The 72,089-nt window shown below is 48.3% G+C and overlaps 1 long non-coding RNA gene across 1 annotated transcript; it reads right to left on the reverse strand.

The window, feature by feature from the left end:
• Positions 1-4,666: 4,666 nt before the first annotated feature.
• On the reverse strand, positions 4,667-43,545 carry LOC147125193 (uncharacterized). Its single transcript, XR_015081459.1, has 3 exons — positions 43,214-43,545; positions 6,786-6,951; positions 4,667-5,238 (listed from the first exon to the last, which is right to left on the reverse strand). It is a non-coding gene; the product is annotated as an uncharacterized LOC147125193 (long non-coding RNA).
• Between the last annotated feature and the right edge of the window lie 28,544 nt (positions 43,546-72,089).

Genomic DNA, 72,089 nt, shown 5'->3' on the forward strand with positions numbered 1-72,089 from the left:
CTCTCGAGATGACAAGACCCTGATCAAGCCTTGTAGAGCTTAAATCAGAACTCCCTCAATATACCATTGAGGTCTAGAAATTTCTTATAAAGTTCATATTAAATCCTAACCGAGGTTAGGTTCTGACGCAATTAAAAATCCTAACTGAGGTTAGGTCCTGAAGAAATGGCAAACCCTGTCGGAATTGGCCAAGTCTTTTTATTAGAAAATACAAACGATTGCTTTATTAGGGGAAATAATCCTATCCTTGTACCTCCACAAAACCAAGAGATAACTTTTGAAATAGAAGGCTTTGAAGCCGAAGGAGCTGTTAGAACTTATGGCACGATTAATGTTGATCCCCAGAACCAGGGGATCCAGAATATCCTGTGGGATAATCAAACAAATACTCCAAATCCACTAAATTCCTTAATGATAAGGTGCAGGCCTGCACAATTGGGAGGCCTAATGAAAAGTACCCAATAGCAGGACCCGGAGCAGTCTATGCTCATGGGGGCCATGGATTCCAGTTAAGGTGGCAAACTCATGATGAAATAAATGGCAAAAATTTTCGAGATTCCTATTCTTTTTATCCAGAAGAATTACTGTCTATACCCCTTGGCCATAAGACAGCGCAATATGCTGAAACTGCAGCATTGCGGTATGCTTTAGAGAAAGCAGATCCTATTAAACCCACACTAATCTGTACAGATAGCGACTACTGTAAAAGAGGATATAACCAAGATCTAGTTTTCTGGGAACAAATAAATTTTACCAATCATAAGGGTAAACCCATAAAACATAAGTCATTGTGGGAAGACATTCTCCATTCGAGAATGGAGAAAAAGAATTGTCAGGTGATACATGTAAATGGGCATACCACTGGGACAGTACACTCAAAATGAAACAGCCTTGCAGACGAACAAGCGAAATGTTTGGTCTGCATGACACCCCCCCGAGAGGGGTCTGCCAATGTTAGTGTAATCACTAGGGCGGAACGGGCAGCTAATCAAGATGAGGAACTGATTCAGCTATTAGACCCGACAGAAGAGAATCCACCAGGATATCCACCAAAGTACTTTTACTCGGAACCCCCTACGGGTATTGTACTTGTTAAGTTGCCCAAAGGAAACCGAGAAGTACCCCCGAGCCACAAACGAGAACAGCTAGTAAAAGAAGCTCACGAGGGCATGAGTCAAGCACATTTTGGTGCCAGAACAACATTCTGCAAATTGACCCCCTTATATTGGTGGTCAGGCATGCTTAAAGCCTGTAAAACATAGGTGGCAAATTGTGAGCCAAGCTATTCGACTAATAAGTCATCACTAATTAAGCCACCACCATTGGCTCCTGTGAAAGCTGATGAGCAAATGGGAAAATTCTTTATTGACTTTATTTGATCACTTCCCCCGTCTTTGGGATATAGACATGTTCTCATTTGTGTGGATGGATGCACTTCCTTTTGCTGGTTGGTCCCCACAAAAACTGTTTCGGAAAGCACACTTGCCAGGGCTATTTCTGATATAATTAATGTAGCTGGTGCACCCAAAATCTTACACTCCGATCAAGGTGGAGCCTTTGTTTCTAAGGTCTTCAAAGACTACTGCGAACAAAGGGGGATTGGCTTAGAGCACAGCACGCCACGTCATCCGCAATCAGCGGGGCTGGTGGAACGTAAAAACCAGGAAGTAAAAAAGCTATTGGTCAAACTGTTGAGAATCATGGGGAATAAGTGGACCGCCATCATTCCGGAAGTGCAGCTATCACTCAATAATGTGCCCACATCTGCATCAGGGACAGTGTCCCCTAAAACTCCATATTATCTGATGTATGGGGTTGAGATGCATACACCGCTTACCCACAGTTCTTTTATTGCCTCTACACACCGAGTCCTTGACCCGACAGCAACAGTTAGATTTAAAAGAAGAAATAATAGAGGAGATTCATCGAATTGATCAGAGGATAAGGGAAGCAAATAGGCAGAAAAAATTGACAAATAAAGTACAGGAAAAGAAGTTTGAGCAAAAACCTGGTTTAAGACCAAAGTGGAAAATCCTGTTCAAATACAGTCTGTTATTAACGAAAGAACGGTTCAAATACATAATAACCAGCTGAATGGCAAGTATATTTTTAAAACTGTCTCCATAGACAATATCAAAAGATGTCCTGCGGGATACCGAAAAGGAGGAACAATACAAGGTGCAGTCGTACACTGTCTTTCAAGACCCAGCTTGGGGCACGACACAGGAAATGGATGCGATCGAATTACTGACGACGGTCAGTCAGAAGGTGTCACCGACACTTCCGCACTTAGCTTGGCAACGCATCAGGAATTGGATTTGCGAAAAGCAACAACCGAAACAAGGAAAGATCAACGAGTTACTTCAGTGAAGGAGGAAGACACCGCGGATAACGAAGGAATCAACTAAGTGCCTGGTGAGGCCTTTACCACAACACGCATCAGTACACATGCCAGATCGAAGGAACAGCGTGTCAAGCTTCAACTAGTTTCAACTTATGTCTCCTTGACTCGTATGAATAACTCATCTCTACGGAACGTACATCTGCCGATTGGACTTTCTCAGGACATTGTTATTTCCTCATTGCATGACTATGTACTTATTGTTTTAAATCTCATCATTGTAAAGAATCTACTCATGAAATAATGCTGAACGGCCAGCTGGTGGCGCCGTCCAAGAAGTATAAATACTCGGGCGTGGACCCAGCTTGCCAGGGATAAGTTGATTAAAGCCTTGCTTTATACTCAAACCAAGTGCGTAGTGAGTTTTATTACATCAATTTAATCAACTTGTTTCAGAACATGGAGGTCTAGTTGTACTTCACTAGTTCCTGTCTTACCGTGTCTGGGAAGACGTGCCTTCTAGCCATAAACAAAGATCTAAAAGACTGCGGCTATTCGTGGTCCACCTAATCCGTTAAGAGGAAAGTCGTCGGACTTCCAAATCTTTTAGGTAGGAAGAATGTTATAAATCTCATCATCGTAAAGAATCTACTCATGAAATAACACTGGACGGCCAGCTGGTGGCACCGTCCAAGGAGTATAAATACTTGGGCGTGGGCCCAGCTTGCCAGGGACATTTTGTAAGACAGGAACTAGTGAAGTACAACTGGACCTCCATGTTCTGAAACAAGTTGATTAAAGCCTTGCTTTATGCTCAAACCAAGTGCGTAGTGAGTTATATTACATCACTTATCATCCTTTTAAATTGTGTATAATTTAAAATAAGACAAAACATTATCCTAGGATGACTTAAAAGGAATTTTCATGTAGCACATGATCGTGCATCTTGTAAAATTAATATACTATCGTAACCTCATGAGCAATATTGATCAAACTCTGCCCTGAAGTTTTAAGCTCATCTTTTGGTCAAGGCGGGGGTGTGAAGGAATAACCATGATTCAGAGAAATACACGATACCATGAACAAATTTCTAATATTATTAATACATGATGTACTGGGTTTAAAAATCTAAAGCCTCAGAGACACAAGCTGTAAAACCTCAGAGACATAGGGGTCGATTTTCATTGACCCGTGGAGTCGGGATTGGAGGCATGTGGGGGGGGTTAAAGTCCTGAATTCGGGGGTCCCGACACCATCCTGCCCCCAACCCGCCTCCATGTCAGTTTCAAAGGAGGCGGGTACCCGCCCGGCACTGACTCCCGCCAACCCGAGGCGGGAAGGGATTATTACCAATTAACCGCCTGTTAACAGGTAGTTAACAGGCGATTTTTAGCCTAATCCCTATTTTAAAGCTTGAAGTGTGGGATTCCCGACGGCTCCAAACCACGCCAAGTTAGATGAGTCGGGCCGTCGGGTTGAAGGACTTGGAGGGGTCGAGATGTCAGTGTTCAGGTGAGTGATGGGTGCATGAGTGCAAAGGTAAGTGTGTTTGGTGTGTCTAAAGTGATTAAATAAGTTTAAATTACCTGTACTTACCTTTTCAGCCTTCCTTCCTCTAGGTTTCTGGAGTCCATCATCTAACCGGCACAGAAAGCAGAATGGCTGCGAACTGTCAAAAGTGACAGCTTGCAGCTTTCTGTGCAGGAGAGATTTCTAACTGAGTCTGTGGAGTAGAACTCAGGTTAGAAGTAAGACTGTCAGTGTTTGACAGCTTCAAACAGCTGTGAAACACTGATATTTCATCTGTTAAAACGTCTTGACAGATGAAATTTCAGTCTGTGACATCACCTGTTGCCAGGTGGCCCTTAATTGGCCTGCTGAGCCCGCTCAACAAGGTCAATCAAGTGAAAATCGCGTGGATTGGCTGCATCTCGATGGAGGCGGGAATACAACCCCGAAAGTTGTAGTCCTGCCTCTTTCCCGACTTCTGAATGAAAATCACCCCCATAGGCTGTAAACAGAGAATAGGCTTCTGAGATAAAGATCAGTTGATAACAAAGTTGTAAACAAGCTTTGAAATGGGAATTAGTTAAATATACTAAAACAATGAAAGATTGAAGCAAACCATTGGTGCTTCCGAAAGGTCTAGAGTTTGGAGGTAACACAATGAGAAGACCCAGTTTAAAGTGTTAAGAAATAACACGTTGAACAGAACCACAAACTTTAAAAGAACCATGTGCCTTTGAAACACGACATCAACTAAAAGAAACACCTGTTGGTCAAATAGTTTTTATGTTAAACTTGGATGACAGGAAACACGATTAAATATGCAACCAATTGAGATAGCTAGAAATGCATGAAACATTCAGTTGAAGTATCTTTAATTTATATACATAGTAAATATGATACCAACAAGGGCACTTTGAAGATATAACTTCAATAGAGACACCAAGCAATTACATTGTGTTTGTATTAAACTTGGAGCAGCACGGAGTCACAAAAGTCTGCTAAAAACCAGTAAAGCCAATATTAAGAATTAAATGAAGAATCTTCGATAAAAATGGCATCAAACAGAAACCATTGCTGTCATTGTTTTTATGATGGTTTTTGGAACACCTAAAGGTAGAGAAATAATTATGCATGCAATAGTTGAATTGATAGTAAGATAGAAAGCATTCAAACAGAGGTCTCAATAAAGACAATTAGCTAACATCAGCAGAGAACTTCAAAGAAGAAACCACTGCCAAAAGAGTATAAAAATAGACCTTTTCAACAGAAAGGCAGAACTCGCTGAACGGGCAAAGCATTTCTCAACTCTTCAAAGGCATCTCTGTAAGTCTTTAACTTTGAGTTTCGGGTGATCAAAAAGGTACTATCATTTGATTTTGGTGGATGTTCTGGATTTAGAAATAAGTAAGAAAAGTAGAAATGTAACAAAGTTAAGATTTGAGAATAAGGATCTCTGAGAATAAGAAACGAGAGCTAATTACTTTGAACTGCAATGTTGTGATGGATACACCAGCTGTTAACTACATGTCGGTTCTTTAATAAATTTATATACTTTTAGAATTGTCTCACAGAGTAATTTCTGTATCAACCTCGCAAACTCAAATCTCTGTATATTCTCTGGTGAAGAGTTGCAGAGTTCTAGGGGGTATTCCGGACCTTCTTAATATCCGGAAGGTTACAATCTAGTTAAACTTATTAAAAATGCTATCCGGAGGACGGTAATATATTCAGGTCGTTCCTTTCCTTTAGGGAGAGATAGCCTGAACCTTTAGACCCATTTAAGTATCTTGTGGAGTTCGGCTGTCTCTAACTTTGGTTGAGGGTGAACATCTGGGGAGTACGCCTGATTTGGGGTAGTCTGAAAGGGCTAGGACTTGTAATTATCCCTTCAATGTTAGCTTTTGTTACAAAGGGATTAGAGTATAAGAGTAAAGAAGTCTTAGTACAATTATACAGGGCATTGGTGAGGCCACATCTGGAGTACTGTGTACAGTTCTGGTCTCCTTACCTAAGGAAAGACATACTTTCCTTAGAGGGAGTGCAACAAAGGTTCACTAGGCTGGTTCCTGGGATGAGGGGATTGCCCTATGAGGAGAGATTGAGTAGACTAGGCATATATTCCCTAGAGTTTAGAAGAATGAGAAGTGATCTCATTGAAACATATAAAATTCTTAGGGGACTTGACAGGGTTAATGCTGAGAAAATGTTTCCCCTGGCTGGGGAATCTAGAACCCCAAGGCCACAGTCGCAGAATAAGCAGTCGGCCAATTAGGACTGAGATGAGGAGAAATCTCTTCACTCAAAGGGTTGTGAATCTTTGGAATTCTCTACCCCAGAGGGCTGTGGATGCTCAGTCGTTGAGTATTTTCAAGGGAGATGGTCGATACATTTTTGGGAATTAAGGGAAATGGGGATTGTGCGGGAAGGTGGAGTTGAGGCAGAAGATCAGCCATGATCTTGTTGCATGACGGAGCAGGTTCGGAGGGCCAATTGGCCTACTTCTGCTCCTATTTCTCATGTTCTTATAAGGTGTGGGACTGTTGGTGAATGAAAAATTGGGGTTGTGGTTACTGGCATCTCACTCAAATTAGTTCTTCACGTACAGCCTGGGCAGAAAGGAGCTATCTAGGTTTCCGCCTTCCTTCCTCTTCCTGCTCTTCCTCCTCCTGTTCTTCCCCCAACTTCTAGCAGCTTGTCCTGCTCTGCGTGGTGTCTGTTCATTCCCCCAGTCATGCTCTATTCCAAGGGGAAGGCTTACTAGCGCACCCATGTCTGGCAGCACCTAGTTTGTGCAGAAGCCTTGAAGTCAGGAAAAAGTCCTTCAGAATCTGCCACACCACTCCCTGTAGACTTTTGCAACTTGAAAGAACTATGGAAATCAGCAAATACTTGTCGAATAGTAGCAACAGCCAGAAGAAATCAAACAGCAACTAACCTGTAAATAGATTCCTTTAAATAGCACTGGTAGGGGTTCGTTCATGCTGCTTAACGTAGGTTCAGCCATGCGAGGTTAAGAGATGGTGTCGGCTGGAGCATTGAGCTGGCGTCAAATCATGATCCTCTTGCTCTTCATAGTTCTGGCGGCTGGTCAACATTCCTCCCTAAAAAAATACAACCAAAGAGAGACCAACTGGTCATTCGTCTCGTTACTGTTTGTGGGATCTTGCTGTTTACCAATTGGCTGCCATGTAAGCTTGCATAACAAGTGTCACTGCATTGTATGTGAAGCACTTTGAGACATTTCAGCTCTCTGCGAAACCCACTCTCTGCATAATATAATGTGCTGCATAAATACAAATATTTCTTTTGAAAATGCAATTAAAAATTACATAGCCCATTGATTGTTATTAATCAACATTTAGTTGCTCATTGGCATTAATATAAAAATTTCCCAGATGAGAATTATATGATCATATACCGTCATATCAAGTTACAGATTGGATGCTGAACTCTTAAATATATATTATGCATACAGCTTGCTCCAAGGTAAGCAATAAAAATTCTGTCTTGTGCACTTGTTAGGGTATATATTTAATGTGTGTTGATTACTGAAAATAATAGCGGTAATTCTGCACTAATGCATTTCACCAACTTATAAAAGAAAATAGTTTGTAAATTCCAGTGAGTAATGTTATTGTACGAACACCTAATGCACTGCTATCAAATTCTTCTCCCTGCTATTTTAATAGAGGCATTACCCCAAATAAAACAAACAGGCTGACAGTTCTGTCAAAATAGTGGAGTTCCAGTCCTTACAGGACCTCCGGCAAAATATCATCAGTGGTATGTCTGGTCAGAGTAGATGTACCAGCCAGCCAAAGGGTGGTAGTGGGTCTGTCTAGCTGTACAGGATGGAATAATGGCCTAGACCACAGAGATAAAATAGCATTCAAAAAAAATTACAATGGGCCCGCTAAGGGCACTTTTAACTTCTTTCCAGGATGGGAGAGGGGGAATCCGGGTGCATACCAAAACTAGCAAGCTGTGCTGGACTTTTCAGCCTCTCTTCCAAGGTGGGCTCCCTAAATGCAGCCCTAATGGTGTGGAAATGCCATTGGCATTGGTGTATTTGTCATTCACACCAGGATGCAGTCACTCCATGGACTTGTGGCCCCAATATACTGGCCATATTATATAGGACATATAAATTGGCCAGAAAAAGCAGTAAACCTGAGGATTGGGAGCAGTTTAGGATTCAACAAAGGAGGACAAAGGGATTAATTAAGAAAGGGAAAATAGAATATGAGAGTAAGCTTTCAGGGAACATAAAAAATGACTGTAAAAGCTTTTATAGATATGTGAAGAGAAAAAGATTGGTGAAGTCAAGCATAGGTCCCTTGCAGTCAGAATCAGGGGAATTTATAATGGGGAACAAAGAAATGGCTGACCAATTAAATACATATTTTGGTTCTGTCTTCACAAAGGAGGACACAAATAACCTCCCAGAGATGTCGGGGAACATAGGGTCTGATGAAAGGGAGGAACTGAAAGAAATCAGTATTTGTAGGGAAATGGTGTTAGGGAAATTGATGGGATTGAAGGCCGATAAATCCCCAGGGCCTGATAATCTACATCCTAGGGTACTTAAGGAAGTGGCCCTAGAAATAGTTGATGCTTTGCTGATCATCTTCCAGCATTCGATGGAATCTGGAACAGTACCCATGGATTGGAGGGTAGTTAATGTTACCCCACTATTCAAAAAAGGTGGTAGAGAGAAAACGGGGAATTACAGACCGGTAAGCCTGATATCGGTAGTGGGGAAAATGCTAGAGTCCATTATAAAAGATGTAATAGCAGAGCACTTGGAAAACAGCGACAGGATCGGACAAAGTCAACATGGATTTACAAAAGGTAAATCGTGCTTGACTAATCTACTGGAATTTTTTGAGGATGTAACTGGTAAAATAGATAAGGGAGAACCAGTGGATGTGGTGTATTTGGACTTTCAGAAGGCTTTCGATAAGGTCCCGCATAAGAGATTAGCGTGTAAAGTTAAGGCACATGGGATTGGGGGCAAGGTATTGACTTGGATAGAGAACTGGTTGGCAGACAGAAAGCAAAGAGTTGGAATAAACGGGTCTTTTTCCGAGTGGCAAGCAGTGACTAGTGGGGTACCGCAGGGATTGGTCCTTGGGCCCCAGCTATTCACAATATATATTAATGACCTAGACAAGGGAACTAGATGTAATATCTCCAAATTTGCAGACGACACAAAGCTGTGTGGGCGTGTGTGCTGTGAGGAGGATGCCGAGAAACTCTAGGATGATTTGGACAGGTTGGGTGATTGGGCAAAAGCATGGCAGATGCAATATAATGTGGATAAATGCGAGGTTATCCACTTTGGTGGCAAAAACAGGAAGGCAGATTATTACCTGAATGGCAATAGATTGGGAGAAGGGGAAGTGCAACGAGACCTGGGCATCCTTATGCACCAGTCGCTGAAGGTAAGCATGCAGGTGCAGCAGGCGGTTAAGAAGGCAAATGGTATGTTGGCCTTCGTAGCGAGAGGGTTTGAGTACAGGAACAAGGATGTCTTGCTGCAGTTGTACAGGGCCTTGGTGAGACCACATCTTGAGTATTGTATGCAGTTTTGGTCGCCTTATCTGAGGAAGGATGTTCTTGCCATGGAAGGAGTTCAGCGAAGATTTACCAGGCTGATACCTGGGATGGCAGGAATGACGTATGAGGAGAGATTGGGTCGATTGGGCTTATATTCGCTGGAGTTTAGTAGAATGAGAGGGGATCTCATTGAAACTTATAAAATTCTGACAGGACTGGACAGACTAGATGCAGGAAGGATGTTCCTGATGGTCGGGGTCACAGTCTAAGGATAAGGGGTAAGCCATTTAGGACAGAAATGAGGAGGAATTTCTTCAACCAGAGAGTGGTGAACCTGTGGAATTCTCTACCACAGAAGGCAGTAGAGGCCAATACATTAAATATATTCAAGAAGGAGTTGGATATATTTCTTAAGGCTAAAGGGATCAAGGGGTATGGGGAGAAAGCAGGGACTGGGTACTGAATTTGGATGATCAGCCATGATTGCATTGAATGGCGGAGCAGGCTCAAAGGGCCGAATGGCCTACTCCTGCTCCTATCTTCTATGTTTCTATGTTTCTATTTATGTAAGAAGTGATAAAGGGCTGTCTGCTATCTAAGTAGTTAAAGGTACTCACTAATGTAATACTAGGCCATGCGGATTGGAAGCTACCAGGTTGGATTTCTGATCTCAGACAGAGCAGCAGTTGTGCATCACAATTCGTATCTCTGGGCTGAAGGGAACATAAGAACGTAAGAATTAACAGCAGCAGTAGGCCATACGGCCCCTCGAGGCTGCTCTGCCATTCAATAAGATCATGGTTCTACTTCAACTCCACTTTCCTTCCCAATTCCCATATCCCTTGATTCCCTTCGAGTCCAAAAATCTATCTATCTCAGCCTTGAATATACTCAACGACTCAGCATCCACAACCCTTTGGGGTAGATAATTCCAAAGATTCACAACCCTCTGAGTGAAGAAATCCCTCCTCATCTCAGTCTTACATTGCCAACCCCTTATCCTGAGACTATTCTAGTTCTAGACTCTCCAGCCGGGGGAAACAACCTCCCAGCATCTACCCTGTCTAATCCCCTCAGAATCTTATATGTTTCAATGAGATCACCTCTCATTCTTCTAAACACCAGAGACTATAGGCCCAATCTACTCAATCTCTCCTCATAGGACAACCCTCTCATCCCAGGAATCAATCTAGTGAACCTTTGTTGCACCACCTTTAAGGCAAGTATATCCTTCCTCAGATAAGGAGACCAAAACTGTGCACAGTACTCCAGGTGTGGTCTCACCAAAGTCCTGTACAATTGTAGCAAGACTTCCTCACTCTTGTACTCCAACCCCCTTGTAATGAAAGCCAACATGCCATTTGCCTTCCTAATTGCTTGCTGTACCTGCATGCTAACTCTGTGTTTCCTGTACGAGGACACCTAAATCTCTCTGAACACTAACATCTAATAGTTTCTCACCATTTAAAAAATATTCTGGACTGGATTTTGCAGGGGGGGTCAGCAGGCACGATCGGTGGTGGGTTGGGTGGGAAAGTGTTTTTCTCCCCCCAGCGGGTCGGGACCCTGCTGTGAACCCGCCGTGACACCGTTTCCCCGATGCCGGATCTGTCAGCGCTGAGCAGACCCGACACGCAGCAGCAGGTTCACAGCGGGGGAACCAATTCAGGTAATTAGTGGCTTGTTTCGAGCCACTTAAGAATGAATTTCAGCTCACCTTCTGCATTTAACAGCTCGCCCACCGGGTCCACGCTGGTCGTGGACCACATCTGTCTAGTTGAGGTGGGAGTTCAGTGGCCATTGAATCAGCTGTTGAGTTGACAGCTTCAAATGTACAGTAAAAGCTCCCACCTTACAGAGATATCTTCCCTCAGCCACAAGCTCTTCCTCACTGCATTTCCACAACAGATTCACCATGCTGCAAGTCTTTACACAAGTCTCCATCCAGTCTGACCTCATTACATCTCTCACCGTTGACAGATCGCTTCTGTCATCTCTATTTCACCTACCATCTATTCCATCAGCATGGGTGCCCTTTATACTCTCTCTCCTTGGTCCTCAGAATCCCACCACGATCAGCCCCAACACCAACCTTCTCCGTAATCACCTGTTGCTGCACAGGACACAGGGCATCAGCACCCGACCACAGTGCTGCCCGGAGGCCAGGGATGGCTTCACCATGGCCAGATTTATTTCACTTGATGTTGTACACCCTGGCTGCCACATGATGCGCCAGGTTGGCACCACCCCACACCAACACCATAAAGCATCCCTACAATGCCCAAGCCATTCCTTTCACACTCATCACCGTTGCGGGGGGTACCGTTATGTCTCACCATTCACTGCAACCCACTAAGCCACTTCCAAAGGTGCACACAAATCTGTACAAGAAGACAAAGTGTTGAAAATAAATGTTTCAATGTTTGACACCACATTAACAGGAACTTTACATGAACATTACATAAAACACCCAAGTGCCTACCCTTGTGTGTTGTTAGTTGGTATGATTGCTCTAGGATAAGGGTGAGTGTGAGGGGTGGCTAGTGAGATGGGGATGTGATAATATAGATAGAGAGGGATGGGTGGAGGTCCAAGATAAGTTGGTGTGAGAAGTATGTGCAGGAGTAGGGGGTAGGGAAGGCAGAGTGATGGGGATGTAATGAGAGGCACAGCAGGTTGAAGTTGAGTGTTGCTTTGTACTAACGTTTTGTGATCTACTGAGATCATTGAAATGTTTGCGACACTGCACCCAGGTTCTCCTGACCACATCCCTGCTTGTGCCTTCCTCTACAATGTGCAACCAGGCTGTGTTGATCTCCTGGGGAGGTCTCTTCCACCCATGGGAAGGGAAGAGGACCTCCCTATATGCTGTGACTCACTCCATAAGTATATGGAGGAAGTCATGGGAGAACCTGGGTGCAGCCGTGCACTTCTGTGCAGTGATTGTCAGTGTTTGCAGCACCTCAATGCTGTAGAATACTGACAGCACAAATGTCAAATTAAAGTTGGACATGGTCCCTTTAAGGAAACCGACTGATGAGACGTCATCAAATGATGTAATTAGACCTGCTTTTTCTAATTGGCCGGGAAATGCGCTGGGCAGGCTTAACAAGCCTAATCAAGGGACATTTATTTCAGAGGCTGGGATGGAGAAAGCAGTGGGGTCGGGAGCCGAAACCGATGTCGCCCGCCATGGACCTGCCGAAGTCAGCAAAATCGCAGCCTCTGTTTTTCTATTTTTCCTACCAAAGTGAATAACCTCACATTACCCCCCAGTATACTCCATCTGCCACCTTATTGTCCACTCACTTACCTGTCTATATGCTGTTGCAGGCTCTTTGTGTCCTCTTCACAGCTTACTGTCCCACCTAGCTTTGTATTATCAGCAAACCTTAATACATTACACTCGGTCCCTTCATCTAAGTCATTAATATAAATTATAAATAGCTAAGGCCGAAGCACTGATCCTTGCAGCGCACCACTAGTTACAGCCTGCCAACCTGAAAATGACCCATTTATCCCTACTCTCTGTTTTCTGTCCACTAACCAATCCTCTACCCATACTAATATATTACCCCCAACCGCATGAGCCCTTATCTTGTGTAACAACCTTTTATGTGGCACCTTATTAAATGCTTTTTGGAAATCCAGATATACTTCATCCACTGGTTCCCCTTTATCTACCCTGCTAATTATATCCTCAAAAAACTCTGATAAATTTGTTAAATACGAATTCCCTTTCATAAAACCATGCTGACTCTGCCTAATCATATTATGATTTTCTAAATGCCCTGTTACCACTTCCTTAATAATGGATTCCCGCATTTTCCCGACAACTGATGTCAGGCTAACTGACCTATAGTTCTCTGTTTTCTCTCTCCCTCCTTTCTTGAATAGCAGGCCTACATTTGCTACCTTCCAATCCGCAGGGACGTTCTAGAATCTAGGAGGAGAAAAAAGTGACCTCTCTGGAGCGTGAACTTTTGTCGATGTGGGTAAGGACAGATCAAGCTCAGTTGAGAAGTAGTGAAGTTAGCAGTGGAAGAAGCACACGGTTGCAGTTAGCAGTGTAATGTAAAAGCACCTGTCAATTGTAAACTACATGTACTTCCGGCAGCTTCTATTGAGTGGTACAGTCTGCTGTTACTCCTTGTCTAGACTCATATGAAGAATAGTCACTTGGATGAGATACCAGAAGGCTGCCGGCACCTGTGAGAAACTAAACTCCAGCGAGGGGCAACTCTTTCAGGAAAGGAGTAGAAAAAAGTGTGTGTGTGTGTGTGTGTGTGTGTGTGTGTGTGTGTGTGTGTGGTGGGGGGGAATTGGTAAAAATGGGTGTGGGGAGGCCGGGGGCGGGGGTGGGGGGGGCGGTGCGGGTGGTCTCTGATGGAAATAAGCTTACCAGCATGAGCTTGATCCTATATTTACTGATGACATTGCTTCTAATGGTAAACAGTAAGGGCTGGATTTTCTGAATGGGAAGCTTTTGGAGGCGGGACTGCTGCTTGCTGGGTCTCAGTCCCGCCTCCCTCAGCTTCTGGCCAACCAGCGGGAGTTTCCTCTGATTGACCTTGTTAAGCCCGTGAAGCTGTCAAACACTGATATTCTGTGTAGTTTGATGAGTCCTTGTGTTCAGGACTCATCAAACCTTTCAACTTTGCAGAAATCAGCTGGCTGTTGGATTGGAGGATGCAACAGCCAGTCTGTGATCTCTACAATGTTGGGGACTCCGGCTCCACAGTGGCTGAAGGCTGTAGGTAGAAACAAAGGTAAGTTAACATTTTCTAACACTTTACACTCACCTCACATACTTACCACTCCACACTTGCACCCATCACTCCCCTCTACATCGCACTTCCAGACCCCTCCGACCCCCGCAGACCTCCTACACCCCGGCGGGGTTCCCCCAGGTCGGGAAGTCTGCACTTCAGCACGAAAAATGGGGATAATCCTATTTTCTGTCCGTTAACTACCTGTTAACAGGCAGTTAATAGGCTTTAAACCCTTCCCGCCTCCAAGGAGACGGGACCCGGGGCTGGGCAGCTTCCCGCCTCCTGGCAAAAGGGCACGGAGGTGGGTTGGAGGCGGGTTTGCCACCCGCCCCCAAATTCTGCAACTTTCCCCACAGTCCCGCCTCCTCCACACCCGCCTCCTCGAGGCTGAGAAAATCCAGCCCTAAGTGCTTTTATCCAGCAGCTTACTACAAAACCAGATTCAATAAAACAGTGAAACCAACAGGCAATTTTATGCATATATAGGGCACTTTAATACTCACAGGTTTATTTTTGCTCCTATTTGGGAGAGTGACCTACTTATGCTGCTTTCTCCTAAATTAATAGTGAAATTAACAGTGAGAGAACCACATGTCTGCAGTTAGCTGCACTCCTGTAATGTAAAAACGCTTGTAAACCTTAATCTGGATGCATTCCTGTCGGCTTGTCTTGTGAGTGGAACCCTGGGGAGAAGTGACCTCAGGGAACATTGTTTTGTTCTGATTCATTTCAATTTTATGTTTATCAAATTAAAAACAACTGCTAAAAATGCCCTTCAATACATTAGTTTCAATTAGGATGAGTGTGCTTTCATGCCTGAATTTTTATTTATCTGCTCCACAAAGTCACTTTATTCTCCCCCTCCCTTCATGAAGCTATTGACTCCAGCTGGATTGTAGCCATTCCTCACCTAAATGGCCATTCTTAATGCGTGAACAAAGAGCTTGGCAGCAACTACCCACGACTTCCATAAATTCAAATTCAATAAATGTGGAAATTTGTGGGCTAGCACTGGAAAGGACATCACAAAGCGCTTTACAGCCAATGAAGTAGAATCATAGGGCTGAATTTTGCCAGCACTCAGAGTGTGGGTTTGGAGACGGGTCCACTGTCAAAATAGCAAAGTTTGAAAGGTAGGAAACCCGCTGTCAACCCGCCTGTATGTGAGTCTCCCTGGTGTCGGGTCTGACTGCGCAGAACTGACCCAACACCAAGCGGTGGGGGAGACAGTTTAGATCATTAAATGACCTGTTAAAAGACAATTTAATGCTATTTTGTGCCTACCTTGTCATTTTATGTGCTCCCCCATGTGTTACCCGCTGCTCGGGGAACACGCCAGCTCACCTTGTTGTGAGTGAAGTCTGCTTTGATTTATCGGATAACCTGAAAGCTGCAGAAGTGGTATAAAGGATACCATTTTGCAGCTGTTCAGTTTCAGAGCTCAGAAACTGTTGGTTACTGCATTTGTAAGGGAAAAATTGAGTCGTGCCCCCTTTGGGGCGCTAACTTCGCCGGGGCGATACTTTTAGCACCCCAAAAAAATTAGCACCCCCCCGTGGCTGAAATTCATCGGTAGTGCCCCAAGAGGGAAGCGGGATGCTACTGGAAGTGCCCCGCCTCCCTCTTGGGGTGCTGCGAGTGAATATCGTGGCACTACGTGTCACGGTATTGCAGGCCTTTCTCCCCTTCTTTAAGTGGAGGGGCCTTGCGCAGCACTACCCAGGGCCCAGCTGGGCCACCAGGGATCGGAGTGCCAGCAAATGAGCCTGGCAGTCAAGAGAAGTGCCGGGCTCACAGAGCGAAGCCGGCACTCCGCGGGGGGGCTTCAGAGGAGGCCGGGGATAGCAGAGGGGGCAGGTGCTGGCAGGCAACCAGCAACAAAAATGGGCGCCCGGCACCTTCCCTTTAATTAGCGCTGACCCGGCCGCAGGTAGGCTCCCCCCGACCCCATCGGACATAGTGTCTGGCGGTAAGCCAGGGGGCGCTACCGAAGATCACGGCCGGGTCGTGAGCGGGGTGCTGCACATAGCAATGACGTCATCGCTGGTTGCACAGCGCTGCGGGTGCTAACGGTTACCACTGCTGCTAACCTCCCGTTGAATTTCACGGGAGGCATTGGCGGCGGCGCGCCCAGGCGCTAGTTGCTTTGCGCCCCGTTAGTGTCTGCTTAGGGTGCTAACGGGAGCCACAAAGCAACCGAATTTTTAGGCCATAGAGCTTTCTGTAGCTTGTGAGAGTGAAAAATTGGGTTGCTTTGCGCCTCCCGTTAGTGCCACCTCGCGGAGCTGCGCCACCGACGATGACGTTATTGCCGTGTGCAGCGCCCCACTTGAGCCCTGGCCGCGATCTTCGGGAGCGCCCCCTGACTTACCGCCAGATGGAGTCAGGGGGGCTTACCTACAGCCGGGGAGGTGTTATTTAAAGGCGAGGTGCGGGGCGGCCATTTTTGTTGCTGGCCACTTGCCAGCACCTGCCTCCGCTGCCGTCCCCTGCCTCTTGAACCGCCCCCCCCGCACTTCCCTGGGTTGGAGGGGAGGAAGGCCTGCAATACACATGGTGCTGCAGCACGTAGCACCGCAATATTGACTCGCAGCGCCCCAAGAGGAATGTGGGGTGCTTCCAGTCGAGCCCCGCTTCCCTCTTTGGGCGCTACCACTCAATTTCCGGCGCGGGGGTGCTAATTTTTCTGGGGTGCTAAAAGTAGCACCCTGGTGAAGTTAGCGCCCCTTACCCCAAGTGTTTAGAGGCAATTCTCTATCCAGTGGCACCTCCTTGGAACAACCTCTCTCACCATTGACAGATCGCTTCTGTCATCTCAACTGCAGCTGCCATCTATTCCAGCAATATCGGTGCCCTTGAAAAAAATCTCACCTTGGTCCTCTGAATCCTTCCATGTTCAGCCCCAACACCAATATCACCAGGCACACCAACATCACCAACAACATCACCAACCTTCTCCGCCATCACCTGATGCTACACAGGACACAGGACATCAGCACCCGACAACATTGCTGCCCGGGAGGCCAGCAATGGCATCACTATGGCCAGATTTACTTCACTTGATGCTGTACACCCATGATGCGCCAGGTTGACACCATCCCACACCAGCACCATAAAGCATCCCTACAATGTCCAAGCCATTCCTTTCACACTCATCACAATAGCGGAGGGGAGAGTTATGTCTCAACATTTACTGGAACTCACTAACACACTTCTCAAAGTGCGCACAGATCTGTCTAATAAGGTGAAGTGTTGAAACTATAGATTTCAATGTTTGACAGCACATTAACAGAAACTTCACATGAACATTGGCTAAACCTCTCAAGTCTTGTGTGTTGTTAGTTGCTATGCTTGCAGTAGGATGAGGATGAGCGTGAGGGGTGGCTAGTGAGATGAGGAAGTGATAATGTAGATAAAGAGGGATGGTGGAGGTGCAAGGTAAGTTGGAGTGAGTAAGGATGTGCAGGAGTAGGGTAGGGAAGGCAGAGTGATAGGGATGTGATGAGAGGCACAGCAGGATGAGGTTGAGTGTGGCTTTGCAGTAATGTTTCCTGATTTACTGAGATCATTGAAAGGTTTGCGCCACTGCAGCCAGGGACTCCTAACGACATCCCTGCTTGTGTCCTCCTGTGCAGTGTGGTACCAGACTGCATTTATCACCTGGGGAGATCTCTTCCGCCCATGGGAAGGGAAAAGAATCTCCCTGCGTGCTGTGACTCCTTTTATAAGCATATGATGACACGTCATCAAATGACATTATCAGACCCGCTTCCTATTAATTGGCCAGGAACCCCGCAGGGCGGGCTTAACAAGGCCAATCTACGGAAAATCATTTTCAGAGAGCGGCTGAAGACGGGAGTAGGATCTGAACCCGCCAACCAGCTCTCCCACTGCCATCCCAGCTCCGCAGGGAAAATCCTGCCCATAGAATCATAGAATGGTTATAGCACAGAAGGAGGCCATTTGGCCTGTCAAGCCCGTGCCAGCTCTCTGCAAGAGCACTTCAGCTAGTCCCACTCCCCTGCCCTTTCCCTGTAGCCCTGCAATTTTTGTTCCTTCAGGAACTTATCCTATTCCCTTTTGAAAGCCTCGATTGAATCTGCTTCCACCACTCTTTCAGGCAGCGCATTCCAGATTACAACCACTCGCTGCGTAAAAAGTTTTTCCTCATGTCGCCTTTGGTTCTTCTGCCAATCACCTTAAATCTGTGTCCTCTGGTTCTCGACCCTTCCACCAATGGGAATTTCTCTCTATCTACTCTGTCTAGACCCCTCATGATTTTGAACACCTCTATCATATCTCCTCTCAACCTTCTCTGCTCTAAGGAGAACAACCACAGCTTCTCCAATCTATCCACATAACTGAAGTCCCTCATTCCTGGAACCATTCTTGTAAATCTTTTCTGTACCCTCTCTAAGGCCTTCACATCCTTCCTAAAGTGCAGTACCCAGAATTGGACATAATACTCCAGCTGAGGCTGAACCAGTGCTTTATAAAGGTTCATCATAACTTCCTTGCTTTTGTACTATATGGGGGAAAAATTTGGTATCGTCCATTTTGGGGTGCTAATATCAGCCGGGTGCAAATTTTATCCTCCGGCGCAAATTATCGCCGGCGACCGCGAAATTTGTCTCCAGCACCCCTGGAGGTGATTGGAGCACTAAATCAAGCGCTACACACCTCTCTTAGGGTGCTAACGTCAGGGAACGGGGCACTACCACAGAGCGCTACTCAAGCTCAGGCGATGTCAATCACCTTGTACTCAGACAGACTGGCGCCTTCCAGTTCTTAAAGGGGAGGGTCAATGATGCTGCACAGCCTCACCCTGATCATTGCTGCTTTTGACCTGGGCCTGCAAGAAGGTGCAAATCTTCACCAAAGATTATCATGGCTACTCAGAGGCCCAGGGAGAGAGCTTGCTGGTTTAGCGACCAGGCATTGGTAGCTGTGGTTTTTCGCTGTGGAACGCCGACGGGCAGTGCTGTTTCCAGACACTGGCAGGAGGCCATTGCCCCGGGAGTTCACAAGAGTGTAGAGGGAGGTTGCCCAGTACGTTTCATCCAGGAGCCTGGTCCAAAGGACTCGCATGCAGTGCCACAAGATGTTCAACGACCTCACTTGGGTGGTCAGGGTGAGTACATGCTTGAAAAACCTCTACATCCCACTATCTCAACCTCACTCTGTGCACAGACGGTGTAAAGTGCCAAATCCCCAACACTCACCCAACAACTATGCCCATCTAATAAAAGTCACATCCATATCTCACACCATGCAGACATTACTTTGGGTCAGTCTTTACGAAGGAAGACACAAAAAACCTCCCTGGGATATCGGGAAAAATAGGGACATTGGCAAAGGAGGAACTGACGCAAATCAATATCTCTAAGGATATGGTGTTAAGGAAGCTAAAGGGATTGAAGGTGGACAAATCCCCAGGGCCTGATAACATGCATCCTAGGGTACTGAAGGAGGTGGCCCTAGAGATAGCGGATGCACTAAGGATGATTTTTCAGAATTCATTAGACTCGGGAACAGTGCCGATGGATTTGAGGGTAGCTAACGTTACCCCACTATTCAAAAAGGGGGGTAGGGAAAAAGCAGGTAATTACAGACCTGTAAGCCTTACATCAGTTGTGGGCAAAATGCTGGAGTCCATCATTAAGGATGAAATAGCGGAGCACTTAGCAAATGGGGACAGGATAGGACAGAGTCAACATGGATTTACAAAGGGTAAATCGTGCTTGACTAATCTATTGGAATTTTTTGAGGGAGTAACTGGTAGAATAGATGGGGGAGAGCCAGTAGATGTGGTGTACCTGGACTTCCAAAAGGCCTTCGATAAGGTCCCACATAAAAGATTAGCATGGAAAATTGAGGCTCATGGGATAAAGGGGAAAGTTTTGGCGTGGATAGGGAACTGGCTGTCAGATAGAAAACAGAGAGTTGGAATAAACGGCTCATTTTCTGAATGGCAGGCAGTAACAAGTGGGGTACCACAGGGATCTGTCCTGGGCCCCCAGCTGTTCACAATTTACATTAATGACCTGGATCAGGGAGTCGGATGCAGCATTTCCAAATTTGCAGACGACACTAAACTAGGAGGTGGGGTGGGCTCAGAGGAAGAGACCAGGAAGCTCCAGAGCGATTTGGACAGACTGGGCGATTGGGCGGATAAATGGCAGATGCACTATAATGTGGACAAGTGCGAAGTTATCCACCTTGGGTGCAGGAACGGGAGGGCAAATTATTATTTAAATGGCAATAGATTGGGAGAGGGGGAAGTACAGAGAGACCTGGGTGTTCTTGTACACCAGTCACTGAAGGCGAGCATGCAGGTGCAACAGGCGGTCAAGAAGGCAAACGGTATGCTGGCCTTCATAGCAAAAGGGTTAGAATACAGGAACAGGGATACCTTGCTGCAGCTGTACAGGGCACTGGTGAGACCACACCTCGAGTACTGTGTACAGTTTTGGTCGCCTCATCTGAGGAAGGATGTTCTTGCCATGGAGGGGGTGCAGCGGCGATTCACCAGGCTGATACCAGGAATGGCGGGAATGACCTATGAGGAGAGACTATGTAGTTTAGGGATGTACACACTGGAGTTTAGAAGATTGAGAGGGGACCTCATAGAAGTGTATAAAATTCTGACAGGTCTAGACAGACTGGATGCAGAAGGAATGTTTCCCTTGGCGGGTGAGAACAGAACTAGAGGACATAATTTAAGGATAAGGGCTAAACCATTTAGGACAGAGATGAGGGGGAATTTCTTCACTCAGAGAGTGGTGAACCTGTGGAACTCATTGCCACAGAGGGCAGTGTACGCCAGCTCATTAAATATATTTAAGAGGGAATTAGATATATTTCTACGGGCAAAAGGGGTTAAGGGTTACGGAGAGAAGGCGGGGACGGGATACTGAATTAAAGGATCAGCCATGATCTCATTAAATGGCGGAGCAGGCACGAAGGGCCGAATGGCCTACTCCTGCTCCTATCTTCTATGTATCTATGTATCTATGTATTAACGGCTATTCAACTATGGTAGGCACACCTGCCAAACACATGGCTGCACACTCACTCACACGCTGTCCTTTTTCTGACAGACTAAGCTTTCACATAACCGGAAGGACCAACAATGCACAGGAGGAGGACAGGCAGAGCTACACCCCCTCACACAGCTGGAGGAGCGAGTGCACAGACTCATTGCCAGTCATGTCGTGGGTGCTGTGGCAGTTGAAAATCGATCCCCTTGGGGACAGCAACAGTATGTTCATCTCTCTCTCCGCTCTCATACCACTTCCCCCTCACAGCACGAGCCCTTCCCACTTACCATCTAACTATACTGCCTCCAGTCCTTGCTCCCTTCCTGCCGCCCTGCCCTCACGTTAAAGCCACTCTTATACCTTCCTGCTTTCAGATAGTGAGCCACCAGCTGACCAGCCTGTCCCTCAGCCTCCCAGTGGCAGTGATGCGGGAGAGGAGGAGGAACATGAAGCCGGTGCCTCACCGCCTGCGTGTCCCGAGGGCGAGACATCCGATACTGGGGCCATGTGTTCACTGGAGAGGAGGTGGGGATTTGGATCTGATGTGGGTGAAGCTCCAGGACCCAGCAGGCTGCAGCAACACCATGGAGAAAGGGAAGCTCGGGGGCCATCTACCCAGAGGGTGAGTGTACACATGTGTTCTGCTGCACAGGACTCGGATGAGGACCTCGATATAGTGGCGATGAATACTCAGGTGATGAGCATGCATATGGAGCTCATGGGCGCAATGGCAACAGCATGGATGCACTGGCTAGGAGCCTGGAGGAGTCCACCTCCAGCACAGCTGTCATCTGTGCGCAAACCCTTGAACTCATTTTTGCCTCGTTGCAGAGGATGGTTGAATTGCAGAGATACCGTGGGGACCCAGAGCCCATGCCGCATGTAATGGGTGAGGTGGCAGCATCTATTGTAGCACAGGCCGAGGCAACACAATGGCTTAGTGCTGGAATCGAGTGATTGGTTGGTGGCATCCAAAGTCAGACTGCTCTCATGCAGTCTCAGATTGATGTCACGCAAGCGCTGACTGCTGCCATCGTAGCTGGGTTGCCCACAGTCCACCGGGGATCTCACGGTGCCGCAGCAGGCCAGCAATCTGTGCTCGAGCAGATTACTCCGGATGCTGAGGCACTACCCTGTGGGAGTGGCAGTGTATCGGTCGAGCAGGAAGGTGCTGTCGTCTCTCAGGATGACAGCATTCCTGCTCCCACCACTACCACTTCCCCATTGCACTTGTAAATCAGCCAGCTCAGACTGCTGCCGCCCATGCAGAGTTGGTGCAGTCTGCAGCCGGGGCCTCCAGGCCCAGAGCTGGTCGACAGCATCCTGCAAGGCCATCTGCAGTCTCTGGATCCGAGATTCAGCAGCCTTCCGCCAGCCTTGCTGCAGCCACTGGGGCCACATTATGGAGGAGCTGTAGGGTAGGAAGGGGGGAAGTGCGAAGGGGAGGGAAATCATTTCGAACGGCAAGTAACTAAAAATTCTCAAACAAATGGGGGGGAATGTTTGTCCCAAAGTTGGATGTGTATGTTAATATATTGTTCACTCTGTTAATGTTTATCTCAATGTGATAAGAACCAGTTTTGTTTGTTAATGAATTGTTGTGTTTGTTATTGGTTGTGCTTAATAAGACACAGTTGATCAGAAAAATATTTTTTTTTATTGAAACTTGACAGCTTTGCTCATGTTACTCATTGGAGCTTTGCCCAGTAATAGAAGCTGCGGGATGGCTGTAATGATGTGCTTGTTCATCCCAAAAGCCATCTTCTCTGTCATTCATCAGAAGCGGTGTCTTATAAGGCATTCACGAATGGACCTTGCAGAGGCAACATTGAGCGCCTCCCTCCCATGTTGTTGCTGCTTATCCTCCTCTTCATCCACCTCTGCCTGCTCCTCCTCCTCCTCTCCCTCTTTCTCCTCCTGAGGTGGTCCACCAATCCCTGGTGGCAATGGCTGGGTCCTCATAATTGTGAGGTTGCGAAGCATGCAGCACCACAACTATGAAAACCAATACTCAATCGGGGGAGTACTGCAGGGCTCCTCTAGAGTGGTCAGGACACCGGTTGCTTCAACACGTCGATTGTCTGTTCAATGAGGTTCCTAGTGGTGCTATGGCTCTCATTGTATGCGAGTTCAGCAGGAGTGTTGGGGTTATGGAGCGGTGTCATCAGCCAGGTGCAGTGGATAACCCTTGTCCCCAAGGAGCCAGCCACGAGGTTGATGCAGTGGTTGGAACAGGCCTGGGACACCAGTCTGGCGCAGGAAGAATGCATCGTGGCAGCTGCCAGGATAGCGGGCATTGATGGCGAGGATGCGCTGTCTGTGGTCGCAAACCAACTGGATGTTGAGAGAGTGGAAGCCTTTGCAGTTGCGGAAAACCTCTGCATTTTCATGAGGTGCCCGCAATACCACGTGCGTGCAGTCAATGGCGCCCTGAACCATGGGGAAGCCCACTATCCTCGCAAAGCCACATGCACATTCACACTGTTTGTCCCGGGTCTTGGGGAAAGAGATGTACTCCCTTCTTCTTTTGTAGAGAGCATTTGTGATGTCCCGGATGCAACAATGGACAGCAAACTGGGAGATGTTCGCAATATACCCTGTTGAAACCTGGAAGAAGCTGCTGGCATAGAAATTGAGTCACCGTCACCTTCATTGCCACCGACAGAGACGTCCAGGTCCTGAGCTGAGGCTGGAGCTCTGGCTGCAGGAGGTGGCAGAGCTCTGTGACCACCTCCTTGCTGATGCGCAGCCTCCTCAGACAGATGAATGTAGGAGAATTGCTCTTGGAATACCCTGGGAGGGTAAGGTCTCCTGTGCAGAGCCCTGTTGGCCCTCCTCCCTCTGGCCCCATTTCCACTCTCGCTCTCCACCTCCGCTGCCTCCGAAGGTGAAGCTGGAGGACGACGCCCTGTGCTAGTACAGCCCCCCATTTAATCTTCTAAATGTGGTACAGCTAGTAATAAAGCTGACAGAAATGGGAACCTGAACAGTCTTGCTGAGGAACAAAACTCCTTGTAGGACAGCGTTAAATGTCTCCAGACGCCTCTCTCCCTCTCAACCTGCGTATGCAGAATATTTTGCCGACAGGAAAAAGCAGGAAGAGCACACCTTTAAATCGTGCTCCCCCAGCTCCCAGCCGACTGCAAAACGTCCCCCTCTACCTGTTGTTCCTAGCGGCAGGCAGTAAGGCAGGGGGCAAGAATCAATTTCCGGTCCGGGGTGCTACCAGGGCGTTGCGCGCTTCGATGACGTCACGATCTCTGGGTGCAGGAAATCGTGGCGGTAGTGTTTAGCGCCACCGCAAACTGCCAGGTCAATTTCGCGGGCGGCACTAAACTCGCCGTGCTTGGGCGGTAAGTCATTAGTGCCCCGTTAGCGCCTCCGGGGGCGCTAATGGGAGGCGCTAACCAACCGAATTTTTCCCCCTTTTCTCTATTTATGAAGCCCAGGATCCCATATGCTTTTTTAACTGCTTTCTCAACCTGCCCTGCCACTTTCAACGATTTGTGCACATATACCCCCAGGTGTCTCTGTTCCTGCACCCACTTTAGAATTGTACCCTTTAGTTTATATTACCGCTCCCTGTTCTTTCTACCAAAATGTATCACTTCGCACTTTTCTGCATTAAATTTCATCTGCCACATGTCCACCCATTCCACCAGCCTGTCTATGTCTTCTTGAAGTCGATCACTATCCTCCTCACTGTTCACCATACTTCCAAGTTTTGTGTAATCTGCAAATTTTGAAAAATTGTGCCCTGTACTCCCAAGTCCAAGTCATTAATATATATCAAGAAAAGCAGTGGTTCTAGTACCGACCCCTGGGGAACACCACTGTATTTCTTCCTCCCGTCCGAAAAACAACTGTTCACCACTACTCTCTGTTTCCTGTCACTTAGCCAATTTCATATCCATGCTGCCACTGTCCTTTTTATTCCATGGGCTTCAACTTTACTGGCAAGCCTATTATGTGGCACTTTATCAAACGCCTTTTGGAAGTCCATGTACACCACATCAACTGCATTGCCCTCATCAACCCTCTCTGTTACCTCATCAAAAAACTCAATCAAGTTAGTTAAACATGATTTGCCTTTGACAAATCCGTGCTAGCTTTCCTTCATTAATCCATACTTGTCCAAGTGACTGTTAATTTTGTCCCTGATTATCGTTTCTAAAAGCTTCTCCACTACCGAGGTTAAACTGACTGGCCTGTAGTTGCTGGGTTTATCCTTGCACCCTTTTTTGAACAAGGGTGTAACATTTGCAATTCTCCAGTCCTCTGACACCATCCCCAAATCTAAGGAGGATTGGAAAATTATGGCCAGTACCTCTGCAATTTCCACCCTTACCTCCCTCAGCATCCTAAGATACATCCTATCCAGTCCTGGTTACTTATCTATTTTAAGTACAGCCAACCTTTCTAGTACCTCCTCTTTATCAATTTTTATCTCATCCAGTATCTCAACTACCTCCTCTTTCATTATGACTTTGGCAGCATCTTCTTCCTTGGTAAAGATAAATGCAAAGTACACATTTAGTACCTCAGCCATGCCCTCTGCCCCATGCGTAGGTCTCCATTTTGGTCCCTAATCACCCGACTCCTCCTCTTACTACACATTTATTATTTATATGCTTATAGAAGACTTTTGGATTTCCTTTTATATTAGCTGCCAGTCTATTCTCATACTCTCTCTTTGCCCATCTTATTTGCTTTTTCACTTCCCCTCTGAACTTTCTATATTCAGCCTGGTTCTCACTTGTATTCTCAACTGGACATCTGTCATAGCCCCCTTTCTCTGCTTCATCTTACTCTCTATTTCTTTCATCATCCAGGAACGTTTGGTTGCCCTACCTTTCCCCCTCGTGAGAATGTACCTTGACTGTACCCGAACCATCTCCTCTTTAAAGGCAGCCCATTGTTCGATTACAGTTTTGCCTGCCAATCTTTGATTCCAATTTACCCAGGCCAGATTCATTCTCAACCCACTGAAATTGACCCTCCTCCAATTAAGTATTTTTATTCTAGATTGCTCCCTGTCCTTTTCCATAGCTAGTCTAAACCTTATGATACTATGATCACTGTTCCCTAAATGTTCCCCTACTGACACTTGCTCCACTTGACCCACCTCATTCCCCAGAACCAGATCCAGCAATGCCTCCTTCCTCATTGGGACAGAAACGTATTGATCAGGAAAGTTCTCCTGAACACACTTCAGAAATTCTTCCCCCTCTCTACCCTTGTGTGCTGAGCCCCCTCCTCTACTCCCTCTTCACCCACGACTGTGTGGCTGTTCATGGTTCCAACACCATCATCAAGTTTGCGGATGATACCACGGTGGTAGGCCAGATCACCAACAACGATGAGTCAGCCTACAGGGAGGAGGTCCAGCATCTCGTGAAGTGGTGCGCCGATAACAACCTGGCCCTTAACATCAAGAAAACCAAGGAAATCATTGTGGACTTCAGGAAGTCTAAAGGCGGAAGTCACACCCCCATCCACATCCATGGGGCTGTGGTGGAAAGGGTGGACAGCTTTAAGTTCCTCGGAGTCCACATCACGGAAGACCTCTCCTGGTCCCTCAATGCCTCCTCTGTGGTGAAGAAGGCCCAGCAGCGCCTATATTTCCTAAGGAGGCTGAAGGGATGTAACCTGTCACCCCTGATCCTCTCTAACTTTTACCGCTGCACAATAGAGAGCATCCTGACGAACTGTATCACAGTATGGTATGGCAGCTGTAGCTCCTATGACCGGAAAGCCCTGCAGCGGGTAGTCAAAACTGCCCAACGCATTACCGGCACCCGGCTACCGACCATAGAGAACATCTACCAGAAACGCTGTTTACGGAGGTCACTGACCATCATCAAAGACCCTACCCACCCCAGCCACAGTCTGTTCGCCCCCCTGCCATCTGGGAGACGCTACAGATGCATTCGCACCCGAACGACCAGATTTAGGAACAGCTTCTTTCCCAGGGCTGTCATCCTACTGAACTCCACAAATAAACTCTAAAGCCTGCACATCTGCCAATGCACTTTATTATGTTTATGTTAATGTATTACAAGCCAAATGAATGCTGAATGTTTAAATGTCTTAATCTAAATGTACACTCTCGGGAGCCGCAAGCCTATATTTCGTTGTACTGCACTTGTGCACTAACAATGACAATAAAGTTGATTATTATTGATTATTATTATTATTTGCACTATTACTATCCCAGTCTATATTAGGATAATTGAAGTCCCCCATTATCACTACTCTATAGTTCTTGCACCTCTCTGTAATTTCCCTGCAAATTTACTCCTCTATATCCTCACCACTATTTGGTGACCTATAGAATACACCTCGTAGTGTAATGGCACCTCTATTGTTTCTTAACTCTAACCAAATAGATTCTGTCCTTGACCCCTCCGGGACATCCTCTCTCTCTAGCACTGTAATATTCTCCTTAATAAATATTGCCACCCCACCTCCTTTCTTTCCTTCCCTATCTTTCCTGAACACCTTATATCCAGGAATATTCAGTACCCAATCCTGCCCTTTTTTGATCCAGGTCTCCATTATCGCCACGCCATCATATTCCCATGTGACTACTTGCGCCTGCAGCTCACCAAACTTATTTATCACACTTCGTGCGTTTATACACATGCACTGTAAACCTATCTTCTCTCTTCAAGCACTTTGAAGTGTCGTCACTGTTGTAATGTAGGAAATGCGACAGCCAATATTCGCACAGCAAGGTCCCACAAAACAGCAATGTGATAATGAACTAATACTCTGTTTATGTTAGTGCTGTTGGTTGAGGAACAAAAATTGGCCAGGACACCAGGGAGAACTCTCCTGCTCTTCGAAATTGTGTCATGGGATCTTTTACGTTCACTTGAGAGGGCAGACGGGACCTCGGTTTAACGTCTCATCTGAAAGGGGCCCTGCTTGAATTTTCCCCCCCCTCCCTAGCCCAGGGTCACTGCAGCCAAATATAGTGCTCCTACTGCTGCCTGAACTGAGATCAGCTGCTCAGTCTAGGCTGGGAATGTAATCTGGTACCTTCTGGTCTGGTTAAGTATGTGTTGGGCATCAACATGAAAAACTTCTAAATGCTGTTATCCAGTTGCTCTTTTTAGCACCAGTCATGATGCAGAAGAAAAATACATTTGAAGACCCAAAATCTGTAGTTACTTCATATGTAGTGCAGGTTTTAGCGACAAGTTGTGATTTGGTTCCCATTTCAAATGTTTTCATTTGCACAGTTTACAGATGGTTATTTATTAAAGCAGTGCCAAATCGGAAAGACGGCCGATCTACTCGTTTAAAAGAATTGTTTTCCTAAATGCTGCGGAGCATCTTCTGAAAACCGTATAATATTAATGGTTGTCAGTGGGAAGGGTTTATTTTGGCTTAAGGCAGTCAGAAGCGAACGCATTTATCAAGCGATAATACATATCTGAGATTTGAACATCATAGCAATTGCAGTTCATTAGTGATAGAGTTGCAGTGGACCCATGTGATGCAGACTGCTGAGCATGTTGTTCGTCTGGATCTGTGGAAGAGGCAATTTCTAAAAATAACCTTTTTTTAATAACCTAGCAATGCTGCAATAATCAGACCCAACATAAAACTACAATTGTGTGAAGACAACTAAGGCAGCCGGAGAGATTTAGTACTTAATGATATTTCATTAAATTGCCAGAGATCCACAGCTGCTGCCCTATATCCTTCAAAGAAAGCAACATTAGCTCTTTTATCGACATCTCCCTTTATATCTGACACATTGTATATTCAGAAAGTTAAGGACGTTCACAACCAACTAAGTTGGATCAGTATATTCTTTTAAAATTTAGCTGTGTGAGTTAGGGTGACAGAGTCCTTCCCTTTCTTCTCATCATCTGTGATATTATTTATGCATGCTGTGGTCAGTGGCACTCTGAATATTTCACATTTTTTTCCCTTCTAAGCTGCAAATATGCTCTCTAAGCACAATCATCCTCCTGTGGCGGAGGCCACAAAGGGACAATAACACAATGTGTACCCAATGCTGTTATATGTAGCTAACACAATTCACTTTGTATAGCAATGCTGTGGTATGTACATGCTGGGTTGGGTTATTGGTGCAGGGCCCCTTTAAGAGTGTCGGGCCCTTTAAGAGTGTTGGGTTACGTGATGACTCATCAGTCCCTGCTTGTAACCCTGCATGGGGCTGAAGTTTTTCAGTCCATGTGGAGATGTGATAAAAGCAGGACACGTTTTGTCCTTTACCTAAAGAAAGTCTCAGCCTGTTGATTTCTGTCGATCCCAACATTGGTGACCCCGCTGCTCCTTTGGACAATTCCAAAGGCCTCTTCTGAAATGGCGACGAATGCCGTTTCCATCAAACTACCCGAGTTTTGGGAACAACAGGCTGCCGCTTGGTTCGCCCAGGCCGAAGCTCAATTTGCAATCCGGAACATCACCGCGGACGACACGAGGTACTACTATGTCGTCTCTGCTCTCGTGAACCTGCTCGAAAACCCCCCGGAGCACAGCAAATACGACACACTTAAGGCGCACCTTCTACGGACTTTCGGCCTCACCGAAGCCGAACGCGCTCGCCGGCTCCTCTCCCTGCCCGGGCTTGGCGACTCCAAGCCCTCGGAGCTGATGGCCCTCCTGGGCACACACACGCCGTGTTTCCTCTTCAAGGAACTGTTCCTCCAGCAGCTACCAGGTCAGGTACGGTCGGCGCTAGCCAACTCTTCTATTACCGATTTCCGCGACCTGGCCAAGGAGGCCGACCAATTTTTTTCCGCCGGGCAACAGTACTGCGTGACCACGCGGAGCCCTACCCCCACTGATACAGCCCAACGGTGGCAACCCTCAAGCCTCTGCTTCTGCCATGCGCAGTTCGGCCCCAAGGCCCAGAGGTGCCGACCCCCATGCAGTTTTCCCGCGTCGAAGCAAACTAAAGACCGCTCGTCGGTTGCTATGGCTGTCGGCCGTTCAGGCAGCTTGTTGTTTGTTACTGACTCCGACTCCGGGCGCCGTTTCCTTTGCGACACGGGCGCCCAGGTGAGCATCCTGCCCGCGTCATCCATAGACATCCAAAGGGGGAACCACGGCCCCGTCCTCGAAGCTGCCAACGGCAGTTCCATCCGCACCTTCGGGACACGGAACGTGGTGCTTTGTTTGGGCGGGCAACGGTTCACCTGGGACTTTGTCACAGCAAAAGTGTCCACCCCTCTCCTCGGCGCTGACTTCCTCTGCGCCAATGGCCTTTTGGTGGACGTCAAGAACCGACGTCTCATCAACGCTGGAACCTTCAGCTCGCTCCCGTGTTCCCTCAGTAGGTCCAGCACGATGCTGTTGTCCAGCGCACTCGCGGCCTCCGACGAGTTTTCCCGTCTCCTCACCCAGTTCCCGGACCTTACGAGACCCACATTCTCGTCCGCCACCACCAAACACGGGGTAGAACACCACATTTCGACCACCGGTCCACCCGTCTACGCCCGCGCTCGGCGCCTCGACCCGGGGAAGCTCTCCATCGCCAAAGCCGAGTTCGACACCATGGAGCGCCTCGGCATCATCCGCCAGTCGAACAGTCCGTGGGCTTCGCCCCTCCACATCACCCCGAAACCAGGCGGCGGGTGGCGCCCATGTGGAGACTACCGGCGCCTCAACGACGCGACGACCCCCGACCGCTATCCTATCCCACACATCCAGAATTTCTCCGCCCGCCTGGCCGGGAAAGTGGTATTCTCGAAAGTGGACCTCGTCCGAGGTTATCACCAAGTCCCCGTCCGACCGCAGGGCATTCTGAAAACCGCAGTGATCACCCCGTTTCGGCTATTCAAATTTCTCCGCATGCCATTTGGCCTCAAAAACGCCGCATAGGCTTTTCAATGCCTCATGGACACCGTGTTACGGGACCTGATGTTCCTGTTCGTATACCTGGATGACATCCTCATCGCCAGCACCTCCAGGACGGAACATGTGTCCCATCTCTTTTCGAACGACTCAGCCAACACGGCCTAATCGTCAACCCGGCCAAGTGCCAGTTCGGGCTGTCCTCGATCGACTTTCTTGGGCACCGCATCATGAAGGATGGGGCGGTGCCACTCCCATCGAAAGTGGAGGCCGTGATGGACTTCCCGCGGCCCCTCACCGTTAAGGCCCTACAGGAGTTTTTGGGCATGGTGAACTTTTACCATCGTTTCGTCCCCCGAGCAGCCCAGCTTATGCGACCCCTTTACGAGGCCCTCAAAGGCAAGCCCGACAAACTCACCGTCAACTGGTCTGATGAGATGGCCGCTGCTTTCACAGACACAAAGAGGGCCCTGGCCAACGCGACCATGCTGGCACAGCCATTGCCCGATGCGCCGATCGCTCTCACCACCGACGCCTCGGATTACGCGGTTGGCGCCGTCCAAGAACAGTGGGTCAATGGCGCCTGGCAGCCGCTCGCCTTCTTCAGCCGGCAGCTCCGCCCCAACGAGTGGAAGTACAGCACATTTGATCGCGAGCTCCTCGGCCTCTACCTCGCTGTCCGACACTTCCGTTTCCTGTTGGAGGCCCGCCCGTTCACGGCGTTTGTGGACCACAAACCGTTGACCTTTGCCATGGCCAAAGCCTCCGAGCCGTGGTCGGCCCGTCAGCAACGCCACTTGGCCTTCATTTTGGAATTTACGACGGACATCCAGCATGTGGCTGGGAAAGAAAACCCCGTCGCCGACTGCCTCTCCCGAGCCGTCGCCAGCGCTGTACACCTCGGAGCCGACTACACCCGCATGGCGGCCGACCAGGCCTCCGACCCGGATGTCCAGGCCTACAGAACGGCGGTCACGGGCCTTTCACTCGCAGACGTCGCGTTCGACGCTGCCGGCACCACACTCCTGTGCGACGTCTCCATTGGGCAGCCACGTCCTGTCGTGCCCGAAGGGTGGAGACGGCAAGTATTCGACGCCATCCATAATCTTTCCCACCCGGGCAGGAAGCCGTCGCAGAAACTGGTGGCGGCCAAGTTCGTCTGGCACGGGCTCAGGAAAGACGTGCGCGACTGAACCAGCACCTGCGTGGTATGCCAACGCTCCAAGGTACATTGCCATGCCAAGGCCCCGTTGGAGCCTTTCGCAGTACCCAAGAGGCGGTTCAACCACGTTAATGTGGACTTGGTAGGGCCCCTGCTGCCCTCCTGCGGGTTCACCCACCTCCTCACAATGGTCGACAGAACCACCCGATGGCCGGAAGCCGTCCCGCTGTCTTCGACGACGGCCGCCGATGTAGCTCGGGCGTTCATCAGCACTTGGGTCGCCCGGTTCAGCGCCTCATCTGACATTTCCTCCGACCGGGGCCCCAGTTCACGTCAGAGCTCTGGAAAGCCATCGCCCAAGGCCTCGGGTTGAAACTCCACCACACCACAGCTTACCACCCTTAGGCCAACGGGTTGTACGAACGGTTCCATCGCTCCATGAAGGCCGTGCTCCGAGCCAGCCTCCGGGACGATGGCTGGATCGACAGACTTCCGTGGGTCATGCTGGGACTCAGGACCGCTCCCAAGGAGGACCTCCAATCCTCGTCCGCCGAGCTCGTCTACGGACAGCCGCTGCGGGTTCCCGGGGATTTTGTCCCCAACGCAACGGAGCCTTGGTCCACAGCCCGTCAGCGGTCCGACCTTCTAGACAACGCCAAGGTTTTTGCTCCGGTGCCCACGTCGCAGCACGGCCTCCCGCAGTCCCACGTTCCACTCGACCTTCGTGCGGCGGAGTACGTTTTCGTCCGCCACGACGCCCACCGGGGACCTCTGCAGCCACCCTATGATGGGCCATTCCACGTCTTGGAAACTGGGGACAAGACCTTCGTCGTAGATGTCGGCGGCAAGCTGGACTGCATTTCCGTCGACCGCCTCAAGCCGGCCCACCTGGATCTGGACCGACCCGTTGAGTTGGCACAGCCCCTGAGACGGGGCCGACCTCCGCTTTCCACGCCCTCCGTTCACCACCGAGCGCCTGAGGTCCCCCCGACGAACCCCCCGGTCTCCACCCCGGAATCGAGGAGCCGTTCCAACCGATTGATCCGGCCCCCCCGACGACAGACATTGCCAGTACTTGTGAATTCTGGGGGGACGTATGTGGCGGAGGCCACAAAGGGACAATAACACAATGTGTGCCCAATGCTGTTATATGTACCTAACACAATTCACTTTGTATAGCAATGCTGTGGTATGTACATGTTGGGTTGGGTTATTGGTGCAGGGCCCCTTTAAGAGTGTCGGGCCCTTTAAGAGTGTCGGGTTACGTGATGACTCATCAGTCCCTGCTTGTAACCCTGCACGGGGCTGAAGTTTTTCAGTCCATGTGGAGATGTGATAAAAGCAGGACACGTTTTGTCCTTTACCTAAAGAAAGTCTCAGCCTGTTGATTTCTGTCGATCCCAACACGCCTCCCTGCGTCCTCTTTGAGCTGAAATTAAGAGTTAGATTTCCACGAGGCTTCTGCCGATAGCCAGATAGTAACTTCGGCAGAAGATCTGTGAAAACTGTGGTGAAATGGTATAACCTCTCACGCTGTTTCTCCGGGATTCCCGCAGCTCTTCCATCAAAGTTGCGGCAGACGATCAAGAGAACCCCGTGGAAATTCAACAGCTAAGACGTGGCATTATTTGGTACTTATCCCGTCCCAGTGCCAAAACCTGCGGCACTCACTTGATCTTTCTCCTATAATTTCAACATTTTAATACCTAAGCTTGGGGTCGACTAATGACTACTTCCTGATTTACCTTATCTTGTCTTTTGCTGTTTTCAATTTTGATGATGTCCTTCACTATGGACCTTGGCTCTTCAAATTAGTTTCTCAATTAAAAAAAAAAATCAAGCACTTATCAGTGTATCAGATATGTTAATGGATCAGCTTTTGTTAGCTCACAAACTCTATTTTTCCCCTCTTAAATAAAATAATTATTTATTCCAAATATACTAGCGACATTACTATGCAAATTAAATCAGCAACAAGCTTCAGTGCATTACAACATTTTTTTTGTTCCGTCCTGTTATTTCTTGTCTGTTTTTAAGGGCACCCAGAATTCAAATTTGTCTCTTTCTTCATATTTGCGTTTTCTCAAAGCAGGCAGGGTCCCAATGAATCCATGTTGTAGTCTTTCTATTGCCTCAACATCCTTCCTATAGTGTGGTGGCAAAATCCCCGGGAACCCGCAGCGGCTGTCCGTAGACGAGCTCGGCGGACGAGGATTGGAGGTCCTCCTTGGGAGCGGTCCTGAGTCCCAGCATGAAATTGAAAATAGATATGCTACTTTATACTAGATGTAATGGCCTAGAAATTCATTAAGGCGCCGGCAGCTTTGCGGCCAGTTACCGCCTAAAGAGGGCTTCTGCGCCAATACAGGAGCTTGCGCTGATATTCAGCGCAGCGGTAATGGCGGCGGTAGCCGTTAGCGCTGTGCTGGCACCGATGACGTCATCGGTGTGCGCAGTGCCCCGGTTCCGCCCCGATACCGGCCCGATCCCCATATTTAGTTGCAGCCGCCTCTTCCGCAGCGGCCGCAAACAGCGACCAGAAAACGGGGCCATACTGTAGCCTTAGTGGGGTGCTTTAAGGTGGAGGTGCGGCCGGCCGCTTTCTCAGCGGCCGCCTGCCCGCACCTCCTTCCCCGGCCTCCTCCACCACCCCCCCCCCGCGGCATTGCCAGCTGCTTTCCGCGAACCCGGCACTTATCCGTGGTGCCGGGCTCATTTGCCGGCACAATCCAGCGGCGATCTCCCCGTGGCAGGCACCTCCCCCTTAAGAGAAGGAGGAGGCCTGCAGTACCGCAGCCTGCCGCTCCGCAGCAGGTGGCGCCGCGGCGCCTAGAGCGCTGAAATTCAGTTTCAGCGCCCCAAGCGGGGGCGGGCACACCCTGGAATAGCGCCCGGTTCCGACTTGTGGCGCAAAAACTGAATATCTGACGGTCGCAACTGGCTCCGCGCCCAGCGCTAACTTTTGGGCGCTAGCCAGCTGGCGGGGCCATAGTGAATTTCTAGGCCAATATCTCCAAATTTGCAGACGACACAAAGCTGTGTGGGCGTGTGTGCTGTGAGGAGGATGCCGAGAAACTCCAGGATGATTTGGACAGGTTGGGTGATTGGGCAGAAGCATGGCAGATGCAATATAACGTGGATAAATGCGAGGTTATCCACTTTGGTGGTAAAAACAGGAAGGCAGTTTATTATCTGAATGGCAATAGATTGGGAGAAGGGGAAGTGAAACGAGACCTGGGTGTCCTTATGCACCAGTCGCTGAAGGTAAGCATGCAGGTGCAGCAGGCGGTTAAGAAGGCAAATGGTATGTTGGCCTTCGTAGCGAGAGGGTTTGAGTACAGGAACAAGGATGGCTCGCTCCAGCTGTACAGGGCCTTGGTGAGACCACATCTCGAGTATTGTGTGCAGTTTTGGTCGCCTTATCTGAGGAAGGATGTTCTTGCCATGGAAGGAGTTCAGCGAAGATTCACCAGGCTGATACCTGGGATGGCAGGAATGACGTATGAGGAGAGATTGGGTTGATTGGGCTTGTACTCGCTGGAGTTTAGAAGAATGAGAGGGGATCTCATTGAAACTTATAAAATTCTGATAGGACTGGACAGAATAGATGCAGGAAGGATGTTCCCGATGGTCAGGGAGTCCAGAACCAGGGGTCACAGTCTAAGGATAAGGGGTAGGCCATTTAGGACAGAAATGAGGAGGAATTTCTTCACCCAGAGAGTGGTGAACCTGTGGAATTCTCTACCACAGAAGGCAGTAGAGACCAATTCATTAAATATATTCAAGAAGGAGTTGGATATATTTCTTAAAGCTAAAGGGATCAAGGGGTATGGGGAGTAAGCAGGGACCGGGTACTGAATTTGGATGATCAGCCATGATCGCATTGAATGGCGGAGCAGGCTCGAGGGGCCAAATGGCCTACTCCTGCTCCTACCATCTATGTTTCTATGTTTCTAAGCTGTGCTCATTAACTTCAGAGATATCATCCAATAAAGTGTACTAAATGTATTGAGAAGTTCCTGATCTATTTGGTTAGTAGATAATCTTGCTGAACCATTGGGGGAGTCTAGAGACTTGGGCCTAGAAATTGTATCGTGCAGCGCCCGTTTTTTGAGCGCTGAGCGGTCACCTAACACTCCAAAACGGTGGGCAGGAAGCGTGCGCACACTTCCAGATAGAAGTGCTCCGCTCGGCATATTGGCTAAGAACAAAGAAGAGGCGTCCTTTACCCACGCCTGAAGCAGGCAATAGGCACATTGCATATTTTTGACCTATTGAATAAAAATTATGTTGTTGCTTCTATACTTGTTGCAGGATGCTATTAACATTTTACATGTAATGGTGAGGCAGTATTTTATACTATCACCTGCCTTTTCATGATATGACTTATTTGGAGGCAGATCAGAGGAAACAATCACAGGATCCCTTGACAGCTGGTGAAGTCATTTGTCTGGCCATCTCCTACGCTACAAACACCTGTCTCCCTACCACAAAATAGGAAACATTCTTTCTCCCTGACTGCAAAATTGTGTCATGCCATCATGAATAAAAAGAGAAGCCTCACATCCAATCCAGCACTCTCCTCCTATTCCTGCAGAGTCATTCTTCAAATCCACACTTGGCCCCGATTTCCCCCCAGCCGTCGGGCGGGGTTTCAGGCGGGCGGGGGCTGAAAATCCCGAACTTGGGGGTCCCGACACCATCCCGCCCAAAATCCCGCCCCACGTAAGTTTCAGGGGCGGCTGGTACCCGCCCCGCACTGGGACCTGCCGAAACCAGGTGGGAAGGGATTAGTGCCAATTAACTGCCTGTTAACAGGTAGTTAACAGGCAGTTTTTAGCCTAATCCCTATTTTGAGGGGTTTCGTGTGGGTTTCCCGACGGCTCCAAACCACGCCAGGTTAGAGCAGGCAGGCTGTTGGGTTGAAGGAGTTGGAGGGGTTGCGATGTTGGCGCTCAGGTGAGTGATGGGTGCATGAGCGTAAAGGTAAGTGTGTTTGGTGTGTCTAAAGTGTGTAAAGAACTTTTACTTACCTGTGTAATGATCAATAACATGTCATTCTATAGTGGACACTAGGTGGAGCCGTAGAGCTGTGTAGAGTTGTATGTAAGACTACACTACCCAGCTGTATGTATATTAAGACTACATTACCCATGAGGTACTAGGCTACCCACAAGACAGCAGTCAAGATGGATGCCTCTACAGATACTGTACCTAGTCCACATGTGCTCAATAAAAGCGTCTAGCAAAAGCTAGCTATGTTCATAATAAGAATGTCTATTTATTAATGAACATAAGATGGTGCCAGGATGGTGAAGATCTGCTGAAAATTGTGAAAAGCGACATGGAGAATTTGAAGTCACCAGAGCATTTGAAACTCACAGGAAATATCGACTACAATTGGCAGACTCTTAAACAACAATTCGAACTCTACATTGCAGCCATCGGATTCGGTACGAAGCCAGACGCAAGGAAGATAGCATTGCTGCTTACGGTTGCAGGCCCACAGGTGATAGAGGTATTTAATACATTTGTATTTAATCCAGAGGAGAACAGAGAAAAATTAGAAGATGTGCTAAAAAAAATTGATGCACATTGCTCTCCCAAAAAGAATGAGACCTATGAAAGATACATCTTCCGTTCTCGGACACAGCAGCAAAATGAGACTTTTGATAGCTTTATAACTGATCTGAAACTGAAAGCACAGACATGTAATTTCTCTGAGCTCAAAGCATCCATGATTCGTGACCAGATTGTGTTTGGTATTCATGATAAAAAAGTCAGGGAACGTCTGTTGAGAGAAACCGAACTAAATTTGGAAAATGCGGTGAAAATATGCCAAGCCAGTGAGCTAGCTCGAAAGCACGCGAAGACTTTCAGTGAAATCAATAATGATGCGATTGTAATGAGTGATAATGCTGCTGTCGGTGCTGTGTCCTACAAGGGGAAGAAACGTGGGCAGAACAGAAATGAAAAGCAATCGGAGGATGACATTTTTAATTGTAAACGCTGTGGTTACAAACACCAGTTAAGACAATGCCCAGCGTTTGGAAAAATGTGCACAAAGTGTAATGGAAAGAATCACTTTGCCAAATAATGCTTTTCAAAAGTACAAACTAAGAAAGGGCAACGAGTTAATGTAATTGAGGACACTGATTTAAGTGAGACATTTTTTGTAGGAATGGTGTCATGTGACAATATCAAAAAGGATACAGAAAATGTGCAGCCCTCAGAAATGGACAATGCTGAACATAAAGTTAATGCAGTAAAAGAGGACAAATGGATGATCCCACTGCAGGTAAATGGAGCATTAGTTACCTTGAAACTAGACACTGGGGCAAAAGCAAACTTAATCAGTATGAGTGACATTAACAATATGAAAGAAAAGCCCAAAATACAGAAAAAGTCAGTACTACTGAAGGACTGTAATGGACAGAAAATAGATAGCTTAGGTGTATGCAGACTTAAAGTGACAGTCAAAGACAAAGTGCATCATCTCATGTTTTCTGTTGTGGCTGAAAGACTTGATTCACTACTGGGTGACAAAGTTTGTGAGGACTTAGAACTGGTCAAGAGAGTCTACCGTATAAACTGTGCCATAAGCAGACCAGATGACTCGGTGGATTCTGTAGTGAATAATTTCCAGGATGTGTTCAAAGGATTTGGAGTTCTACCATTCACTTACAAGATCCAGCTAAAGGAGGATGCTCAGCCAGTGGTACATGCTCCATGAAGAGTTCCAGCACCCCTGCGTGACCGGCTCAAGGATGAACTGGACAGAATGACCACACTAGGAGTCATCAGGAAAGTCGAAGAGCCAACAGACTGGGTTAACTCCATGATATGTGTAAAGAAAAAGAACAATGATCTAAGAATATGCATGGATCCAAAGGACTTAAATGCAAACATAAAACGTGAACACTACCAGATTCCCAAGCGAGAAGAAATCACCAGTGAAATGTCAGGTGCCAGATACTTTACAAAGCTCGATGCCTCACAAGGATTTTGGCAACTAAAACTGGATGAAGAGAGCACCAAATACTGTACCTTCAACACACCATTTGGCAGGTATTGTTTCCTCAGAATGCCTTTCGGGATAATATCTGCATCTGAAATCTTTCATAGAGCGATGGAACACATAATTGAAGGTCTGGAAGGAGTTCGGGTCTATGTTGATGACATCATCATCTGGGGCTCCATACTGAAAGAACACAATGAGAGACTGACTAAAGTGCTACAGAGCATACGCCGGAATGGACTGAAGCTCAACAAAGCCAAGTGTCAGTTTGGCGTCCAGGAAGTCACTTTCCTAGGAGATAATCTATCTGGTAAAGGAAAAGAGCCAGATATGGAAAAAGTAAACGCCATACTCAAAATGCCCCGACCCACTGACAAAAAAGGAGTGCTACGCATCATGGGGATGATAAACTTAATTGGAAAGTTCATTCCTAACTTGTCAGCCAAGACAGCCTGTCTGCGAGACCTGCTACATAAAACAAATGAGTTTGCATGGACAGAAAGACATGAACAAGAGTGGATAAACCTCAAAACAGTGCTGACAACCACACCTGTACTCACCTTCTTTGACCCAACAAAAAGAATCAAAGTTTCAACGGATGCATCAAAAGATGGCCTAGGTGCGGTCTTGCTACAAGCAGAGGGTGAAGATTGGAAGCCAGTTGCCTATGCCTCCAGGTCTATGACTGATACTGAGTGTCGATATGCCCAGATTGAAAAGGAATGTCTAGGCTTGGTAGTTGGACTAGAAAAGTTTCATGGCTACATATATGGACTTCCCACCTTCACAGTTGAGACAGACCACAGCCCTCTGGTTGCCATCATAAAAAAAACCTGAATGAGATGTCTCCAAGGATTCAATGACTCATGATGAAGCTGCAAAGATATGACTTTGAAATGACCTACACACCAGGCAAATACATAGTGTTAGCAGATGCACTATCCCGAGCACCCACAATGAGTCATGTGAGCTCTACTGAAGAAGACGTGGATGTTCATGTGAGTATGGTCACTGCTGCGCTGCCCGTGTCAGACACAAAATCAAAGCAAATAGCAGAAGAAACAGTCAAAGATACAGTATTACAAACAGTAATAGAGAACATTCATCATGGTTGGCCAAAAGGTTACTGTCCAAAATATTTTCACATAAGGTCAGAATTGAGTGTCGCAAGTGGACTATTACTAAAACAGAACAGAATAGTCATTCCACAGGCTCTACGTCAAGACATGCTCAAAAGGATTCATGAGGGACACCTCGGAATTGAAAAATGCAAAAGGAGGGCAAGAGACACTGTTTATTGGCCTGGCATAAATAAGGACATTGAGAACATGATAGGCAAATGTGAGACATGACAGAAACACCAAAACAAACAAGCAAAGTGAGGAACTGAGACAGAGACTTCAACTGTTAAAGCTGAAACAGAAATCATACTATGACAAGTCATCCAAAACTCTAAAACCATTGACAAGGGATGATGTTGTCAGGATTGAGGATCCAGATGGATGGAACAGGAAAGCTACAGTTCTTGAGGAAGTAGGACCAAGGTCATACACTGTTAGAACTGAGGAAGGACAGATTCTCAGGAGGAACCGCCGTTCCCTCCTAAAAACACAAGAGACTATTCAAGACCAGATTGATGACAATGCCGCAACTGCATCTTGTCATTCACCGCCAGAACAATCTCATGAAGACACATCAGACTTACCCGTGTTGAGAAGATCCACACGTGAAGTAAAAAAGCCTGATAGACTTAATCTTTGAGTACAATGTAAAGCTTTGAAAATGTGTTGACTGTTTTGAAAGTGTTTATATTTATAGAGCACTAACAAAAGTGTTACTGATATTATCTTTATTGTTTTCTTGAAAGTTGATTGATATTGATTTTGTTAAACCTCAAAGAAAGGGGGATGTAATGATCAATAACATGTCATTCTATAGTGGACACTAGGTGGAACCGTAGAGCTGTGTAGAGCTGTATATAAGACTACACTACCCAGCTGTATGTATATTAAGACTACATTACCCATGAGGCACTAGGCTACCCACAAGACAGCAGTCAAGATGGATGCCTCTACAGATACTGTACCTAGTCCACATGTGCTCAATAAAAGTGTCTAGCAAAAGCTAGCTATGTTCATAATAAGAATGTCTATTTATTAATGAACATAAGAACCTGTACTTACCTTCACAGCCTTTCTTCCTGTAGCCGTCGGGAGCGCATCACTCAGCTGGAACTGAAAGCTGAACGGCTGCAATCTGTGAAAAGTGACAGCCTTCAGCTTTGAGTGCCGGTAAGAGTTCTAACTGAGTCTGTGCAGAATGACTCATGTCAGAACTCAGACTGTCAGTGTTTGACAGCTTCAAACAGCTGTGAAACACTGATATTTCATCTGTCAAAAACGATTGACAGAAGAAATTTCAGTCTGTGACGTCGCCTGTTGCCGGGTGGCCCTTAATTGGCCTGCTGAGCCCGCTGGGCGGGCTCACCAAGGTCAATCAAGGGAAAATCGCGCAGATTGGCCGGACGTCGAAGTAGGCAGGTCAAAAACCCGAAAGGGGAAGTCCCGCCTTCTTCCCGACAGGTTCGGGAAAATCTACCCCTTGATGTCTCTGGCTGGGATTTTGCTGACCTTGGCGGGTTCGGTGCAGGCGATGTTGGTGGCGGGTCCCGACCCCGCTGCTGGCTCCATCCCGCTGTCTGAAATTAATTCACCTTGATTGGGCTTGGTAAACCCGCCCAGCTCGTTTCTCGGCCAATTAGAGGAAGCGGGTCTGGTGATGTCATTTGATGAAGCGTCATCAGCCAGTTTCCTTAGAGGGGCCATGTCCAAATTAATTTTGACATTTGTGCTGTCAGTGTTCTACAGCATTGAGGTGCTGTAAACACTGACAAGCACTGCACAGAGGTGCAGGGCTGCACCCAGGCTCTCCCATGACTCCCCCCATATACTTGTTTGGAAATGCAATGAGGAAGAGCTTGTGGCTGAGGGAAGATATCTCTGTAAGGTGGGAGCTTTTACTTTACATTTGAAGCTGTCAACTCAACAACTGATTCAATGGCCACTGAACTCTCGCCTCAGCTTGACAGACGTGATCCCCGGCCAGCAAGGATCCCATGGGTGAGCACGTAAAATCAAAAGGTGAGCTGAAATGTATTCTTAATGAGCTCCAAACAAGGTCATAATTACCTGAATTGGGTCCCCCGCTGATGTGTGTCGGGTTTGCGCAACACTGACAAACCTGACATCAGGGAAAGGTGCGTGGTGGCGGGTTCACAGCAGGGTCCCGACCCACTGGGGAAAAAACCCACTTTCCCACCCAACCCGCCACCAATCATGCCTGCTGACTTCCCCGCAAAATCTCGGCCTCTGTTTCTCCACCTACAGCTTGGCACAATGGTCCACCCTGTACCCAGCTCATTCCAAGGCAGACTTTAGGGGCATCCAAACTGCTGGTTGGGTGCTACTGCCATCCCAAGCAATGCACAGCAGCACACACTCATTCACAGGGGCCAGAACCTTTAAATAAATGTAAAGACTATTGATGTGCAATTTACACATTCTCGCACACATACATTAATTAAAAAACTTACTATTCTCCATTAGCAAGTGTCCAGGTAATAATTCTAACCTAGTACATGTAAAAAAAATCCTTCTGTCTCTCTCAATGGCCTTTAACAGTGCCTGTTCCTTTAATAGTGCTGGATTACTTAAGGCCCAAGATGGATCCAGACCTATTCTTAGCATTTAGGCATTTAGGCTATGGCCAAAAGTATGGGGTCAATTTTCTGGCCGCCGTTGGGCGGCTTTTCAGGCGGCCGGGGGCCAAAAATCGCCGAAAAAGCGGGTCGGGACCCCCCCCCCGCCTGATTCCCCGCCCTGTCCGACTTTCGGACCGCCGTTTCTCCGTGACCCACTTCAGTCCCGGCCGCCACAGGCGGGACTGGTCGTCGGCACACTAATGACCAATAATTACCTTGTTGAAGAAGATTTTCAGGGGCCGACTTTGGGGCTTTCCCCACATCAAACCCGCCTGCGGGGAACCCCGCCGATGAGACCTGGCGTGAAGCTTGCCGGCTTGCTTGCTGTCAGCTGCAGGTCAGGGAAAGCTGTGATTTAAAGGGACAGCATTTGTATGTTGAAGGACCTTGTTGTTGCAGGCTTGGGGCTACTTCTTCAAGGCTTAGGCACAGCTGTGGAAGGTTGGAGCCGCACATACTTCTCTAATGCGATCTCCTGGGAAGCCCCTCTTGCCATCCTCACTCAGCGCTTCCTCAGCAGAGGCATCTGCGAGAAGCATGGGACGCCTTTTTTTCCTTCCCTTCTTGCCATTACAGGATCTCTAGCAGCAGAGGCGGCAGCAGCAGAACCAGGAACAGTAGGATGAGCACCAGGAGCACCAGGCTGCTGCTCACTCACCTGAAGCTGCACAGGCCAGAAGGGGCCAGCGATTAGAAGTGGCTTGAGAGCACCTTGCTGCGCTTTAGGGGGCCATGGGGACCCGTTTCTGCACTGGCAGTCCTACTCAGAAGGACTTCCATGAAGATCTGGTTTCTCTGTTCAACAGATGGCCAACGCTCCTCAAGAGATGTCATTCTCTTATGAGCACTCACCATGTTTTCCGTACCCTGGCAAGTTATTTCCTCCATGGAGGTTGCCAACCTTTCCATGGTGTTGCGTTCATGCGCCAATGACTCCACAAAGGCTCTGCTCATGGTCGCTATGGACTCTTCCATTTGCGCCACACTCGCAGCGACACTGGAGACAAAACCTGCCAGAGACTCCTGCATCTGTGCATGGAGATCCATCACCTCTTCTCTTGCGGATGGACCCAGAGGCAGAGGGTCGACATGCAGCGCAGCTGAGCTGAGCTGGCAGAGTCCTGCGCCCTCTAACGAGGACTCTCCACTGCTGTCCCTGTCTCCAGAATCTGCTGAGGCTCACTTGTGAGCTGTGAAACACCAGGTGACAACACTACTCTATGTCCCGAAGGTCCCCCCGAGGTGTGAGTGTCTGCGCCGGTGCTGGGTGCGCTTACTTCTGCTGACGCTGTGCCCTCAGAGGTTGGAGCTTCCTCTGAGGAGTCTGGCTGCACAGCCTCTTCCTCTCCACAGTGAGGATGAGGGCTCTGGATGGTACTGTGGGGGAGTAAAGGAAGGAGTTAGAGATGTAATGCCAAGGTTCTTTTGGTGATAGTCCCCGCTGCACATAGCGTGTGCATTTGTGCTAATGCGATTTTTCCACTTTTCATGGTGGACAGTAAACCAATATTGGCCTGGATTTTGCTCAACGGCGAACAAATGGCACAAGCTGTTCATTATACTTACACTTGTCCATCAGACTTTCTATGGGCTTTTGCACTGAAACTTGCGGCAATTAGAAATCCATTTCAGCGCAGCACTCTCTACAGCGGTTCTGGGACCTGAGTGAACAGGGAAAGCAACTGTGTATCTCCTTAACCAAGCAGCTTGAAGAATCCTTACTGAGGCACGCAGAGTCTGAACTAGGAAGTGTAATTTAGAATATTTAATTCAATGCCGAATCATGTACAGAAAGCAAAAGAGAGGATTTGTAAATAAGGGCTCCTTCTCCTTGTCCTTCTTCTTATGGTTGCTGAGGCAGCTGCACACCCAACAATGCTGAGAATGAGATGCTGCAGCATCAATGAACCTCCCCTTTAAGTAGTGAAAAGAGCCTGTGGCAATCATTACTTGCATTTAGACTGCCCCCGATATTGGTTCATCTTTTCAGTGTAATGCCAATGAGCTTGGGTTTTAGACAAGAATCATAACTGCAATCATTTTAATGAGGAGTGAGGACAAAATTTGAGTGCAGCCTAGACAATTTTCAACTGGTGCTACTTAACCATTTTTAGTCTAAACACTGCCCATTTCTTGGCTATAACGAATTTCTAGCCCCATATGATCTCTCCCTTTTGTTATTTTGGCCAAAGGGTGAAAACAGGCGCTAAATGGATGCAGTGCTAATAAGACTAGCCTGTTTGAAAGTCTGGATTTAGCACACAATTTTGGTCCTAATTGTTGATTACCATGATTTTAATTTTTCTGGAGGTACTAACCAGACATCTGCAGGTTTAGCACTCAAATACTGATTAGGTACATTTTTCATGCATGTGGGCTCCTTGCACCTACTTCCACTGAAGATGTGCAGTGTGCTGGCTGACACACAGCTGCATGTTGCAGGATAGCTCAGGGACTGAGGGAGAGGGCGCACAGGTTATCAGACATGGAACTGGAAGTCCTGGTAAAGGAGATCCAGAGGCGAAGGGATGTCCTGTACTCGCCGGGGGGAAGGACGCCACCTGGCCCTCTTCGCCCTCCTGGGTCTCCTGCAGCAGCTGGTGCTGCTCTGCCTGGCCTCATTTCCTCCTCCCATTCCTCGTACAGGCCAAGGGGACTCCTAACAAGCATGACCCATGGTCCTTTCACCTGGTGACTGCTAGCCACCAAAATGCCATGCAGCCTCTGTAATGATCAGATGTTTAACGAGCCGCTCCTAGCGCTGCCTTCAACTCCTTTACCAATATGGCGTCTTGCGCTAAGCGCGGGCTAAACCAATGTTGCAGGTTAAAACCCCAACTTAGTCACCTCAGAGGCTCTTTAGTGCTTAAATTACTTGCCGATAAATGCCCCCACCATCTCTAATATCTTCCAGTTCTGATGAAAGGTCATCGACCTGAAACATTGGGGGGAATTTTAACATGAAAAAATGGGTTGGTTGCAGGCGGTGGTGGGGGGTTTGGGGAAGGTAAAGTTTATAAGAGCTAAATCCTGACCCCGACTTGCCTTCAACCCGCCCACTTTCAACTTTTACTCAGGCGGGACGGGGGGCGGGCAGCCAACCCGCTGCCAGGAGGCGGGCTGGCATTTTAAATGATGATGAGGTCCTGAAGCCTGTGCTTTAACTCGCTGTGCAAGTTTTACTGCAGCCGGCTGGGGATCCCAGGTCTCGGGATTCTTGGTAGCTGCAGCGAGGCAAGCACGGCCTTGAGGAACAATCCTTGTGGGCCGGGAGGAGCAGGAGTGCTTCCACCCGGTCCCCCAAGTTTACCTACCAGCAGCCCATCCCTCCCCGGGGTGGGGGATTGGACGCTCCCTGGGGATCAGACCCTACCCCTGGGGATCAGAACACCCCCACCCCACCCCCGATCGAACCCCGCACCTACCTGTTGGTTGCAACCTCTCGCCCACCGTTCCCCATCCTGTCAATCAGGCTGGCTTCCAGGCAGGGAACCTCCCCATGACATCACATGCCCGCCGTGGGTCTACCGCCCCCCCCACCCCCCCACCTTCCTCTGCTCTGGGCGGATCGGAAACTTCAAAATCCAGCCCAATAACACTGTTTCTCTTTCCACAGAAGCTGCCTGATCTGCTGAGTGTTTCCAGCATTTTCTGTTTTTATTTCAAATTTCCAGCATTTGCATTATTTTACTTTTGAGTCATAGAGATCTTGCTTTCTAAAGTCAGTGCCAGTTAGTACCAGGATTTCTAGCTTGTAACAGAGGGGCAGTGTGGTGTATTTTTGTTATGTGTTTTAATATGAGAAGCAATAAGGTATTGATTAAAGCTTGCTGTGAAAACTGTATTATTTTCATGCATATTTCTAGTAAAAAAAACTAGTTTTGTTGGTTTGCAATTGGCCTCATCACATTAGAATACTTTATCAGACTGCTTACCACACAGATAGGAGAACACATGTGGTGGCGTGGGTGAGATTCCAGTATTCAGTGCACACAATGAGGGCTTCGAAGGAGAGCAGGGGAGTTCTCCCCAGTGTCCTGGTCAATATTTATCCCTCAACCAACTTCACTAAAGCAGATTATCTGGTCATTATCTTATTGCTGTTTGTGGACCTTGTTGTATGCACATTGGCTGCCAAGTTTCCTACAATAGAACACTGACTACACTTAAAAAAAAAAGTATTTAATTGGCAGTGAATCGCTTTGGAACGTCCTGAAGTCATGAAAGGCTCTATATAAATGCAAGTTCTTTTCTATTTAATTAGATATTGGGCAGTAAAGAAGCTCTCCAGTTTGTAGGGAATATGAAGTCTGTTTATGGGGTGGCTGGTTACACTGAACCTGAGAGAATATGTATCGGTACAGATCCGATATGTGTAACAGACCACATGGCCAATTATAGTCCCTCTACTGCTCCCTAAGCTGAGATCAGTAAACGCAGCACAGACTGGAGGTTGATCCAAGGATCCAGACTAGGGGAACCTTTCTAGGGAAACTTTTGATAGTAAATATCTACTTCATCTAGATTTAAAAACAATCTAATACACTTGTCATGTTTGGCATTTGGAAACCAGTGTTACAATTTGCTCTCCCTGTGATGAAAACTTTCAGATGATAAAACCATGTAGAGTAATATTTTTAGCATGTGAAGATTTTCAGAAGATTATTGTGTAATCAACTCTCTTTTGCTTGGGTGTCTCAAAGTACAGACATTTTTGGCAGAGTATCAAGTTTTGATAAGTCCGTAGACATGCAGTGTAAAAATTGAACTCAAGCCCCCTGCTGCATAATTGGAGCATTGTACTGAGCAATACACAGAGCTTGTTGCACTGCTAAACCCTTGTATTTTACTGAAAAAATAAAGAAAAGGAAATTCCAATACCTTGGATACATAGGACTTGGTTATCCTCTTTTAGGAGCAGTTGCAGTGGGTTGGGAACTTGAGATTTTTGCCCAGTCTTCTGAATGCGCCCTGACCCATCTTCCTCAGTTGGGGTAATTTAATATGTCTGGTGGGCTCTTAGGGGGATTCCTGCCATCAAGAGGGAGCCCACCAGTGCCTGGCTGCAAAATCTCAGTGATGCTGCAGCATGGCCACTGCTGCAGCACCAGAAGAGGTGTCTAGATCAGAGAAGCAGCAACCCTGTAACCTGGGCAGGGCCATTACTGCCACTTGCCAGGGCCTACCACCACCTTCCATATAGCGGTCCTGGGAAGCGGCAGTAGCATGGGCGAATGTCAAGTACATCGTCAGGGACACGAGCCCCACCCCTCTGTAGCTATTGGCATGCAGTGGACAGAGAAGGGGCAGCCAGTGATGGACCCTGCAGGTGGAGGGGGAGGGATATCCAGGTCAGATCAGTGAGGTGGTGGTAGCCTCACCTCCTGTTTTTGCCTCGTTCTTTGCTGCTATTCTTGGGAGAGTAGGAAAGAGAGGACAAGGCAATCATACCAGGCAAAATTAAATGACACAAAAACTATGTACTAGACGCTGCTGCGTCATTCCGGGACTGGACCCCGTGCTGCAAGTGGGAATTTCTATTTTCTTGATGAATCAAAAATTCTCACCTGGAGCACAGGGTCCAGTCCCAGAACAAAGCAGCAATGCCAGATAGGAGATGCAGCAGGGCCAACGTTTAAGGAGATAGAGTCGCTGTGAACGAGGGGCTGAGAGTTTCAAGGGGAGAGTGCCTCTGAACTGGGTGGGTGAGTGCCTGAAGAATGAGTGCCTCTGTGAACTTTAGGAGGGTTGGAGTAGGAGAGTGTCTCTGTGAACTTTAGGGGGATTTCGAGGAGGAGAGTGTCATTTTGAACTGGGGCGCAATTTGCAAGGGTGGACTGCTTTTGTGAAGTGGGGAGGATTTGGAAGGAAAGAGTGTCTCCATGAACTGGGGAAGGGGTTAGAAGAGGAAGAGGAGGGGAACAATACTCCTGAAGTAGAGGCAAGAGATTAAAGAGAATGGGCTCGATTTTCATTGAACCGTGGAGTCGGGTTTGGAGGCGTGCGGGGGGTTAAAATCGCAAAAACTGGCTGGCGGGCGGGACCCCCCCACCCGGTTCCCGACTCCGAGCAATTTTAACTCAGGCGTGTCTGATGGTCCCTACTCCGTCCCGAATCCAACAGGCGGGACTGGTCTTTAAGGCCCTTAATTACCACTAAATGGCCTCTATAATGCTATTTTAACAGGCCCTTGCAACTTTAATCCTTTTCCCACGTAAAACACACCTGGTGGGAACCTGGCGGGAGCACTATTGGATTGCTGACTATCAACTGCAGGTCAACCATTAAAGAGGAGATTTGATCAGCCATCATTTGCAGGTGGCAGGACTTAGTGGTCTCAGGTCTGGGGCAACTTTTACACGGCTTAACCACACCTGTGGAAGGTTGGAGCCTCACACCCATCTCCAGTGTGGCCTCCTGGGAAACCCCTCTCGCCACCTTCACTCAGCGCTTCCTCCACGGAGGCATATACCAGAAGCATGGGAGCCATTTATTTCCTTCCCATCTGGGCATTAGAGGAGCTCGAGCACCAGCTGCGGCAGCAGCAGAACCAGGAACAACAGCAGCACCAGCAACAGCAGCAGCAGCAGGAGTGCCAGCCTGCTGCTCACCCACCTGAGGCTGCACAGGCCAGAAGGAGCCAGTGCCTGGAAGCCCGTCGGCGCAGGAGATACCCCCGAAACAGGGTCTACAGACACAGGTTCACCTATCTCAACATGTCTGAGCAGCAGTGCCAAAGGCAGCTCCGACTTTCGCGAGAGGTAGTGAGTGACATCTGCGCAATGCTACAGCAAGACCTGCTGCCCAGAGGACCAGGTGGACAAGCATTACCAGTGGCCATCAAAGTCAACACCGCACTCAACTTTTTTGCCTCAGGCTCATTCCAGGGATCAGCAGCAGGCATCAGCGGCATCTCCCAGACGGCCGCACACACTTGCATCATGCAGGTAACCAAAGCCCTCTTTGCCCTCGCGCACAATCATATCCATTTCACCAAGGATTGAGCAAGTGTCATGGCGCGAGCGGTTGGATTAGCTCATCTGGCAGGCTTTCCAAGGGTGCAGGGCGTCGTTGACTGCGCACATGTGGCCCTTAAGGCACCCCATCGCAATCCAGGCATATTTGTTAACCGCAAGGGCTTCCACTCCCTCAACGTTCAGCTGGTGTGTAACCACAAGAAGGAGATTTTGCATGTTTCTGCCATGTACCCTGGCAGTTGCCATGACTCCTTCATACTGCACCAGTCTAGTGTGCCTCCACTATTCAGTCCGCCAGACCAACTTAACAGATGGCTACTTGGAGACAAGGGCTATCCCCTGAGGATGTGGCTAATGACACCATTGAGGAGGCCAACCAATGAAGCTGAGGAGCGCTACAACTCCAGCCACATTTCTACCAGATCCATTATCAAGCAAACCATCGGTTTGCTGAAGATGCGCTTCAGATGCCTGGATAGATCTGGTGGAGCTCTACAATACTCATCAGCCAGGGTCTCCAGAATCATCATGGTTTGCTGTGCACTTCACAACATGGCACAGCGTCGTGGCTTGCAGATTCCTGAGGACCAAGTGGCTCCTCACATATCCTCCTCAGATGATGAGGAGGAGGAGGAGGCGGAGGAGGAGTGCGAAAACAAACATCCTGCAGAGGCCCATCAACCAGCGGCAGCATTACGCGAGAACATTGCTGCCCGGGATGCAAGGAACGCACTCATCCTGGCCAGATTTGCTTAGCCTAGTCAATCAAACACTTTTGCCTCGCAGCTTCTTACCAGAGTATTGACAATGTCCAAGAACCAGAGGATTCCTAGCACTCTGACCACCATACTGACAGTTGCAAGTATTCCTAAGGCCTCAATGTGGAAGTCCCAATAGCGAAATGACAGATGCCACAACTGCAACATTTGCCATCAGAATTTTTATGCACAATTACAACATGATGGCATTTTTACACTAAACACAACATTTCACCCAAGTGACTACCCTTGTGATTACTTGTGCTTTATCTTCCTCTTATGCGTGCTCCTACGTAGTGGTTCCCCTGTGGCTTCAGCAGATGTGGAGGCCCCTTGCTCACTTTCCTGCTGCTCCTGTCTCAACACCTTTGGCGGGTGTCCTCTGGGGTTGCGAGCCTGTGAGGGCTCGTCATCTGCTACTCCTGCGGCTGTGCAGGGGTTGAGATGTCAATCTCACTTGGGTGTGGATTCCGGTGGGGCTCTGACCGAGGGCTCTGAAGTGGCATGGAAGTGTGAACAATTGGAGAGGAACCCCCACTTCCTTGAGGCCTGCCACCAACCTCCCTCTCATGGGTCAGGTCCCATTCCGCAAGTGCTGTAGAGCACCTTGCTGCACATTAGGGGGGGCCATGGGGACCCGTATCTGCAATGGCAGTCCTACTCAGAAGGACTTCCATGAAGGTCTGGTTTCTCTATTCAATAGATGGCCATCGCTCCTCAAGCGATGTCATTCTATTCTGAACAATGACCATGTTTTCCATACCCTGGCAACTAAGCTCCTCCATGGCCATAGCCATCCTCTCCTCTACCGTAGCCATCCTCTCCTCTACGGTAGCCAGCCTTACCAGGGAGGTAGCAATCCTTTCCACGGAGGTAGCCATCCTTTCCGTGGTGATGTATTCATGCGCCAATAACTCCACAAAGGCTCTGCTCATGTTCGCTATGGACTCCTCCATTCGCTCCACACTCGCAGCGACCCTAGAGACAAAACCTGCCAGAGACTCCTGCATCTGTGCCTGGAGTTCCATCATCTCTGATCTTATGGATGGACCCAGAGGCAGAGGGTCGACATGCTGCTGAGCCGAGCTGGCAGAGTCCTGCGCCCTCCGACTTGGACTCTCCACTGCTGTCCCTGTCTCCACAATCTGCTGATGCTCACTTGCGAGCTGTGATACACCAGGTGACAACACTACTCTATGTCCCGAAGGTCCCACCGAGGTGTGAGTGTCTGCGCTGATTAGGGTGCGCTGAATTCTGCTGACGCTGCGCCCTCAGAGGTTGCAGCTTCCTCTGAGGCGTCTGGCTGCTCAGCCTCTTCTTCCTGGCTAGGGGGGATGGATGCTTGTGATGGTCCTGTGGGGGAGTAAAGGAAAGAGTCAGAGATGTGATGCAAAGGCTCCATGCACATAGCTTTTTGCAGATGCTCATAAGTGCATCTGTTACAGCTTCACAATCATTATCAGCGACTCATGCAATGTCAAAGAGAGAGATGGGAAACTTTTCTGTCACCAGCTTGCTGTGTTGCACCTGTCTGTCTGTCCCCCACGCGCGAATCATCCTCAATGCCCATGATTTCCAGGGCGGCCTCCTCCCAGGGGGTCAGGTGGGCTATTGAGGTTGGCCCTCCTCCTGTCCTGGCTCGCTCTCTTGTTGTGAGCTCTCTTTTCCTGCAATGAGGGAGACAAGTGGAGGTTGAGTGAGAATGAAGGAGTGAGTGTAGAGATTGCATAGCATAGATACTTAGAAGGAGACAAAGATGGAGTGAGGTTGCAAGACCAAGGGCCCTCCTTGTGTGTTGTCAGTTGTGTTCAAAGCATCAGAGTGATAGGGAGTGCGAGGGCTGCATGGTGGAATAGTTATGTGAATGTGAGCATAGAGAGAAAGGGAATGGGTAAGGGTGCATGGATGTCAGCGTCAAGTGGGATGTGGAGAAAGAGATTGCTAAAGCTGAGTGCTGGTGAGGAAAGGCAATGGGGATCAGATTGAGGGTGATGGGAAATTCATACTCACTTTTCCAGTGCGCTGAAGGTCATGAAATCTTTTCCTGTACTGTATCCAGGTTCTGCGGGTGACTCCCGAGGTGTTGACCTCCTCAGCCACCTGTATCCACACAGCATTGGTCTGAGTGGGAGGCCTCTTCCTCCCTGGTGAAGGGAACATGACCTCCCTGTTGGCCCTAGCCCCATCTACTAATGCCTGAAGTGCCGCCTCATCAAAGCGAGGAGCTGCTCTTGCCCTCCCGCTTGTCATCTTTCCTGCAGGTCCCTCTGACACCAAATGGAGGAAGCTTGGAAGCCTGCAGAAGAAGCAAGGCTTGCTGTGGACCTTAAATGCAGCAGCAATGATGACATAATCGGAGGGGACTTTCAGTCATGAAAAACCCATTTGCAAAGGCTTCCGAAACGTTGGAAATCAATTGGCCACTTAAGTTAAAATTGCATCAATCTCCCACATCTATTTAGATTCATGTGGGAAACATGAAATTCGGATAACATGACACCATCCTGCACCTGAGTTAAAGTCCTCCCCAATGGCTCTGTCAAGGAAAGAAGTTTAGATAACTTTAGGGGAACTGATGGTCTGTTTGCTTTATTGAACATGAATGATACACCCAAATGTAACATCATTTTTGTTAGAATAAAAATCTAACAATTGTGGAGTCAAAATTTGTTTAGAATTAACTACAATGTACCATTTTGAATATAAAAATTAATATTTCCTGGACAACATGCTCCCAAACTCTCCCAGAGATGCTCAACCAGTGGGTGCAGGGGAGGGGGTGGGATCAGCATGTGAAATTAAGGTGTATAATGTTAAATTTACTGTCTATGACCATGAATCAGACTGGCACTAGCAACAGCATGTGATAGGCAGCATTGCCGCAGGATCACACACGTGACCATCTAATCTCAGATATGAGAAGGCATGTCTCATAATTTCAGTGAAATGGGGAGAGATTCTCCTCCCTCTGCTCATATGACTGGTATCTCAAGGAATTGGATGTATGCAGTACAACTGAACAGAGCATTAGGATACCCCAAGTGACATGTGATTAGTGGAAAGCAATGGGATGAGGCCATGTTAATGATCATACACAATTCGGTTTTTAGTGAAATTTCCATGAAGTTATATCATAACACAGAAATTAACAACCGAAACCTGCACTTGTATTGTTTCTTTAACATAAAAACATTTCAAGGAGCTTCAAGCATGGAAATAGGGAAATGGATGCTGAGCCAAGAAGAGACAGATTAGAAGGGGTGAGGGGAAGGTGACTGAAAGTCTGATCAAAAATATGGGTTTTGAAATGGCTTTTAAAGAAGGGGAGAGAAGTGGAGAGCACAGATGTTTAGCAAGTGAGTTCCAGAGAGTGGAACCAAGGTAGCTAAAGGTTCTGCCACCAATGGTGGTGCAAAGGGAGGGAATACGCAAAAGGCCAGAGTCTGAGGACTGAAGGGTATAGGGGGATATAAGGGTGAAGGAAGTTACTGAGATAGGGTGGGACAAGGTGGAAGGATTTGATGATGAAGAGTTTAAATTTGATATGTCGTGGCACAGTGAGCCACTGTAGGTCAGCAAGGATGGGAGTGATGGGCGAGTAAGACATAGGCCGAGATTTTCCTTACCTTGGCGGGCTCGGGGCGGGCGACTTTGGTGGCAGGTCCCGACCCTGCTGCTGGCTCCATCCTGTTCTGGAAAATGATTTTACATTGATGGGGCTTGTTAAGCCTGCCCAGAGTGTTTCCCGGTCCAATTAGAGGAAACGGGTCTGGTGATGTCATTCATGTTACGTCATCAGCCAGTTTCCTTAAAGGGACCATGGCCAACTTTCTTTAAACATTTGTGCTGTCAGTGTTCTACAGCATTGAAGTGCTGCGAACACTGACAATCACTGCACAGAGATGCAGGGCTGCACCCAGGTACTCCCATGACTCTCCATATGTTTATGGAGGGAGTCAGAGCATGCAGGGAGGTCCTCTTCCCTTCCGATGGGTGGAAGACATCTCCCCAGGAGACCAACACAGCCTGGTTGCACATTGCAGAGGTGGTCACAAGCAGGGATGTTGTCAGAAGGACCTGGATGCAGTGGCGCAAACCTTTCAATGATCTCATTAGATCACAAAATGTTAGTACAAAGCCACATTCACCTTCATACTGCTGTGCCTCTCATCACATTCCCATCACTCTGCCTTCCCAACCCTATTCCTGCACATCCTTACTCACACCAACTTACCTTGCACATCCACCCATCCCTCTCTCTCTATCTATATTATCACATCCCCATCTCACTAGATACCCCTCACACTCACACTCATCCTATTGCAATCATACCAACTAACAACTCACAGGGGTAGGCACTTAGCTGTTTTATGCAATGTTCATGTAAAGTTTCTCTTAATGTGCTGTCAAACATTGAAACCTTTATTTTCAACACTTTACATTCTTGGACAGATTTGTGTGCACCTTTGGAAGTGGCTTTGTGAGTTGCAGTGAATGGTGAGACATAACGGTACCACCCGCAATGGTGGTGAGTGTGAAAGCAATGGCTTGGACATCGTAAGGATGCTTTATGGTGTTGGTGTGGGGTGGTGCCAACCTGGTGCATCATGTGGCAGCCAGGGTGGACAACGTCAAGTGAAGTAAATCTGGCCATGGTGAGGCCAACCGTGGCCTCCCGGGCAGCAATGTGGTTGAGTGCTGATGCCCTGTGTACTGAACAGCATCAGGTGATTGCGGAGAAGGTTGGTGTTGTTGTTGGTGCTGCTGGTGTGCCTGGTGCTGCTGGTGTAGGAGCTGATCATGGTCGGATTCTGAGGACCAAGGTGAGACAGTATAAAGGGCACCCATGTTGATGGAATATATGGCAGGTGAAGTAGAGATTGTGGTGTATGTAACCTGTTCCACCTTAAGAGAACTTAAGCCTGTTCCACCTTAAGAGATGTACTACTTTCTCTGGCTGCTGTATACGTAATACCGGTGGTGACCACCGGTATATAAGCACTGTGTAGTAAGATTGTATTTCATATAGTCCTGACCTCCAACCAGTAAAGACCTGTTGAACTTTAATCTTGTAGTCTGTGTGTTATTAATTACAACTAGAACACACAGACTTTACAGTGGCGACGAGTCAGATTCTTACCCTGCGGCAGTTATATCCACGGCGGCTTCGTCCACAGAACGGACGTCGAAGAGAGGCTTCCACCCTCATCACCCTGCTGGAAGACACGTCGCGCGGCAGACATCGAGAAACCAGAGTGCAGAAGACATCCTGAACTCGAAGCCTCCATCAGCGGCTGTCAGCTATCTTCTTTCTACCTCGGTAGTGGGTAAGCCGGGCAGCGACGCGACCAGAAAATCGGCCGCGTTGGCTGTACAGACGGGGAGGGAAGACGGAGGAATAAGGGCGGTGAGATCGATCGCGACCGGAGATAAGGGCCGGGCCGCATTCGGGCCGAAAGGCGCAGCGCGGGGACATCGATCGCGGCTGGTGATAAGGGCCGGGCCGCATTCGGGCTAAAAAGGCGCAGCGTCTGGGGGCAACTGAAGGCGCGAGAGCCGCGGTGAAGCGGAGACAGCGTCGGGGGAAGGGTGAAGACCGCCAAGCGCGGGAAAACCGCCATTTTGTAGGCGGAGGACGAAGACAAGAGCGCGGAAGCCGCCATCTTGGATAAAAATAAAAAGAAATTAAATTGCAATGATGCCTAAACATGGGAACATTAATACCTTTGATAGCGACATCGAAGATTGGGCTATGTATGTAGAACGCATACAAAATTATTGTAAAGCAAATAAAATCCCAGATGAAGAGAAAGCACTAACATTATTAAACTTAATGGGTGCGAAGACATACGGGCAATTGAAACACCTTTTATCACCAGATGAACCGCCGGATAAGACGTTCGAGGAGATTGTTACTGTCCTGAAAAATCACCTAAACCCCACGCCGCTGATGCTAGCGGAACGATTTAAATTTTACAGCAGAAGGCAGCTGAAGGATGAAAGCAATGCTGAATATTTAATGGAATTGCGTAAGCTAGCAAAGTACTGTCAATTCGGAACGAGATTGACAGAGGCGCTACGAGATAAATTTGTGTGTGGTTTATTAAAAGAAGATACACAAAAGCGATTGCTCGAGGAGAATGAGCTGACGCTTGAGAAAGCGATCACTATGGCAGCAGCACATGAAGCCGCAGCGAGAGGCACGGCAGTAATGCAGCTACGGTCACCGGAACTCAGTACAAATAAATTGGGTTTGAGTACTGTAAAATGTTATCGTTGCGGAAAGACAACGCACGATCAGAACCAGTGTTGGTTTAAAAACCAAGAATGCAGAACGTGTGGCAGGCTTGGCCACATAGCTAAAGTATGCCGGTCAGGAAAGAAGACCAGCAACAAAAAGTCACCGCAAGGAAAATACATAAAGGTACACAAGGTGACAAAGAACAGTTCGACTGAACAGAAGTCAGATTCAGACGCTAGCAGTAATGAACTGGGTAGCTTAAGAGTACACAACGTTGGTAAGGATGCAGATCTCCAGACAATTTGGGTCACCCTTCAGATAGCAGGAGTCCAAGTAAAGATGGAATTGGACACTGGATCGGCATTGACGGTCATGAATAAGAAAGATTACAAAAGGTTATTCCAACATATTCCCCTACGGGATACGGAGATTATATTGAAAACATACACGGGGCAAAGAGTGTACCCCATCGGAAAGATAGAGGTAAAAGTGGTCCACAAGGGCGAAGAAAGCCAAGTAATGGACTTATATGTGCTACCTGAAGGAGGACCACCACTACTGGGACGGGAGTGGATTAGGAAAATGAATATGGACTGGCACTCCTTGAAGGCACTAACGGTAGATTCCGGGGAAACAGATGTCAAACCTAAACGATTGTCCAGAATATTGGATGATGCTAAAGAGGTGTTCCAGCAGGGACTGGGAACACTGAGAGGAATTACGGCAAACATCAAGATTGATGAACATGCACAACCAAAATTTTTTAAAGCCAGACCGGTACCCTATGCAATACGACCTACTGTGGAAGCGGAACTGGAAGCGCTAGAACGTTCAGGTGTACTGTCTAAGGTAGATTGGAGTGAGTGGGCTACGCCCATTGTTCCCGTTATGAAACGTCCTTCGAGCAACAAGCCAGGAGAACCAGGGAAGGTTCGCATCTGTGGAGATTTCAAAATCACCGTTAATCCGGTGCTTCACACGGTGCAGTATCCGCTTCCGCGGATTGAGGATATTTTTGCTTCGTTGTCTGGCGGGAAACACTTCACCAAGATAGACCTGGCGCAGGCGTACTTGCAGATGGAGGTTGAAGAAGAGTCACGCCAATACCTCACGATCAACACGCATCGAGGTTTGTACCGGTACAATAGGCTGGTTTTTGGAATGGCATCGGCTCCAGCAATTTGGCAGAGGGCCATGGAGCAGGTATTACAGGGAATTCCAGGCACACAATGTTACCTGGATGATATTCTGATTACAGGTGATGGTGATGAAGAACACCTCGCAAACTTGGAACTGGTGCTCAACAGACTGAAAGAGTATGGACTTAGAGTTAATCGGCAGAAATGTGAGTTCTTCCAGAAGCGGATCTCGTACTGTGGTCATGTCATTGACCGGGAGGGGCTTCATAAGTCTCCTGACAAGATAGAGGCAGTTGTAAAGGCTCCCGCTCTGGATAATGTCTCTCAGTTGAGGTCGTTTCTAGGATTGATTAACTATTACCATAAATTTCTACCAAATCTATCCACGGTACTGCACCCGCTAAACGCTCTTTTACAGAAGGGGGTACCATGTGAATGGAGCGAAAACTGTAAGAAGGCATTTCGCAAAAGCAAAGAATTGATCACCTCAGAGGAAGTGTTGGCTCACTTCAACCCGACACTGCCTATTCGGTTGGCTTGTGATGCTTCTCCATATGGTATTGGGGCAGTACTCTCACACAAGTTGCCAAATGGCACGGAAAGGCCAGTCGCGTTTGCATCCAGATCATTGACCTCCGCTGAGCGCAACTATGCGCAGATCGATAGGGAGGCTCTCAGCCTTGTATGGGGAGTGAAGAAGTTTAATCATTACCTGCAGGGCCAAAAATTCACACTTCTGACAGACCATCAGCCGTTGGTATCCATTTTTAACCCTAAGAAGGGTGTTTCAGTGATGACAGCACAGCGTCTCCAGAGATGGTCCCTTTTCCTAGGGGCACATCAATATCAAATAGAATTCAAAGGTACGAAGCAGCATGGCAATGCTGATGGGCTGTCGCGCCTGCCACTACCTGAAGAAGAAGAAACGACGAAAGTTGACCCTGTTGAGTTATTTCATTCGACCATCATCGAGTGTTTACCAGTCACCAATGCAAGTATTGAAAGAGAAACCAGGAATGACCCGACACTGTCCAGAGTCTACGAGGTGACAGTGAAAGGATGGCCAACACGTGGTGATCCTCTGTTACCGGCATTCTTGGCAAGGCGAGACCAGCTGTCCGTCTGCCATGGTACTTTGATGTACGGGACAAGAGTGATTATTCCTCCCAAGTTAAGGGAAAGAGTTCTAAAAGAACTGCATAAAGGTCATCTGGGGGGAGTTAAGATGAAAAGTCTTGCTAGGGCTTATGTATGGTGGCCGGGTATTGACCAACAGATAGAGGAGTTGACGAAAAGCTGCGCTGGGTGCCAAAAAGTGCAAAATGCACCTCCGATCGCACCACTACACCCATGGGAATGGCCTTCAGCCCCATGGCAACGCGTACATATTGACTTTGCTGGTCCATTCATGGACTCCATGTTCCTAATTGTGGTGGACGCACATTCCAAATGGCCAGAAGTGATCAAGATGAATACCACTACTTCAGAAAAGACAATTGCGGTGTTAAGAACAATATTCGCAAGGAACAGATTGCCAGAACAGATCTGTTCGGACAACGGACCACAGTTCGTGTCGGAAGAATTCCAAAAATTCTTAAAGAAGAATGGGGTGAAACATTATACCTCTGCCCCATATCATCCGGCGACAAACGGGTTGGCCGAGAGATTTGTCCAAACATTCAAAAAGGCAATAAAGGCCATGAACGATGACCAGATTCCGCTACAGCACAAGGTGGACAATTTCCTAATGGCGTATCGAAACGCCGCTCATGCAGTGACTAACCAAAGTCCTGCCATGATGTTTTATAACAGGAGGTTGCGGTCCAGGTTGGACTTGTTAAAACCAAATGTGCGGAGGGAAGTGGAAAACAAACAGTTCCGGCATATTAATAACAAGTCCACTCGAAGTTTCGAAGTAGGACAACCAGTGTTGGCAAGGGGCTATGGAAACAAAAAATGGCAGTCCGGAACAATTCGGGCCAGACAAGGACCTCTGATGTACACAGTAGATATTGGTAACAATGTGATAAGGCGTCATGCGGATCAACTGGTAGAATCAAGAGCAAGGGTCGAACCCATGGTTGCGACAGAGACAACTGTGGAAGACGTTAATGAACCTGAAGCATCTACCTCGGCAGGGACTGTACCTGATGATGACGTCCAATACATAGGAAACCAAGAAGAAGAGTCACCTCAGCAACAAGAATCAGAGACCACTGAAAGGCGTTATCCAGACCGAATCAGAAGGCCTCCTGAGAGACTGAACCTTTGAACTGTTTATACCTGAAGTTATATATGTATATATGTTATGATGTTATGTTAAATGGGGATATGACTATTAAGCTAAAAAGGGAGGATTGTGGTGTATGTAACCTGTTCCACCTTAAGAGAACTTAAGCCTGTTCCACCTTAAGAGATGTACTACTTTCTCTGGCTGCTGTATACGTAATACCGGTGGTGACCACCGGTATATAAGCACTGTGTAGTAAGATTGTATTTCATATAGTCCTGACCTCCAACCAGTAAAGACCTGTTGAACTTTAATCTTGTAGTCTGTGTGTTATTAATTACAACTAGAACACACAGACTTTACAGAGATGACAAAAGCATTCTGTCAATGGTGAGAGAGTTCTTCCACTGAGGTAAGAGTGGATGGAGAGTGGAAAGCCTGCAGAATCTGTGCTGGAAATGGACTGAGAAACAGCTTGTGGCTGAGGAAAGTGATCTCTGTAAGGTGGGAGCTTTTACTGTATATTTGAAGCTGTCAAGTAATCAGCTGGAGCAATGGCTACTGAACCCCCGCCTCAGGTTGACAGCCATGGTCCCTGCACAGCGTGGTTTCCATGGCCATGAAGTTAAAGTGAAAAGATTAGTTAAAAAAGCCTGTTAATGATCTGTCAACTAGATGTTAATGAGTTTAATTGGGTCGCCCGCCACTGCCTGTTGGGTCTGCTCAGCGCTGACAGACCGGACATTGGGAAAGGCACGTTGTGGTGGGTTGACAGCGGGGTCCTGATCCACTGTTAAAAAAATCAAATTTCCCACCTGACCCGCCACCGATCACACCCGCTGACCCCCGGAAAATTCCGACCATAATGTGGAATAGGGTATGGGCAGTTCTGTTCTGGATAAGCTGGAGTTTGTGTTGCTGGAGGATGGAAGGCCAGAAATTAGAGCATTGGAGTAATTGAGTCTAGAGGTGACAAAAACATGGATACAGGTTTCAGTGGTGCAGGGCCTGAGGAATGGGTAGAGGTGGCCAATGTTGCAGGTGGAAATAGGTGGTCTTAGTGATGGATAGGATTAAAGAAGAAATAAAGAACTTGTATTTATAAAGAGCCTTTCATGACTTCAGGATGTCCCAAAGCACTTTACAACCAATTAAGTACTTTTGAAGTGTAGTCACCATTGTAATGTAGGAAACGTGACAGCCAATTTGCGCACAGCAAGCTCCCACAAACAGCAATGAGATAATGACCAAATAATCTGCTTTAGTGAAGCATCAAATACATCTGAGACAACCCAAGGAATGATAATCTGCAATTTTATTCTTTGCAATAATGCTAACATTGATGTATTTGAAACATTGGTGAAAGTAGCCTGCAGTTGTACAGAGCTAATGCAAAGAACTCTATCTATATCTATGCTTATTTTAATTACATTTTAAAACAGTTCAGTGAGAAGTACTACATAGATACTTTGTTTTGCCATTGAGTTTATTTTCCCCTATCCCCTTAAATTTCCCTTACATGCACTTTTCTGCTTTCACCATTAGTCTGATCTTTAGACCCAGGAAAATTGTGTGTAGACAGAGCACTTCTACGTGACTCTGCCTGAAACCTGCTAATAGGTATTATAGTGGCAGTTATGCCAAGAAAAATAAAATATAGGCTTTTGAGTGAAGAAGTTCCTCCTGACACTTTTATTAAAAATTTACATTACTAATTTACATTTATATTCTCTGGTCCTACTTTCCTGTCTTACTTTGAGATAATAATCTGGGTTAGTTTATTTTATTTTATTCAGCACTTCTTTGTGAAACCTAATGATCACCTGGACACTGGATCAATGCAATCAATGCGGCAGCGGCGGGAACTCGAGCGGCGGCAGTATAAAAAGGTAAGCCCGAGGCGCGGGTAGGCCTCAGTGCGGCAGCGGTGGGAACTTGAGCGGCGGCAGTATAAAAAGGTAAGCCCGAGGCGCGGGTAGGCCTCAGTGTGGCAGCGGCGGGAACTCGAGCGGCGGCAGTATAGAAAGGTAAGCCCGAGCGTGGGTAGGCCTCAGTGCGGCAGCGTCGGGAACTCGAGCAGCGGCAGTATAAAAAGGTAAGCCCGAGGCGCGGGTAGGCCTCAGTGCGGCAGCGGCGGGAACTCGAGCGGCGGCAGTATAAAAAGGTAAGCCCGAGGCGCGGGTAGGCCTCAGTGTGGCAGCGGCGGGAACTCGAGCGGCGGCAGTATAGAAAGGTAAGCCCGAGGCGCGGGTAGGCGTACTAATCTCCAATCTCGGAGGGAGAGAAGTAAAAAGTAATCGAGGTGTGACGTCACCACAAAGCAGGTAAGTGATTGGTTGGGAGAATTTCTCTCTTTTTTAAAACTTTAACTCTGTGGTTTATAGTTTTTAAGGTCTCTGTGGTGTAGCAGGACAGTTTGTAAACCAGGGCCCTTAAATATATAATTTAAAAATAATAATAATAAATTTAATTAATTACATAGAATGGCAGAGCAGGTGATGTGTTACTGCTGCAATATATGGGAGCTGGTGGACACCATTGATGTTCACGGTGATTACATTTGCAGTAAGTGTTGGCTGCTCGAGGAACTCCAGCTCCGTGTTGATGAGCTGGAATCCGAGCTTCAAACACTGCGACACATCAGGGAGGGGGAGAGTTCCAGGAAGTAGTCACACCAATTAGATTAATTAATTCAGATGTAGTCCGTGGTCAGGGACAGGAGGGTGTGACTATGAGTGAGGCAGGTACGGGGACCCAGGAGGTAATGTTGGAGGAGCCGCAGCCCTTGCTCTTGTCCAACAGGTTCGAGGCTCTTACTCACTGTGGGGACAGGAATGGGGACTGCAGGGAGGATGAGCAACCTGGCCACAGCACCGTGGAACGAGGGGCCATTCAAGTGGGGGGAGTAAAAAGAAATGTTGTAGTGGTAGGGGATAGTATCATTAGGGGGATAGATAGGGTTCTTTGCAGCCGAGAGCGAGAGTCCCGAAGGCTGTGTTGCCTGCCCGGTGCCAGGGTTAAGGACCTCTCCTCTGGGCTGGAGAAAAATTTGGGGGGAGAAATTGGGTATAGCCCCGTTTGGGGCGCTAGATCTGGCGAAGCGCAAAGCCTAGCGCCAGTTGCGATTTAGCGCCACCTGGCGCTATATTGGGTCGTTGCGCCCCTGAGGGTGATTGCGGTGCTAAATCAGGTGGTGCACGAGGCTCTTAAGGCGCTATCCCGGGGGCGCAACCCAATTTAGCGGCGGCGGGGCGCAGCGCAGGTGCTTTCAATAATCACTGTCCCCGAGACACACTGGCGCCGGCCAGCTCTTAAAGGGGCGGGTCAAGTAGGATCACCAGACCCAGCACTTCCTGGCACGCCTTAAATTCGGCGCTAACTTACCTGAGGTGCTCTATCCTGTCAAAACATGGAGAGGGTGAGACAGAGGGCAGAGCGCTTCATCGAGGAGGCCCTTGAAGCTTTGGTAGGCGCTGTGGACCGCAGGCGTGATATTCTCTACCCTGAGGATGGGAGGAGGGCTCAACATGCAGATTACTGGCGAGCATGGAGGGATGTGGCCACCAGAGTGACCTGCAGAAGCGTGGTGGCCAGGAGCGCCGTAAAGTGCCGGAAAAAGTTCAACGACCTCACTCGGGTCGTCAGGGTGAGTGCCTTTTCCACGATCATCCTCATCCCTCCATCTGCACCTGACTTAATGGCTGGAGGGTGCCCGAACCCCCAAAGGCCATCTGTCTGCCTGCACCCATGGCCCTTCCAGGAAACACACACGCACATTCAGCTCAATGCATAATGTAAGGGCTAATCTACCATGGGGGGCATGTAATGTCAGCTCATTGCACAATGTAAGGGCTAATCTACCATGGGGGGCATGTAATGTCAGCTCATTGCACAATGTAAGGGCTAATCTACCATGGGGGGCATGTAATGTCAGCTCATTGCATAATGCTTCAACATTTCCCGTTCTTTCTCCTGCAGGCGAAGCTGGCGAGGAACCGCCGAGAGCAGCTGGCCACCGGTGGAGGCCCGCCTCACCTGCAGAACCTAAGCAAGTTGGAGCTGAGAGTGCAGAGGATAGTGGGACACCGGCTGACTGGACCAGTCGCCTCTGGAGCTGCCGACCCCAGAGTGGACAGCGATGGTAAGGCTCTCACCTTTTTGATCTCTCTCCTACCAATTGTTCCCCTCACCAGCATGATTCTCCACTGCCGAGCAACTACAGTACATTGCAGCACTTATGCCTCCCTCGCTGCCACCCTGTCCTCACGCTAAAGCCACTCCTGTACCTCCCTGCTTTCAGATGGTGAATCGCCAGGTGAGGCTGCGGGCCCTCAAGCTGCCACTCTGAGTGACTCTGGAGGCGACGACCAGGAGGATGCCGGACCATCCCAACCAACCTCAGGCGAGCGAGCCCAACGCCAGACTGGGGGCACTACTTCCCTGGAGGGGGGGCGGGGGGACCAGCTCTGAGGAGGAGGCAGTTCCAGGCACCAGCGGGCTGAAGCAACGCAGGGGGGTGAGGGAAGCTCGGGTGCCGTCTCCCCGGAGGGCGAGTCAGGCCGCCAGTGCTGCTGCACAGAGCGCAGAGGAGGTGCGTGCCCTCAGAGAAATGAGCGCCCAGGCTGGCGGGAGGAACACTGAGCTCATGGCTTCAGTGGGAAGGTTGTCTGAAACCATCGGGACACTGGCGCGGAGTGTCCAAGACATCGGCGCAGCACAGGCCCGGAGTGCGGTGGACTTCGGGTCAGCATTGGAAAGGGCTGTCCAGAGCTTCGCCGAAGCACTGGCACCTGCAACGCAAGCGCTGAGTGCTGCCACGCAATCGCTCGCTGGTGTCCTGCATTCGCAGAGTGAGGCCAGGCGACCAGTGACTGCTGCCACCCTCGATGGCTCAGACAGGATTACCCGGGGCCCTCAGGGCACCACAGCAGGCCAGCAATCTGTGCTCCAGCAGATTGCTCTGGATGCTGAAGTGCTGCCCCGCGGGAGTGCCAGTGTGTTGCTGGAGCAGGGAGGTACTGTCCTCTCTCAAGATGACAGCATTCCTGCTGCCACCACTGGCACTTCCCCACTGCAGCTGCCACCACCTGCAGGACAGACTGCTTTCACCCATGCACAAGTGGAGCAGTCAGCAGCTGGGCCCTCTAGGCGCAGAGGTCATCCAGGCCACACCTGCTGAGAGGGTCGTGGATAGCATGTTTAGCGAGTTGTTCACGCCGCAGGGTAGGGCTGCACAGGCAGAAAGAACTTGGGTGACCATCAGGCGGAGCAACAGAGGCAGGCAGGAAGTGCAGGGGACTCCTGCGGTCATCCCCCTTTCAAACAGGTATACCAAGTTGAATACTGTTGAGGGGGATGACTCACCAGGGGAAGGCAGCAGCAGCCAACTTCCTGGCACCAGGGACGCTTCTGCTGCTCAGAAAGGGAGGAAAAAGAGTGGGAGAGCAATAGTGGTAGGGGATTCTATCGTAAGGGGAACAGATAGGCGTTTCTGTGGCCGCAAACGTGACTCCAGGATGGTTTGTTGCCTCCCTGGGGCCAGGGTCATGGATGTCACTGAGCGGCTACAGGGCATTCTTAAGGGGGAGGGTGAGCAGGCAGAGGTCGTGGTCCACATTGGGACCAACGACATAGGTAGGAAGGGGGATGAGGTCCTGCATCAAGAATTTAGGGAGCTAGGTAGCAGATTAAAGAGCAGGACCTCAAAGGTTGTAATCTCTGGATTACTCCCAGTGCCACGTGCTAGTGAGTATAGGAATAGGAGGATAGAACAGATGAATGCGTGGCTAAAAAGTTGGTGCAGGAGGGAGGGTTTTAGTTTCCTGGATCACTGGGCCTGCTTCTGGGAAAGGTGGGACTTGTACAAGTCGGACGGGTTGCACCTGAACCAGAGCGGGACAAATATCCTTGCGGGGAGGTTTGCTAGCGCTGTTGGGGGGGGGTTTAAACTAACTTGGCAGGGGGATGGGATACAGAGGGGAGCTGAAATAGGGGGTGATGTGCTGCCAATTATAGAGAAAAAAACAAGTCAGCTTGGTAGACAGGGCAAATATATAAGGGCAAGGCTGGATGGCATCTATTTTAATGCAAGGAGTCTTGCAAATAAGGTGGATGAACTGAAGGTGCTGATAAACACATGGGAGTATGATATTGTTGCTATCACGGAGACATGGTTGAGGGAGGGGCAAGACTGGCAGCTCAATATTCCGGGGTACAGAATCTTCAGGCGAGACAGAGGGGGAGGTATAAGAGGAGGGGGTGTCGCAATATTAATTAAGGAATCAATTACTGCCATAAGGAGGGATGATATATTAGCAGGTTCCTCTAATGAGGCCATATGGGTGGAGCTTAAAAACAAAAAGGGGGCAAGCACTTTGCTGGGAGTGTACTATAGGCCCCCAAACAGTCAGGGGGAGATAGAGGAACAGATATGTAGGCAAATCTCAGAGAAATGTGCAAATAATAAGGTAATAATAATGGGGGATTTCAACTTCCCCAATATTAACTGGGATAGTCAGAGTGTGAAAGGCTCAGAGGGTGTAGAATTCTTAAAGTGCATCCAGGAGAGCTTTTTGAGCCAGCATGTAGAAAGTCCTACAAGAGAGGGGGCGGTACTGGACCTAATTCTAGGGAATGTGGCCAGTCAAGTGGAAGAAGTGCTAGTAGGTGAGCACTTTGGTGACAGTGACCATAATATGGTGAGATTTAAGGTGGTCATGGAAAAGGACAGGGATGGGTCGGAAATAAAAGTTCTAAATTGGGGGAAGGCCGATTTTAATAGGATAAGGCAGGATCTGGCCAAAATGGACTGGGATCAGCTACTTGTAGGAAAATCTGCATCGGAGCAATGGGAGGCTTTCAGAAGGGAGATTGAGATCATACAATGGCAACATGTTCCCGTAAAGGTCAAGGGTGGTTCCAAAAACCACAGGGAACCTTGGATGTCAGGAGATATACGAGAATGGATTAGGAAAAAAAGGAGGGCTTTTGGCAGATACAAAAGGCTAAAGACGGAGGAAGCCCTAGAGGAGTACAAAAAGTGCAGGGGGATACTTAAAAAAGAAATTAGGAGATCAAGGAGGGGCCATGAAATAACACTGGCGAGCAAAATAAAGGAAAATCCTAAGATGTTTTATAAGTATATTAAGGGTAAGAGGATAACTAGGGAAAAAATAGGGCCCATTAGGGACAAAAGTGGCAATCTGTGTGTGGAGCCGGAAGATGTAGGAGGGGTTCTAAATGAATTTTTTGCATCTGTTTTCACTATGGAGAAGGACGATGTAGACATAGAAATAGGGCGGGGGGACTGTGATATGCCCGAGCATATTAACATCGAGAGGGAGGAGGTATTGGCGGTTTTAGCAGGCCTAAAAATGGATAAATCCCCAGGCCCGGACGAAATGTATCCCAGGCTGCTGTGTGAGGCAAAGGAAGAGATTGCGGGGGCTCTAACACATATATTCAGAACCTCTCTGGCCACAGGGGATGTGCCAGAGGACTGGAGAACCGCTAATGTAGTACCATTATTCAAGAAGGGGAGTAGGGAAAAACCGGGGAACTACAGGCCAGTGAGCCTAACATCCGTGGTAGGAAAATTATTGGAAAAAATTCTGAGGGACAAAATTAGTCTCCACTTGGAGAGGCAAGGATTAATCAGGGATAGTCAACATGGCTTTGTCAAGGGAAGATCATTTCTGACTAATTTGATTGAATTTTTTGAGGGGGTGACTAGGTGTGTGGATGAGGGTAACGCAGTGGATGTGGTATACATGGATTTCAGTAAGGCCTTCGATAAAGTCCCGCACAGGAGACTGGTCAAGAAGGTAAGAGCCCATGGAATCCAGGGTGCCTTGGCACATTGGATACAAAACTGGCTTGGTGGCAGAAGACAGAGGGTGATGGTCGAAGGTTGTTTTTGTGACTGGAGGCCTGTGGCTGGTGGGGTACCACAGGGATCGGTGCTGGGTCCCTTGCTGTTTGTGGTCTACATTAATGACTTGGATATGAATGTAAAAGGTATGATCAGTAAGTTCGCGGATGATACAAAAATTGGTAGGGTGGTAAATAGCGAGGAGGGTAGTCTCAGTCTGCAGGACGATATAGATGGGTTGGTCAGGTGGGCGGAACAGTGGCAAATGGAATTTAACCCGGAAAAGTGCGAGGTGATGCACTTTGGGGGGACTAACAAGGCAAGGGAATACACAATGAATGGTAAGACCCTAGGCAAGACGGAGGGTCAGAGGGATCTGGGTGTGCAAGTACACAGATCCCTGAAGGCGGCGGAACAGGTGGATGAGGTGGTAAAAAAGGCATATGGGATACTTGCCTTCATTAGCCGAGGCATAGAATATAAGAGCAAGGAGGTTATGATGGAGCTGTATAAAACACTGGTTAGGCCACAGCTGGAATACTGTGTGCAGTTCTGGTCGCCACACTACAGGAAGGATGTGATCGCTTTGGAGAGGGTGCAGAGGAGATTCACCAGGATGTTACCAGGGCTGGAGCGCTTCAGCTATGAAGAGAGACTGGGCAGATTGGGTTTGTTTTCCTTGGAGCAGAGGAGGCTGAGGGGGGACATGATTGAGGTGTACAAAATTATGAGGGGCATAGATAGGATGGATACTAAGGAGCTTTTTCCCTTAGTAGAAGGGTCAATAACTAGGGGGCATAGATTCAAGGTAAAGGGCGGGAGGTTTAGAGGGGATTTGAGAAAGAATTTTTTCACCCAGAGGGTGGTTGGAGTCTGGAACTCACTGCCTGAAAGGGTTGTGGAGGCAGGAACCCTCACAACATTTAAGAAGCATTTGGATGAGCACTTGAAATGCCATAGCATACAAGGCTACGGACCAAATGCTGGAATATGGGATTAGATTAGACAGGGCTTGATGGCCGGCGCGGACTCGATGGGCTGAAGGGCCTCTATCCGTGCTGTATAACTCTATGACTCTATCTGCGCTCAGGGACAGTCAGCAGGCCTCCCCCAGCCTTGCTGCAGCCACTGGGGTCACATTAAGGAGGAGCTGCAGGGAGGGAAGGGGCCAGAGCCGCAAGAGACCGAGATCCCCATCCGGGGGCAAAGAGTAAAGGGGGGGGATGAAGCCTCTGTTGAGGTCGAATCAAGGCCATAGAGGATGCCATGAGAGAACCTCATGTTTTGGACAGTCTCACGGGAGGGAGAGGCAATTATGTGTCTGTGTTATTCCTTTTTCATATTGAAATGAAGCAATTTCTTTGTGTAACCCCTTCACGGTTCTCTAGATATATGTGGGATGTGGTCTCTGTTGTAGACAGTATTCTATAGTCCAGTAAGGAGATCACTACTACAATGGCTTAATTCTAATTATCTTACTTTATAGTTTTAACGTCAGACAGTATAAGAAGATTACAGGTCAATGAACTAAATTAGACATTTGCATACATTAGAATGAATCTAGACATAATAAACATACATTCTCCATTTACATGGATTCAAAGGAGAATCTGTCCCTGTGTCCAAATTCGAGTGCACTCTTTCGTTGGCGCGCTTAAGTTGGAGCTCATGGTATGTATAATGTCTGCAAGACTTACGACTCCGAACCCCTTCGTTGAATTCTCTTCACGATCACTGAGTCCCACTTTGAGTTCTGGATGCAGAGCTACTAATATGAAGGGCGGCGGCCGAGTTTGGAAGCCCGGGACGGGATGCGGCAGCCATTTGCCTCCTGAGCCCTCTTTTCAGAGCTCCTGCCCTCTTCCAGTCGCTCTCGTTTCCTGCTCGAAAAACCCGACTCCACCCCTTCCTCCTGGGGTTTCTGCCTGGAGACTGCGCAGCCTCACTGTCTGCAAGGATCAGCTGCCGGTGGTCACAGACCAGCTGTACATTCAAGGAATGGAACCCCTTGCGGTTGCGTAACTCCTCCGGATTGAAAACAGGTGCCCGCAAAGCCACGTGCGTGCAGTCAATGGCACCCTGCACCATGGGGAAGTCCGCTATTGCTGCGAAGCCCTCTGCGCACTCCCGCTGCTTGTCCGGGATCATTGGGAAGGAGATGTACTGCCACCTCCTTTGAAACAGGGCATCAGTCACTTGACGGATGCAGCAATGCACCGCGAACTGTGAGATGCTGGCTATGTCCCCAGATGCGGACTGGAAAGAACCGGTCGCGTAGAAGTTCAGGGCAACAGTCATCTTCACAGCCACCGACAGAGATGTCCTGCACCTTATCTGAGGCTGCAGATCTGTCCGAAGCAGGTGGCACAGCTCACTCACGACCTCCTTTCTAAAGCGCAGCCTTCTGAGACACTGCTCCTCCGACATGTTCATGTAGGAAAACTGCTGTCGGAAAACCCTGGCAGCGTAAGGTCTGGTGTGGCGACGTCTGTTGGCCCTCCTCCATCTGGCCATGGCTGGCCCCCTCTCCCTGCGTCTCAGTACCCTTTCTAGATGATGCTGCAGCAGGACGTTCCCATCCAATGCAGCCCCCATAATAAGCGCGCACAGGAAGTGTCCCCTTTGGAAAAGCTCACCAGCAGAAAGGCGATGATCAGACGGCTGAAGTTCCTCTGCTTGCGCGGGCTCAGTGGTCAAAAGGCTCTCTGTGTGCAGCTCAGCAACTCTTTGTAACTCAGGAAGAAGTTGTGCTCCAGAAATGGCTGCCGTTTTAAAACCACACCAGTCCCCTTTAAATAACGCCCCCCCCCCAGACCGAGAGTGATTGGGTAAGGTTCCCTGTAAGCTGTCACTAATAGCGCCCGGCACTACGGAGGGGGGCGCCACTGAATTTCCGATCCGGGGTGCACAAAAGGCGTTGCACACTGAAATGACGTTATAATCTGCCTGCGCCCATGGGCGGACGCTACGAGTTTGCGCTGGCGCTAAATGCATGGGCAATATGGGGCGAGGCGTTAGGCACCCTGCGCCCGCCCGGAAATTGGCTAGCGCCCCACTTCTCGGCCTCTTTAGGCGTTAATCGGTGGTGCTACCAACCGAATTTCTCCCCCTTGGAGTGGGAGGGGGAGGATCCAGTTGTCGTGGTCCATGTTGGTACCAACGACATAGATAGGACAAGGAAAGAGGTTCTGTTGAGGGAGTATGAGCAGCTCGGGGCCAAATTAAAAAACAGAACCACTAGGGTAATAATCTCTGGATTGCTACCTGAGCCACGAGTAAATTTGGCTAGGGTAAATAAAATCAGAGTTAACTGCATGGCTCAAAGACTGGTGTGGGAGAAATGGGTTTTGCTTCTTGGGACACTGGCACCAGTACTGGGACAGGAGAGAGCTGTTCCGTTGGGACGGACTTCACTTGGCCAGTGCTGGGACTAGAGTCCTGGCGAATCAAATAACTAGGGCTGTAGAGAGGGCTTTAAACTAATTAGTGGGGGGGAGGTTTCAAGAGAGCAAAAAATAAAAATGTCAGCGGAGAAGGCAATAGAGCAAGGTAGCAGTGGGGGAATTAAAAACGAGAGCGTGTCAGGAAGGGACAGAATGTATAAAGATAAAGGTAAAGTAGTAAAGGGGGTAAAAGCAGGAATAAATTGTCACAAAACATATTTAAAAGTTCTTTATCTGAATGCATGCAGCATTCGTAACAAAATAGATGAGTTGACGGTACAAATAACTACACATGGGTATGATCTGGTGGCCATTACAGAAACATAGCTGCAAGGTGACCATGACTGGGAACTAAACATCCAGGGGTATTTGACAATTAGGAAGGACAGACAGGAAGGAAAGGGAGGTGGGGTGGCTATGTTAATAAAGGATG

Source organism: Somniosus microcephalus, chromosome 1 (assembly GCF_052327205.1).
Source record: "Somniosus microcephalus isolate GS21.2 chromosome 1, FLI_Smic_1.0, whole genome shotgun sequence".
Classification (NCBI taxonomy): Eukaryota; Metazoa; Chordata; class Chondrichthyes; order Squaliformes; family Somniosidae; genus Somniosus; species Somniosus microcephalus.